Source organism: Glycine max, chromosome 9 (genome assembly GCF_000004515.6).
Source record: "Glycine max cultivar Williams 82 chromosome 9, Glycine_max_v4.0, whole genome shotgun sequence".
NCBI lineage: Eukaryota > Viridiplantae > Streptophyta > Magnoliopsida > Fabales > Fabaceae > Glycine > Glycine max.
Genome location: NC_038245.2, coordinates 8,966,016 through 9,038,104, shown reverse-complemented (window position 1 = coordinate 9,038,104; position 72,089 = coordinate 8,966,016). Strand labels below are relative to the sequence as shown.

The 72,089-nt window shown below is 37.3% G+C and overlaps 1 protein-coding gene and 1 pseudogene across 1 annotated transcript; both read left to right on the top strand.

Moving 5' to 3' along the window:
- The first annotated feature begins 40,810 nt into the window (after positions 1 to 40,810).
- On the top strand, positions 40,811 to 60,880 carry LOC102669079 (cytosolic purine 5'-nucleotidase-like; annotated as a pseudogene).
- A 1,624-nt stretch (positions 60,881 to 62,504) lies between these two features.
- LOC102668940 (uncharacterized) lies at positions 62,505 to 62,903 on the top strand. Its single transcript, XM_006587986.1, has one exon. It carries the CDS (start codon positions 62,505 to 62,507, stop codon positions 62,901 to 62,903), a length of 399 nt encoding a protein of 132 aa, XP_006588049.1.
- Positions 62,904 to 72,089: the final 9,186 nt, after the last annotated feature.

Here is a 72,089-nt window from a genome sequence, read left to right as displayed (position 1 = left end):
TCCCGCATGTCATCGGGCCCGCCGCCTCTGGATGACAAAAGGCGCAGAAGACGACATTAGTCTCTGCGTGCTATCATGTTTTGAGTCTTAGAGATAGCAAAATAAAGTTTAAAAGTGCGGGACCAAATGGTTCCCGCATGTCATTGGGCCCGCCGCCTGTAGATGACAAAAGGCGCAGAAGACGACGATAGTCTCTGCGTGCTATCATTCTTTGAGTCTTAGAGATAGCAAAAGAAAGTTTAAACGGATAACCATCAGGTGTCTCCACATGTCACATGACCACAGGGTCAGTATGACAGAGATTGTGGGGCGACCGACAAAAGCGAGGCTCTTGCTCCTACGTATCCTTAATGAGGAACTCAGACCTACGTAGTTCTGGATAACTTGTGAGACTAAAAATAGTCTCGGTGTTTTCTTCACTAAAATGCAAACATGCTTTAGTAAAGAGACAAAACTTCCAACTAATCAGAGCAACATATGCTTTTCGGATGAAAAACAACGTGTCTACCGGGGAAGGGGAGTATGCTGATGAAATCTTCTCATAACCATAAGTGAGATTTTGGATGTTAGCTTTTCGTTTCTAAATGACCATTTAGAGGAAACACTGGGTTCAACAAAAATAGAAGAAAATCACTCAAAGTGTATCAATCTCGCACAGGTAAGTGTTTCATCCTAATTCCGAACCATAGATATGTCATGAATTGATTTTGCAAATCATTTCCTATCAAATCAAAGATTACATGCGTGATCATGGATCAATAGGACTTTTTCTTGGGAATGATGTTTTTTTTTGGTGGGAACTTTGGCTTTGAGTGTTCTTGGCCTTTTCGTTTTCTATTTTGGTTTAGTGTGAGGCGAACAAGTCACCGACGCACTAGATTTTAGTTGGCAATCAAAGGGAGAGGACCACTTCAGATCGTGGTTTCCTTTCTTTTTGTGCTTACATGGTGATAACTCTGTATTTGTTCAAATGTCGTCTGGTCCAAAGGCCTTTTTGCATATTTCTTCTATTTTCTTCCGATCCTTGATCGGGAATTTTCTTTCTTTTTTTGCTTTCTCCCACTTTTTGATTGGGAATTTTCTTCCTTTTTTGCTTTCTCCCTTTCTTGATTGGGAATTTTCTTTTTTTGTTTTCTTCCGAAGGCAAGGATTGACATTCTCACCCAAGGTCAAAGTTTATGGTAAGTTGGGATTTTGGCTCAGGGCTTGTAGAACGGCTGGACATGATATATGTCAGGGTTTGGCCAGCGGTTCGGGGATAAAGGGGATGCCCCACACCATTTCCATGACACAAATGCAACAATGATGATTTGGAAATTTTATGCAAAACTAGTCGTGCATGCACCTATGTGGACACTCAAGTGTCGAAATGTTTTTGGTCATATGATGCTAGGGCTCATAATTCATTCTCTCTACTTTAGTCAACCCAGTGTTTTCAAAATATGTTCTTTTATCAATTTGTGCATTCATCCGAGTCTACTTTTGGTGTTCGAAAAAACTTTCACAGCATTTACCTTTCAGGTGTATACACATTTTTTCAAAAACTGGTTATGATCAGTAAATTCTTTCAAAGAAAAGTTGGAAGTTATCTCTTTTCACAAGCATGTTGTTTTTAAGCTAGACAACTTTTTATTTTTATTTATTTTCCTTTTTTCTTTCTTCCTTCTTTTTCTTTTCTTACTTGCTCTCTTTTCCTTTTCCTCTTTTTTTTTCTTTTTAAAGTTATTTATCATTTGTTCATTTCCTCTTTCTTCTTTCTTTTTTCTCTTTTTCTTTTTTAAGTTATTTATCATTTGTTCATTTCCTCTCTCTTCTTTCTTTTTTCTCTTTTTTTCTCTGAAAAGGTTGTGCGGACGAGGGCGCACACTACCTACTTACGTCTAACCTCAAGGTGAATGAAAAACGCACGAAAATGGTAAGTCGCAAAAATGGTGACGAAATAACTGATAGCCATAACGCCAAAAATTTCTAATAGAAACGAACAATAATGATAGTAATGTTAGTAACCATATGAACAAAAACAGAAAATAGTAATGTCAACAACAATATAGACAATAACAGAGAACATCAATAGCAAACTAATAAAAAAATAGTAATGTCAAAAAATGCGGTTACCTCGGTCACGTGGCTCTGCTTCCTCTCAAGAAACCGAGCAAGCCTGTCATCTCCTCATCCAAACAGGCCTCCTCTGCATCGCCGGGAGCTCCTGCAGGCGTCTCCCCGGCCTGGGCCTCGGGCCAATCTCCGAGCCATGCGACCTCAGCCCTAAACTGATCTGGAGTAGGGCACGCAAAAGGAACGAAACCCTGGCCCTACTGACTGAGGCTGAGCTGGTAGAGACACTCATGTATCTGCACCTGCCCCCGGTGGTTGGCCACCTGTTGGCGAACCAAGTGCTGTAGATACTGCTCCATGCCTAATGACCTAGCGGGATTAGCCTGATGAGGTGGTGGCGGTGCTTCTGCGGCCTGCGGTGCATCACCTACGCTTGCCTAGGCGTGCAATACTTCTCAATGAAGGCCTGGGTGATCGGCGGTCGGATCACCTTACTAGGTGTGACAGGAACCCCGAATGACTGGCAGAGGCCCGTGATCAATGCTGGAAACCCCAGGGCCCTGTTAGACTTATCCGGGTCTAGAGGGTGCCTGGTGGGTGGCATACCTGCAAATAAATAGATGGCGTCAGCAATCAACTGAGCCACATGGACGCTCATCTGTGTCAGGATGGCATACATCAGCTGACACTTCGGCAGAGGAAGCTCGGAGTTATGATCACTAGGCAGGACATTGCTGAGCAGCAATGTCATCCACATTTGGGTCAAGGTGGTCATACTGGTGCGCATGATCCTCACCCGCCTCCCTGCAGCGGTCCAGGTGAAATCTTGCCCCAGTGTGCATAATAGTTGGGCAATGGCCTCCTCGTCGAACCCATCGGCCCTGTTCCTCCTTTGATTGAACTCGTACTCCTGGCCTTCCTCCAACACTAGCGGGTCACCCAGGAACTGGCTGAGGGCATCTGCGTCAAAGGGAATCCACTGACCCCTCACCCATGACCGCATGTCCCGCACTCCCTCTTCTGTGGGCCAAGCATTAGCATAAAACTCCAGGACTATGTCTGGGTCAAACTTAGCCATGGGAGTGACCAGCGACGTCCAATGTCGGCGGGCTATCTCCTCCTGAAAATCTGTGTACTCATCATCCCTGAGCTGGACGCGTCTCTCTTTGTGGAACGACCATCCCTTGATGGCCTTGAAACGCTGCTGGTGCTCGGCGCTCCTGAAACGGTGGCTATCAAACTCGGGAGCGGCACTGGTCCCTTCAGCCGCGGCGTCCCTCCTAGATCTCTTCGCGGAGAGCTTTTTCAGAGCCATTTCCTACGAGGACAAACATTTGGGAAATTAGTTCACAAGGAAATGCTATTTTAAAGCAAAAACGGCATGCTAATCTTTTCGATTTAGAACAAATTTGTGCACACATTTCCTTAAAGAAGAACATTTATGAACGTGCATACGCGCAAAATATCTTGCTATTTATATCAATATACAAGAACATTCTAGCTACCACACATATTCTTTTGAAAAGAATTCATATATGCATGCTCAAGGTATTGTGCCAAAAATACACATGTCCATATTCAAAGTATTTTGCCACCAAAAGTTACATACGCACATTTGAAGCATTTTATTAACATACAAAATTTTTTGTTGTTTCATTCACATTTATTTATACATATATGCACATTGGAGAGCCAATCTCATGTCTTGCACACACTTGCATTTATTTGAAAAGGAATTTCCGTGCCATCTATTTACACTTGAAAGGCAATTCCGCATCATATATTCATTTTGGGGAAGCATTTTCGTGCCACATCCAACATGTGTACATTCATAAAGTGCTTGACCACCTATTCAACATGTACACGTTTCATTTGAAGGGTATTTGTCTCTTGCTGCCTATTCTATATATACATGCACATCGTGAATAACATCTTTATACAAACTAGGCAAACATCATGGTGCAGCCCCAACAAATCAGCCGCTGGCCTGAAGGGAAACCCCTATTTTAATGCCTTCGTTTTTATGTTTTCTTGCACTCAAAACCAAAGGTTTGGACTCGTAGGTCTAAGTCCTTAATTTAGGCACTTATTTTAAACTCTACATGTTGTCCCTATACACACAAAACAGCCCTACAATCCAAAGTTCACAAAACCATGCCCAAATGTCATTGAGGCATTTCACCGAGCACTTGGTGGGCGCATGTTTAGGCATGAATAGCAAGGGAATGGGGGCAATGTGGCATGCCCCATTGCTTCAGAATACACCCTAGGCCTAGGGCCATCCCTTACAACCCCTTAACTCAAACCAATCAAGCATGAAACAAAGCCAAAATTGCCCCACAGGTTTGGGCACATTCACACAATTTAGAGCACCAAAAGAAGACCAAGATACATCAATGGAAAGCTAGAAAGCTCAAGAATGAGATACTTACTTGTTGGAGTGAATAGGAGTATAAAAAATGAAAGCAAAATGAAACCAAAGGTGGCTTGGGGGAGCAGAAACAGCAAGTCCCGTGGCTTTGCGTTTTTTGAAAGTGGGGGGGGGGGGGGGAGTTTTGGATGAAGAAAACGTTCCCCTCCCCCTCTTTTAACCCATCTCATGCTGGGGTTGCTCGCCCAGGCAAGCTAACTTGCATTTTTTTTAGGGAAGAAATAAGTAAGGCTTTCTATGGGTCAGCGTTCGCTTACTCGAACCCCCTCAGGGTAGATTAGGCATCCAATATTTACTTTAAAGACACAACAGTAATAACTACCGGGAATTTAAAGGATACTAGGCCGCCTTGTAGCGGCGCTTTCCATTTGTCCAGAGCTAGGCAAGGGACGACAACTTATCGGTCGTGACCCTAGCCTCTACTTGCGTCCATCCCTAAGTACCTGAAAGTAGGAAACAACATTGCGTGGTAAACCGTGGCCGCGTTACCGTTTTACCTTGATGGGTTTCTGCCTTCAGCTTCGTCCCGTCATCTGACCACGGCCGAAGACGATTCTGCCCCTATTATCACAAAACATGCATGCGTATGCGTGTGCATGAATGTTTTCAAATGCAACAATCTTTTTAGTGAAAGCTGGTTAGGTTCATTTTTAATTAAGCACTTGAGGCATCCCATGAACTGAGCGAAAAGGCTCAGGTTATCACAAACTGCACATGGTTTAAAGCACGAAGTGAGGACTGAAGCCTCAATCTCATGTTCTTTTCTTTTAAAAGATTGTGATGAGAAAATTACAGCGGACAGGAATCCCTGGGGGAAACCAAGAAGAACACACAAAAATAAAATAACATGCAACGATATCCTTAATTGCCCCAGATTCTAAGCGTAGTATCGCTTGACAACATCAGAATTCACGGGTAAAGGTAGCTCCTTGCCATCCATGTTGGTAAGCACCAGGGCCCCTCCAAAAAAAGCCTTTTTCACAACGAAAGGTACTTCGTAGTTCGGGGCCCACTTCCCTCAATTATCTTTAACAACGTGGGACATCTTTTTTAGCACAAGGTCCCCCTCATGGAACTTGAGCAAGCGCACCTTCTTCTCGAATGCGTTCTTCATTCTTTGTTGATACAGGTGCCCATGGCTCATGGCCATCAAGCGCTTACCTTGGATAAGATTGAGTTGGTCGTAGCGTGTTTGAGCCCACTCCAATTCTTCTAAGCCTGATTCTACTAGTATCCTCTGGGAAGGGATCTCTACTTCAAATGGGAGTCCCACTTTCGTTCCATAAACCAAGGAATACGGCGTTGCCCCAGTAGAAGTTCGTACCGAATTTCGGTATCCATGTAGGGCAAAGGGCAACATCTCATGCCAATCTTTGTATGATACTGTCATCTTCTGAATAATTTTCTTAATATTCTTGTTGGCTGCTTCCACGGCTCCGTTCATCTTTGGTCGGTAGGGCGTGGAATTGTGATGCTGGATTTTGAAATCCGCGCACATTTCCTGCATCATCTTGTTATTCAGATTGGTGACATTGTCAGTAATGATCTTCCTAGGGAGTCCGTACCGACAAATCAGCTCCCTCTTTATGAATCTGACTGCTACACTCCTCGTGACATTGGTGTAGGAAGCCGCTTCGACCCATTTGGTGAAATAATCTATCGCCACGAGAATGAAGCGATGACCATTTGAAGCCTTGGGTTCAATGGCCCCTATGACGTCTATCCCCCACATGGAAAAAGGCCAAGGGGCGGACATGACATTCAGAGGATGTGACGGAGCATTGACATTGTCCGCGAACGCTTGACATTTATGGCACTTCCTTACATGGATGCAGCAATCACTTTCCATGGTGAGCCAGTAATAACCTGTTCTCAGGATCTTCCTGGCCATAGCATGCCCATTGGCATGCGTTCCAAATGAGCCTTCGTGGACTTCCTCGATCATGTGGTTCGCCTCTTTGGCATCCACGCATCGCAGGAGAGTCATGTCATGGTTTCTTTTATATAGTATGCTCCCGCTCATGAAGAAACCGGCTGTCAATCTCCTCAATGTCCTTTTATCATTGTCGGAAGCCCCCGATGGGTATTCTTTGCTTTCAACGAATCGCTTGATATCGAAATACCAAGGCTTACCGTCCCGTTCCTCTTCTACCTGACAACAATGTGCGGGTTTGCTACGACACTAGAACTCAATGTATGGTAGGTCCCCGTGCAGTGTTAGCTGGAACATGGACGTCAAAGTAGCAAGCGCATCCGCCATTTGATTTTCCTCCCGGGGAACGTGATGGACGAAGATCTCATCAAAGGAATCAACCAACTCCTTGATATAGGCTTTGTAGGGTATCAGCTTGGGGTCTCTAGTTTCCCATTCCCCTCTCAGCAGGTGAATCACCAGTGCTGCGTCCCCGTACACTTTGTGCAGTTTGACATTAGAGTCAATTGCTGCCTAGACGGCCAGGGCACACGCTTCATACTCAACCATATTGTTGGTGCAGTTAAACCCCAGCCTGGCTGTGAAAGGTATACATTGATTGTCTGGAGAGACCAATACTGCTCCAATGCCATGGCCTAGAACGTTTGACGCCCCGTCAAACCACACAGTCCACTTGTCCCGGTCCTCGTCTAGTTTTTCCTCAAACAAGGCCATGATGTCCTCATCCGGGAATTCGAGATGCATGGGCTGATAGTCGTTGAGAGGCTGCTGAGCCAAATAATCTGCTAAGGCGCTTCCCTTTATCGCCTTTTGGGTGACGTAAACTATATCAAACTCGGATAGCAAGACTTGCCACCGGGCGATCCGTCCTGTGAGAGCAGGCTTTTCAAAGATATACTTAACCGGGTTCATCTTGGATATCAACCAGGTGGTATGGCTCAGCATATATTGTCTTAGACGGTGGGACGCCCAGACTAAAGCACAACACATTCTTTCGAGCAGGGAGTAATTCATCTCACAGGCCGTGAACTTCTTACTCAAGTAGTAGACAGTGCGCTCTTTCTTCCCGAACGCGTCATGTTGCCCCAGCATACATCCCATCGACTCGTCCAAAATCGTCATATACAAGATGATAGGCCTTTCGGGCACTGGCGGCATAAGCACAGGAGGGTTCGTGAGAGACTGTTTGATCCTTCCAAACGCTTCTTGACAATCCTCGTTCTAGCGGACGGTTTGGTTTTTGCGTAAGAGTTTGAACAACGGCTCACAAATAGCAGTGAGCTGTGATATGAATCTGGCAATATAATTCAAACGTCCCAGGAAACCTCGGACTTGCCTCTCGGTACAGGGTTCCGGCATCTCAAGGATGGCCTTTACCTTTTCGGGGTCCACCTCTATCCCTTTCTGGCTTACGATGAAACCTAGCAATTTCCCTGATTTGACCCCAAAAGTGCACTTAGGGGGGTTTAACCTCAATTGATACTTCCTAAGCCTTTTGAACAACTTCCGCAGGTTGACAAGGTGTTCCTCCTCGGTCTTAGACTTGACAATTATGTTGTCCACATAAACTTCGATTTCTCGGTGCATCATATCATGGAACAAAGCCACCATAGCCCGTTGATAAGTTGCCCCGGCGTTCTTGAGTCCAAAGGACATCACCTTATAACAGAGCGTTCCATGGAACTTGGCTTTAGATGAGAAGCATTAAACGGTAATTTCTCCAAAGTGCTTTTGGGCATTACATTTAAACTGGAACCGTTATCGATGAGCACCTTGGCTACGACGTGGTCCATGCACTTGGCTGATACATGCAAAGCCCTGTTATGCCCTCTTTCCTCGATAGGGATTTCTTCTTCAGCAAAGGCGAGATAATTGTTGGCGGTGATATTATTGACGAGTCCCCCAAAGCCCTCTACAGAGATATATTGAGCCACATGAGCTTCGTTCAAGACCTTTACTAGCAAAGCCCGATGAGGCTCAGAGCTCATGAGTAACTCCAAAAGAGAGACCCTGGCCGGGGTTTTGTTGAGCTGCTCAATGACCTTGAACTCGCTATGCTGAATAATGCGGAGAAACTCGCTTGCTTCCTCTAGCGACACTTCCTTCTTGCCACAACCATCCCTTTTCTCCGGAAGACCCTTCACTGGAATATCCTCGTTCGGAGTGAGGGTCGTCTTGTCATTTTGTTCCTCCACCATCTTCGCCTTCCCTTTAACGTTTGCAGGTTGTGTTGGCAAGTCCGGGGGTGCAAACACGCGATCGCTGTGGGTCACAACGCTCAGCCCCGTGATGTTGGTTACCTTGGCCGACAACGAGCTGATGTCGGTGGCTTCTTCTTCCTTTTAACTCGGAGGTGTATACCTCCACGGGACTGCGTGGATGTTTTGGTATAGGAAAGGAACAGGTTTAGCTGTCGAGGGGTATCGGGGCTTTTGTGAAGCTGCGTCCTTGGTGAAATATATCACCAAAGGTTTAGGCCTTCCAAAACTTCTCTCATCCGCGGATTGCATACATATATGCTGCTCTTCCCTCCCCTCATCACTGACTTCCAGTCGGTCTTGATCTACCATTTGTTGCAACAATTCCTCCACTGCTAAACATGTTTCCATGTTATGTAGCTCGCCGGGATGCAACAAACAAGAATCCTCTTCATGCCCACCGTGGGGAATTACACCTCCCTTTTGTAGGGCCTCAAAGATAAACCTCCTAGGGGTTGCCACGTCCTTTAAAGGCTTAGACCTGTGCGGCCTATCTGACTCAATGGCATTAACCACTCCCCCTCCATGATTGGCGAGAGGGTTGGTTTTCACGTTGGGCTGATCCTCTTGAAATGTCAGCCATCCAGCGTCTATCAAATGTTGGACCTTGTATTTAAGGGCCAGAAATTTTTCGATGGAATGGCCCGGGGTATTCCCATGGTACGTGCAAGTTGCATTAGGATCATACCACTTTGGCAAAGGGGGTTGGTAGATCTTCCCGGGAGTTATTACGACCATTTGGTTGGCGATGAGGGACGACAAGAGGTCCTTGTACGTCATTGGGAGTGGGGTGAATTCTGGAATTGGCCTTGGGGGAAAGTTCCTTATTATGTTGGAATTGCCGGCCGGGCGAGCCGTGGTTGGAGCCGGAGCTTGGGGGGCCTCCCTCTGGATGGGGGCGGGCTCTCTAGGCTGTACGGGTGCTGAATTGGAGGAGTTCCCGGCGCGAGTTGAAAAGCTCGGATGATGTTGCGCATACTGATGTGTACCATGAGAGGTCTGCGGGGGTTTGACCCATGCGGGCGCTGAAGTGACGGCATGGGTATCTCCTTCCTTCCTTATTGCCCCAGTTGCTCCGATTCTCTTAGCATTGGCACTTGTGGAGGAAATGTAATTGAACTTCCCTCTTTTCAACCCTACTTCGATTCTTTCCCCAACGAGTACCAAGTCCGCGAAGCTGGAAGGCATGTAGCCTACCAACTTCTCATAGTAAAACACTGACAAGGTGTCTACCATCATGGTAATCATCTCTTTTTCGACCATGGGAGGGGCCACTTGTGTTGCCAGGTCTCTCCACCGCCGTGCGTATTCTTTGAAGGTCTCACCTTCCTTCTTAAACATATTTTGTAGCTGAGTGCGATCGGGAGCCATATTGGAATTATACTGATATTGCCTTAGGAAAGCAATAATCAGGTCCTTCCAAGTACGGATGCGGGAAGCTTCCAGATTAGTGTACCAAACAATCGCGGCTCCAGCCAAGCTATCTTGAAAAAAGTGTATCAACAACTTTTCATCCCTAGAGTGCGCCCCCATCTTGCGACAATACATCTTGAGATGGTTTTTAGGACAAGTCGTCCCTTTATACTTGTCAAAATCAGGCACTTTGAATTTTGGGGGGATGATGACATCTAGTACCAAGCAAAGATCCATCATGTCCGCAAATGGATAGTCACTGAAGTCTTCAACAGCTCTCAATCTCTCCTCAAGGAGATCGAGTTTCCTTCTTTCTTCGGCCGCTGGGGGTGGTCTTTCTGTGTACAAGAATATTGGTTGTGCTGTGAGGTTGGGCTGAGGCAATGTGTTGGACGTCGGCCCCTCGACGGGGATCGAGGGGTAGAAATCGACATCCCCTTGGGTATACTCTCGATGATCTTCATGGACCTCGTCGGGCTATCGAGGAGGCTCCCCTTCGAGGATGGGGGAAGAGACATGACCCGCATCATCATGCATGACTGGCGGCGTGTAATTAGGCGGTAATCCATAAGGGTAAGCCACCCGGTTGTATCCCAAATGGGGGTTACTGTTGTGCCCCAGTGTGCTCCTTTCTTGTCCTACCGTGTTTGGGGGAGGACAGTGCGCAATAGCTAGGAGAGTTGGGTCTGCTTTGGCAGCCGAACTAACAGCAACAGCGGTGGCCACATTTTTCTCCATGAGTTGTCTCATTCCTAACATGGCCTCCATCATGGAAACCATTTGTTCTTTCAAAGCCGACATGTCGGCTTTCATCTGTTCCTGTGTCTCCTCTTGATCACCCATCGTTCTAGATTTGGATCTGGTGCGATAGGGATGCCTTGGGGCGCGTTTAGTTATGGTGTATTTCCTAAAAAACCAAACGTGAGGTGTAGGTAAAGAATAATGAATGCATGCTAGAGATAAAATGTGGGAGTGATTTGATTCGCACTAACTTTTGGAGTAAAAACATAGGAAAAACTCATTTTATTCAGAAAGTTATAACTAGTCAAGATCTGAGCGACAATACAAGCTTCCTAGCGGTTCCTAACTATATGGGCCATTAGATCTATCATATGCTGACAAATAGCCAAGAAGTCCGTGGACTTCCTCGGGGGCGACGTAGGTATCCGCCATCGCTTTGGCCTTGGCAAGCAATCGGGGAAGTTCTTGACTCCCGTTCAAGGTAAAAGCAAATCGATCCATCCACATTGTTGCCTCTTGATGTAACGAGTCGATCACCCTTCCTCTAGCCTCCTTTTCTGCGTACACTTGGGCATACTCGTCCGCCACTCTATGCTCGTGGGTCGTGGCTAGATTTAGTTCTTCTTGGTACCTGCTGACGATGGCTAGCATGTTGGTCTCTGTTTCGCATAACCGCTGAGACAAGTTTCTTTTGGACCTTGAGCAAACCTTCAGCTCATCTTTCAAGATCAAACTGTCTACTCGTGATTGGTCCCTTTCCTCTCTCTAGAGCTTAAGCTCGTTGCTGCTGCCCCACAGAGCCCCTCGGAACTTGTTCCGACCGTGCTCTTCCCTATGAGCCCTCTTGGTTTCTTGTTCCAAGGCTTTGGTGGTAGCTATATTTATATCTCTCAGTTCGGCACTCTCCTTTCGGATTTTAAGAGCTGCTGATTTGAACCTTTCTTTGACTGTTTGAGCTTGCTCGAGTTCTGTCCTAAGGGCCTGCACCTTTTCGTCTTCCTTCGGTGCCTCAACTTCCTCCCTTTTAGCGGTTCTCAAACTTGGCCCATTCGCCTTTACCTGCCAAGATTCTTGCTTTTGCCTCCAAATATTTTCTCAGTATTCCAACCACCCCATTTTCGACTTGCTTTCTATGGTCTAATTCCTGCGCTGAGATTTGGACTATCCTAGAAATTCTAGCTAATGAAGGATAGAACCCTGAGAAGAGGTATGGTCTCCTTCCCCCTAGAGGACATCCTAGGATCTCTTCAAATTCTTCTACCATGGGTGATAGCTGGAAATCCCCAAAGGTGAAGCACCTCAATAGCTGATCATAATACTGGGCGAGGGAAGCAATGGCCTCTATGGAGACTTCTACCATGGCTAGGTCCCAGATTTTACCGTAAGCTTTGCGAAAAGCTTGCCGCTGGAGCCGACCCATCAACTGCCGTAACTCTTTTAGACTAGTGATCCCTAGGCTCTTGACCTTGACTTGATAGAACCTCTTTTTAAGCGAAGGAGTTTGACTTGATCCCATGTTTTACTAAAGTGAAACAAAATCTAACGCGAATCAAAACTCCGACATCTATCATGGGTGGAATGGATGAATGCATGAAGAAATGCGTATGATATAGATGCAATTTATGAACACAGGAGCCTGGGAAATTGTCTCCTTCTTAGATACAACGTCTTGGGGTAGCAAAGTGCCCAACGTATGTATTTAAGAAGGTGACACGGACCCTCCATTGGTTTGCCAAAGAGAGGGGATCAAGACAAAACCCGTGCGTGATGCATATGCGAAAGGCGCAACACGGGAATGTACATAGTATGACAATATTCACAAAATATAAGCAAAAGGGTACATGACACTTATGCATGACAGTGTGAAAAATGGCACGCAGCGTGCCCGCTCTGTGCCCCTATTCAAGGGACCTATATGGGAGGGAGCTAACAAGGATTTTAGTGATAATTCCCAAGGTGGTCATATCTCTCTTGATGGTCTCTAGAGGTATCACTCCCTTCGAAGGACATATTGCAACAGTAGGGACTACTAGCAACAATATGTTATCAAAGAGAAAAAATCTAGATGAGGGTTCACTGTAATCAAGCAAGTCAGAGACCTAGCATAATCACAGATTCACCTCCACTCCTTATGTTCCCACGAACTCGGGTATAGGGCCCTTTTTTCAACTCACCGTGTGTGCAAATAGTGTTGGTGTTTGTGTGCATCAAATGAAAAAATATTTACCTCATGCATACATTTTAAAACGCATTAAAAGCATCAAAGAGTTATATATACAAGAACATAAGAAAAATAAAGGGAAACCAACAAAGGTGAAAGTCATGATAAAAGATTGCACAAGATTTAAATGGCCTAACTCTCTAAAAACAGTCCCCAGTGGAGTTGCCAACTGTCGCAACCTACCCTTCGACGGGAGGGCGACGCATGACTCACGGGTGCGTCTTCCAAGAAAGGAATACGCGTGGAGTCGCCACCAACGTTTATTTGAGGAAAACATCGGAAAAACCGGAAAAGACGTGATCTACGAACTTTAAGTGAATGGTTTGGGAGTTGTATTTACGCACAGGGAAGGTATTAGCACCCCACACGTCCGTCACAAGAGACGACAACCTTTAATCCAATGTGCAAATGTGACTTCAATTTATATTATTTTCCCTTTTTACGTTCTTATGTCTTTTTATGCCTTTTTATCTTTTTGTGGTCGACGAGGGTGTTTCCCTTGCTCCTACGTATTCCTCAATTGTGATAAGGAAATCAGACCTACGTAGTTCTTTGAGAACAAAGTGTTTGGTTAATTTGTTTTTATCCTTTTTGCAAAATATGTTTTTATTGAATGAAAGGTTATTTAAGACGTTGGACCATTAAACAATCTTTCGATTCTTTTGAAAAGAGAGAAGACATTAAGGCATTGGACCATTAATGATCTCTTTATTTTTGAAAGAGGTAATAAAGTTACATGTTGATTTTAGTCCTTTAGATATCTACAATTAACCAATAACAGCGGAAAAGACCATTTCGAGGCGTTGGACCTTTGAAAATGGCATTTTTAGGCGATGACTAAAAGTTTGGTTTATGAATTGATTTTAGCCTTAGTTTCACTTTGGTTATTAGTCGATTCGATTAAGAAAGGGAAATCCCAAAGAAAAAACGTCCAATTGATTTTTTTTTTATTTTACTAAAAGATTTTTTTTATTATATCATTATTTTGCCTTTTTTTTGGTTTTAAACGTGGTTATGGCATGACCGAACGGTCGGAATTCATTTTAACATAAATTAAAGGATGTTATAATACTAACTATCGGTTGAAATTTTATTTTATTTTTGATTAGGCGAGAAATTGACTTAAATAAATGACTAAAGCACGTCAAAAGGGGGTACAGAAAGTAAATGAAATGAAAATAAAAGCACGCGAAAACAAATGAGGACCACTAAGGGTACATAGAATGAATTTAAAAGTTCGATTTCGGGAACTTACCGGTTGAAGACCGAAGAACGACGAAGAACGAACGACGAACGACGAAGAACGGTTGAAAATCTTCGCGAAATCACCCACGGAAACGTCACGGAAGCATTACGGAAGCGCCTCGATTTGGATTTTCTTCACGGAAACAATTTTTCTCACTAATTTTAAGTGAATCTCAGATACCAGGAGGGTTGAACATTTTTGTTCTTCCCTCCTCCCCCTATTTATAGGAAAATGAGGGAGGAGCTTGCCACCCAGCTCGCCCAGGCGAGCTAGGTTGCTTCCTCCAGAAGGCACCGCCTTCTGGAGAACATCCTGGAAGGCCCAAGTGGGCCTGGTTGCTATTTGCACTCCCTGTTTACTAAATACACCCCATGCCTTTTTTTGCAGATTCTTTTTCCGTAACGTTATGAAACTTTACGAATTTTGTAACGATACTTGTTTTCTTTTCGTAATGTTACGAAACCTTATGGATCACGCAATCATCCCCTTTTTGGGCTTCTGGGATGTTATGGAACTTTACGGATTGCGCACTAACACTTCCTTTCGACTTCCGGCATGTCACGGAACTTCACGGGTTGTGCAAAAATGCTTTCTTCTGACTTCCGGCATGTCACGGAACTTCACGAATTGCCTAACAATGGGTGCCAAGTACCTCAAAGTAGTCAAACGAGGGTCGCATCCTAACAACGGATGGTCCCCGGATGAATTTAGGGTGACACACGTCAACAGATGTGACTTTTCATTTTGAATTTTGAAAATCTTAACATTTTAAAACCACTGGTAATCGATTACTATAATCTGGTAATCGATTACCAGAGAGTAAAACTCTTTGGTAATGATTTTGTAAAAAACTTCTTGTGCTACTCAATGTTTTGAAAAACTTTTTAATACTTATCTTGATTAAGTCTTCTCTTGAATCTTTGAGTCTTGAATCTTGATCTTGATTCTTGAAATCAAATTTTCTCTTGATCCTTGAAGTGTTCTTGACTCAATCTTGAACTCATTCTTGAATGTCATCATCTTTGTTATCATGAAGTGATCTTGACTTTTGAGCTTTTTGTCATCATCTTTGTTATCATCAAAACTCCTTGAATCAATCTTGATTCATCATGAAGCTTGCTTCTACAATTTTTGGGCTGAAGCCGTTAATACTGCATGCTATATCATGAATAGGGCTTTAATAAGACCCATTTTAAAGAAAACCCCATATGAACTGTTCAATGGTAGAAAACCAAACATCTCACACCTTCATGTTTTTGGTTGTAAATGTTTTGTATTAAACAATGGAAAAGAAAACTTAGGAAAATTTGATGCTAAGTCAGATGAAGGAATTTTCCTTGGATATTCTTTGCATAGTAAAGCTTATAGAATATATAATAACAGAACAATGACAATTGAAGAATCAATTCATGTTTCCTTTGATGAGTCTAATGCTATTTCTCCAAGAAAGGATATTTTAGATGATATTGCAGAATCTTTAGAACAAATGTACATTCATGGACAAGATTCTAAAGGAAAAGGAGAAGGAAGCAATGAAGATCCACCAGTAGAAGTCAAAGCAAATAATGATCTTCCAAGAGAGTGGAAAACTTCAAGAGATCATCCCCTTGACAAAATCATTGGTGACATCTCAAAAAGGGTAACAACTAGACACTCTCTCAAAGATTTATGCAATAACATGGCTTTTGTATCTATGATAGAACCTAAAAATTTAAATGAAGCCATAATAGATGAAAATTGGATAATAGCTATGCATGAAGAACTAAACCAATTTGAAAGGAATGATGTTTAGGAGTTAGTTGAGAAACCTGAAAACTACCCAATCATTGGAACAAAATGGGTTTTTAGAAATAAATTAGATGAAAATGGCATAGTTATAAGGAATAAGGCTAGATTAGTCACCAAAGGATATAATCAAGAAGGGGGAATAGATTATGAGGAGACATATGCTCTAGTTGCTAGATTAGAAGCCATCAGAATGCTATTAGCCTATGCATCCATAATGAATTTTAAGCTTTATCAAATGGATGTAAAAAGTGCATTCTTAAATGGCTTTATTCAAGAGGAAGTATATGTTGATCAACCCCCTGGATTTGAAAACTTAGACAAGCCTAATCATGTTTTTAAATTAAAAAAGGCTTTATATGGCTTAAAGCAAGCCCCTAGGGCTTGGTATGAGTGTTTGAGTAAGTTCCTTTTAGAAAAGGACTTCTCTAGAGGCAAAGTAGATACTACTCTTTTCATAAAGAGAAAATCACATGATATTTTATTGGTTCAAATTTATGTTGATGATATTATTTTTGGATCTACTAATGAATTATTGTGCAAGGAATTCTCTCATGACATGCAAAGTGAGTTTGAAATGTCAATGATGGGAGAACTTAATTTCTTTCTTGGATTACAAATTAAAAAAAACCAAGGCTGGAATTTTTGTCAATCAATCCAAGTACTGCAAAGAGTTAATTCACAGATTCGGCATGAAAAATGCTAAGCACATGGCTACACCAATGTGCATTGCTTGTTATTTAGATAAAGATGAAATCAGTCAGTCAATAGATGTTAAGCAATATCGAGGTATGATCGGATCCCTTCTTTATTTATCCGCTAGCAAACCTAATATAATGTTTAGTGTGTGTATGTGTGCTAGATTTCAATCAAATCCCAAACAATCACATCTTAGTGCCGTTAAAAGAATCATAAGATATTTATTAGGCACTATGAATATAGGTTTATGGTATCCTAGGAATTCCACATGCACCTTAATAGGATACTCTGATTCAGACTTTGCCAGTTCTAAAACAGATAGAAAGAGCACAAGTGGAACTTGTCAACTCATTGGATCTTCTCTAGTCTCTTGGCATAGTAAGAAACAAAATAGTGTTGCTTTACCCACTGTAGAAGTGGAATATATTTCTACCGGCAATTTGTTGTGCACAGATTTTATGGATGAAGCAACAACTCTCTGATTATGGAATCTTTCTTAACCATATACCTATTAGGTGTGATAATACAAGTGCAATCAATCTTTCCAAAAATCCAGTTCAACATTCTAGAACCAAACATATAGAAATTAGGCACCATTTTCTAAGAGATCATGTTCTGAAGGGAGATTGTGCGCTAGAATTTATTGATACAAGGAATCAACTTGCTGATATCTTCACAAAACCTCTCTCCAAATAAACATTCTTTTCCATTAGAAGACAATTAGACCTCTTGGATATTAGTGATTTGGATAAATAAGGATTGATTGGTTGATTGAAATATTTATGTTTGATGATTGATTGGTTGTAATTGATTCTCAGACTTTGATTATGTTTGATTGATGCTTGATTGATTGAATTAAATAAGTATTAGTGTTGATGATTGACATAGTTAGATGTTTTTAGCATAGACACAAATTTTTTTAGAGGAAAAAGCCTAGTTAGTGTTCTGGTAATCGATTACCATTACGTGTAATCAATTACACAAGAACAAATAGCCTGTAATCGATTACAGCATCCTGTAATCGATTACCAGAAGGCTAAGTGCTCCTGTAATCGATTACCAAACCTTGTAATCGATTACATAATGTCATCTTCTATAAATAGCCACGTTTCAGAAGCTGCAGTCACAAAAATCACGAGTTGCGGCGCCCCCTTTCTCCAAAAACATCCAATCCTCATATCTCACTCGTTTCTCAACCAAATCACGTCCCACAAAGCCCAAACTACATCATTTTCAATCCTCCTTTGATTCAACCGATTGAAATCTGCAAAAACATCATCAAATGGCTGAATCATCGAAAAAGAGAAAGGGCTCATCCACTTCCTCCGCCGCTGCTGCCCATCGACACCACGGACCATCTGAAGCACCCATAGCACCACTTCCCCCTTCCTTGTCATCTCCATGATCATCTACTCTATTTTCTTCAGATGATCAAAATCTACGGTACACTTCTCAATTTTCTTCTAGGATCATCTTAGACCCTAAGTACCTAGACATAGATTTATTTAATGTTGAGACATTTGACTGTTATCAAGTGTTTCAAAACTCTGGATTAGTTGATTTTATGTCCTTAAAAATGCCTTATTATCCTGAACTAGTTAGAGTCTTTTACAGTAATTTAAAAATTCAGGATGATATGATTTTATGTCCTTAAAATTGGTTAAGTACCATATGCATAAGGCATTACGAACCAATGCACCTCTTCCATATCCTTAGTTAGTCACTCTTGTTCTTCGTCACTTTCAAATTCCTCTTGATGATGAACCTTTTGTTCAAGTCAAGAGATCTTTTTCCATTGGTGCTGGAGTGGTAACTTTTTTTTGGTACCGTAAGGATATTGATGGACAGTGGATTAGGAAACAAGATTTACCACTACGGATTCCTGATGAGCGTACTCCGTCTCCTCTGCCACATAGAGATGCTTCCTCTACTCTTATGCATGAAGTCCTTTCTGAACTACGTGGCCTTCGACCGTTCATAGATGACCATTTGGATGCCATGGATGCTTATTTTGAAGGCATGGATACACAGATTACTCAGCTTGAAGATGACATGGGTTTCATTCGCCGTTGCTTCGATCCACCAGCTGCCCCATAGTTCTTTCTAGTAGTTCTTTATTTCAACCATGCATTTGGCTTTTATTGTTTTAGTTATGGTTAACTTGCACTTTTATTACTATTTCTAGACTTTAAATTGATTGGTTAAGACTTTGAGTGGTCTGCTTCAGTTTATGACTGACTTTGTTTACTATTGATTGTTTTCCTTAATTCTTTTCCTTATACGTTGTTGGCTTTTTGGTGTTGCCAAAGGGGGAGAGAACATGGGTTAGAAATCATTAACTTAGGCATAAATTCCAAAAGATAGGGAGAGTAAGGGTTGTGTGTACGTGCTATCAACTTGTACATAGTTTATCTTGATTTCAGGATATTGTCATCATCAAAAAGAGGGAGATTGTAGAAGCAAGATATTTTGATGTTTTGATGATGCCAAAGGATCAAGTGCTTCTCAAGTTTTATTCAAGACAAGAATCCAAGAAAATCAAGATATATGATCAAGTTGATCTCTTGAATCTTAGGAAGAAGTTTCCAAATTAAAAAAGCAAAAGGTTTGGCCAAAGAATTTTATCTAAATCATTTTAAATTGAGATTTACTCTCTAGTAATCGATTACCAGAGGATGTAATCAATTACCAGTGGCCAATATGCTTTTTGAAAAGGTTTTAAATATTTTAGAAAGCATGTAATCGATTACACATGGCTTCTAATCGATTACCAGAGGTTTGGAACATTTTAAAACAGCCATAAGAAATTTGAATTTAAATTTCAAAGTTGTGTAATCGATTACAGTAAGTTGGTAATCGATTATCAGTGTTTAAATATTCAAATTTCAAATAAGAAGAGTCATAACTCTTCAGAAGTAACTGTGTAATCGATTACACCATTATTGTAATCGATTACTAGTAAGGATTTTCGAATATAACTCCCAATAGTCATATATTTTCAAATGTTTTTGAATGGCCATCAAAGGCCTATATATAAGTGACTTGGGATACGAAAATTCTTGAGAGTTTTCATTACCCAAAAAGTCTTATCCTCTCAAAAGATTAAGAGAGTTTTTCTGAACTGAAATGTCTTATCCTCTCAAAAAGGATTATTTGGTCAAACACTTTCATATTCAATAAGGAATCTTGATTGATCTTTAATTGTAATATCTTTCTCTTTCAAGAGAGATTTCTTATTCTCTTCTTCTTACTTCTTGATGGAAGCTTGCTTGTGGGGCTTCTATTGAGGCTAGATCTTTGAGCTTCAATGAGGTCCTTTAATGGTGATTTTCCACCATGGAGATGCAGCGGAAGACAAAGGAGAAGAGGTGAGAGGAGGCGCCATCCACTAGGGAATAAGACATGGAAGAAGGAGTTTCACCACCAAGATGAGCCTTGGATAAGAAGCTTGGAGAGGATGCTTCAATGGAGGAAAAGAAAGAGGGAGAGAAAGAGAGAGGGGGGAGCACGAAATTGAAGGAAGAAAAAGGGAGAGAAGTTGAACTTTGAGTTGTGTCTCACAAGACTCTCTTTCATCAAAGTTACAACAAGTGTTACATATGCTTCTATTTATAGACTAGGTAGCTTCCTTGAGAAGTTTTCTTGAGAAAACTTCCTTGAGAAGGTTCTTTGAGAAAACTTCCTTGAGAAGCTAGAGCTTAGCTACACACACCCTTCTAATAACTAAGCTCACCTCCTTGAGAAGCTTCCTTGAGAAGATTCCTAAAGAAGCTAGAGCTTAGCTACACACACCTCTCTAATAGCTAAGCTCACCTCCTTGAGATGAGAAGCTAGAGCTTAGCTACACACCCCCTATAATAGCTAAGCTCACCCCCATGACAAAATACATGAAAATACAAAAAAGTCCCTACTACAAAGACTACTCAAAATGCCTCAAAATACAAGGCTAAAACCCTATACTAGTAGAATGGCCAAAATACAAGGCCCAAACGAAGGAAAAACCTATTCTAATATTTACAAAGATAAGCGGGCTCATACTTAGCCCATGAGCTCAAAATCTACCCTAAGGCTCATGAGAACCCTAGGGCCTTTCCTTGGATCTCTGGCCCAATCTACTTGGAGTCTTCTATCCAATGCCCTTGCGGGGTAGAATTGCATCACTTCTGAAAAAGGATTAAGAGACCTAGGGTCTCTTGTTGTAAAGGATTCTTGAACACAAGGGAAGGGTTGTCCATGTGTGGTTCAGACTTTGTAAAAGGATTTTTACAAAGAGAGTGGAAAATCTCAAGTAGGTTGGTTGAGGACTAGACGTAGGTATGGGAAGTGGCCGAACCAGTATAAATCAAGTTTGCATTTCTCTCTTCCCTTAAACTTCTTTTATTTATTGCTATTTATATTTTGCTTTAAAGAAGTTTATTTTGAATTGTCTTTTGAGTAATTCATGTTAAGGGTGCATTGTTAATCCAAAAAGAGAGAGTGAAATTTTAATTGGGGAATAGTCTTTGTATCTTAATTCAACCCCCCTTCTTAAGATAACCGAGGCCATTTGTCTAACAACAAGAAAGTGAGAATAACGCAAAATAGTGAGAGAAACACATAGCGGTTTGAGTTTTCCTACCTTTACAGAGATTGAGAAAGGGAGAAGGCACGAGGGAGGGAGTTTTGACGGTGACAAAACGGTGGTGCTAGAATGAGCTTCAACAATGATAGCGACGATTGTGAGAGCGCGAGAGTGAGAGAGCGAGGCTGAAAACATATTGAGCGTAGGGCTGAAAATGATGAAAACCTTGTACCCCTATTCAATGACAATTTTTATAAAAATAATGTTGAAAAATTACAATCAACGAAGGTTTTGGTAAAACAAATGTTGAAAAGTTACATTCAACAACGATTTTCAAAGAACCACCGTCAAGACTTTGCACTTATTTGCAAAAATGTCACCGTATTTACTTCAAAGACAATTTTCTATAAGCCGATAGGAATATGTAGTGATTGCATGTTAGAAAGTCCAACAAAGTTAAACCTTGGTAATTTCATGCATTGATATAAACCTCATTTTCTGCGTAAGTGATCGACAAAATTTCCAAACTGGCTTTCTTCCTTAGACTCTTTTAATTTTCACATTTGTCTTTACATTATTCAATTTAATCATCATAGTCTACTTACTTTACTAAAATTACCCATTTTTAGCACAAGTCCTTGTGGAGACGACTTTACTTGTCACTATTGTTACTTGAGTGATTTTGTACTCTTGCCAAAATTCCAACAAACCTTAATAGGATGAACATATTGAATGAAGAGCTTAAGTGTGTGTTTGAGTTGGATGATAGAAAACTTAACTTAGTTGTAAAAATTGTTGCACACAAGTTTTCAATGAAATCAATCATATTACTTTGTAATAACATGTTGGGTGTTAAGTATTACAAAAGCTTTGGATTTAGATTTTTAATAGCGCATTGGATGCTATGTTCAAAAACTGTTTTTCAATGCGTCTAGGTTAGAGGAGATATACATATTTCCTCATTGGACACAAGATCAATTTGCATAGCTCGAATAACATCATTAGTCCATCAAAGTTTAATAGCTTTTGTTATCATCAAAACTATGAGATTTTTAAGGACTTGATATTTTTCATGTCATTGGTTCCAACAATCTTCCCTCTTTTTATGATGACAAACTTTATTAAATTTTGATCAAAACCTAACATAATAATCAGGCATCAGAATTAAAACATGATCAATATAACAGAGCTAAACCCATTACAACAATTAGACTTTCCCTAAATCCAACATGCATATAAAAGTATTAGAGCATAGAAAAACTAAGGCATGTATCAAAGTAATAAGGTAAACAAAAGATATATTAGAGCAAGATCAACTACATTCAGCAACCGTGTATATATGCAAAAATCAAGCTTTCAACTACCAAGAGGTGTCAAAGTGAGCCTGAATCTGTTGAGTCAACCCTAAATTTTGTGATTATGGGAAAATAGTAACCCGACTCACTTAATCCATGGGTTAGATGAGTTTGAGTCGGGTTGACCCACTTAAACTTAAAAAATAATGTATAGTAAATAGAATAGAAGGCTCCAAAACTAAACCCAAACAAAACATGTTTTCTTTTTCTATTAAGTGACTCAAAGCTTTTCACACTTTTCCAAAATGCAAACTCAAATTCTCCGCATAGGATCTAACTGATTTTAATGGAATTCTTATATACAACTATGTGATTAATATCTTTTGAAGCTTAAGACACAATCACTATATAGTTATTCGTTACCACCATAACCATAAATCAATGAACATCAAAAAATGCAAAGGCAATAATAGAGAAAGCATAATAACGTCATACCTTTTTGTCATATAAATATTAATTCAAACATAATATAATTCACAATAATTACAAAGAATATATTGATATTTAAATATTATTATGTTGCTTATTTTTTGTAATTTGAATTAATAAATGTCTTTGATGGGAAAATAACATGTTTTATAAAAATTAAAAAAATAAATAAAAATGTTATTATATTTTTATTTTTATAAATTTGCTAAGCCAACCCACTAGCCTTTGGTAGGCTAGGCTAGGTCAAAATTTCCGTGGCTCACCCAAAGGTGAGCCAAGTTGACTCAACCCATTTAATGCTTAACTTGTTGTGAGTCAACCTGTGTGGGCTGGGTTGATTCGGTTCTTTTTTTTTTTTTACACCTCTAACTACCCAATGTTAAGAAAATATCAAAAAATTCTTTGGTGTCCCCCTTTTGACTTCAAGCATAAAGGCAACTGTAGACCATAATCGTCATTCAAGTCTTACCTAGAGGGTGAGGTTGTTTGGATTATCTAAGTTGTTTATTCTCTTGGACTAATTATTAAAGTAGGGTGTTTGGATTAGATTCATGGTGAAGAATAATCAATTAAATTATCATGGTGAGGGCAAAACAACAAATAGTTGTTTCTACTTTTTCATGACATCACCATGATTTTGTGAAGAAAATTGGTTCTTGCGTGTTATCCAAATACACTATAAGTTAATCATCATCAAAATTGTCATCAATTTTCTGAAACTTTTCATTCATCTTGCTTCAACTATTTCTTCAACCTTAGCCATAGTGAGAACTTCACTAGGTTGAATAGTAACTACTTACACAGTAGTGGATAATATAATATACTTGGGCACTTGCAGTAGTGTGCAAACCATGTGTGTTAGGTGGGGGTGGAGGAGTTGTTGATAGAGGTGGAGCTTTAGGAATTGGTGGAATACCAACCTCTATAAGTTGGACTGAAAGTTAGATGCACTTAGCAAAAGGAAATTTGGCAAAATCGCGCTTAGTCATGACATATTAAGAATTGGACCAAGAATGAAAGTTTATGGACCAAGAACTGGATGTTTCTTTGAAAAAATTAAGGATGTTATTGTGTCATTGAATCTCCTTTTGCTCCTCTTCGAGATAACTAATTACACGTAGAAGCTCACTTCATCAAAACCATAAGATATTTGTTGCCAAAACTGCAATGCATCATCTGTAGTTGAATGTTTAGAAGGAGTAGGTATGAATTAGAAATAATGAATTTGATTGCATATTTCTTTCAAAAGTCAAAGAAATACAGAATAAATAAGTGCAACATTAGCTAGAATACAACTAATAGATAGTTGTAAGGTTGACTTAGTGATAAAAGAAAAATAAAGGGAGAAAAAAAGTTGTGAGTTTGATTCTCTTCACTAACAACTAACAATTAATATTTGTTGATAAAAAAATAAAAAATGAATAAGCCTTACTTAGTGAAACTCAAGCAAGCCAAAAACCATATATTTTTTGTTTGTAATCAGCACGTACTACAACATATTTCGACTTCAAATCACCATAAAACACATTTGCAATAAGGAAAAAAATATTTTAGTTTAAATTCACTATTTTCAAAAGTCAATGACTTAATTCCATCAACTTAAAAACCGACATAGACATCAATGAACTCTTGTTGTGAGGGAGGATATATCGAAGCATCATATGCTTAATTTAAGCTATATTATAGGATGACAAAGCAAACAAAGGAGTTTGATTTCTTAGGATCCATGTGGCATACGAGCTATCATTGATTGTCTTAATTTTAAATTTCTCCGGTATGAGTGCTAACAGCAGAACACACAACACGGTAAATCCCTTTTGTTGGCATTTAGGCTTAATTGATTGGTGAATTGTTCTGTTGGTGGTTAGTTGGAGCTAGCTATGTGAATATGTATGTGTTTGTCTTATCCTATAGTGTTATGGATTCTTCTTCTCTTCTTTATTCTCTCTTTGGTTCATAAAAAAAAAGGCAAGAAAAATTTGGAAATTATTGAAAGTTTGCTCAACTCTTTTTCCTCATTTTTTTAACTAAGAAAAAGAAAATGCATCATTATCTGTGTTTTCTTTCCTATTTATTTTCTTTCCAATGATCAATGGATACCATGGGGTTTTCAAGATTGAGTCATTGTTCTGATTCTTCCTTGTAATGAATTGACTATTGAATGGAACCAGCTAGGATGGATTTGACTTTATTTTGTCATATGATGGTGAATTTGTCTGTAACATTTTTTCTTTGGGTGTAACTTGCTACCAAATATTGGTATCATTTCTTTTTTTTTTGGCATTTCTGCTTAATTTATTGGAACTTTTGAATTTGGAAAATGCTAGGGGAACTTGGTAAGAATTTAACAATGGAAAGTATAAAATGAAAATGAAAGATTTTAAGTCTTTGACCTTTGATGTTGTACTTTTCATTATAAGAATAATTCTAAATCTTCCTACAATATTCTCCTACCTTCTTTGTATGGTAAGCATTGAATTTTATTTTTTTTACGTTTTTAAACACCAATGCATTTTCCTTTTCAGTTAATATTTTCTTTATAAAATATTAGGAAGATATAATATTACTTTTTCATTAAATGCTTTCCTTTTTTTCTTATTTTATAACAAGTGTTCTTAGGGAACCTTTTAGGAGGATCTTTTTGATTTAGATCATGAGCAAGTGATTGATGGGAAAAACAGATCAACACAATAACAAACTCAATAACAGAACAATAGATAGTGGAAATAAATTCTCCCAAACTTGCAAGAACCTGGGAGAAGCACCAATAAAATATAGAGTGCAACATAGAAATCAAGAGCACACAAAAGACACAATTTATTTAATGTGGAAAACCCCTTAATGCAAGGGTAAAAATCACGAGTCATCCAGACCAAAGAAATAACTCCATTATAATCAATAAAGGTACAAGAAAGTCTCCAACAAGTGTACTGAAATGTGCTACAAACAACCAAACTAAAACCAAGCATAAATGCTTACAATAGAGAAACAAGAAGATGAAAAACACCAAATGCAGAGCATGAAATGCGAAGCACTTATCTACCTCTCCAGAAATTGGTTTAACAATCCAACCAGATAATTTGAAGTATGATATGTATAGAACCTATTGTCCAAAAATCAGTTTGATCCAATGGTGAACGAATCCTTAGTTTCAATATGAAAAACGCTCTCTAGTGGGTGTGCAAAAATCACAATGACTTTTCCTCTCCTTTCTCTCTCAATGTTCTGTAACTGTTTTCTCTCACAAATGAGTCTCTCCCTTACACCCTAATCTTACCCCTCTCCACTTAAACAAGTGAGACAAAATAGGCCTTCTTATTTGGGCCTTTACTCCAAATAGGAAGGGATCCTAAAAAGCCCAACAAATCTCCCCCTCACAACTATATGGAGGTGACCGCCAAACCAACGATCTCACAACAATCTTCAAACTTCCCTCCTGGTAATGCCTTAGTCATCATATCAGCACCATTATCATCGGTATGAATTTTGGCCAACTCCAACAGGTTAGCATCCAAAGCATCTCGTATCCAATGATACCTCACATCAATATGCCTAAGCCTTGAATGAAAGATTAAGTTCTTACCAGGATGAATAACACTCTGACTATCCACAAATAGTAGATATTTATCCTGAACAAAACCAAGCTCCTACAAGAATTTCTTCATCCATAGCAACTCCTTGCATGCTTCGGTAATGGCAACGAATTTTGCCTTTGTAGTAGACAAAGTTGCACACCTTTGCAGCTTGGACTACCAAGTCACAGCTCCCCCTGTAAATTTAATCAAATAGCCCGAAGTGGACTTCCTAGAATCAATATCTCTAGCCATATCTGAGTCTAAGTACCCCCCCCCCCAAAGCAGACTTATCACCACCAAAACAAAGCCTCATATCAACAGTACCATGAAGATACCTCAAAATCCATTTCACAGCATTACAATGCTCTATACCTAGGTTTGGAAAAAATCTACTAACTATACCAACAACATGTGCTATATCTGGTCTTGTGCATACCATTTCATACATTAAACTTCCCACAACAAATGCTTAAGGAACCCATTGCATATCTAATTTCTCAGCTTCATTTGATGGACTCTGTTTAGAACTCAACTTAAAATGAGTAGCAAGAGGGGTGCTCACCACCTTAGTGTTTTCCATCTGGAATCTCTGCAACATTCTTTTAATGTAGTGTTCTTGTGACAGTCACAACTTCTTCTTTTTTCTGTCACGCATGATTCTTATACAAAGAATCTATTTAGCAACTCCCATGTCCTTCATGGCAAATGACTCACCCAATTGCTTCTCCAACTTGACAATTCTAGAAACATTTTCCAAACAATAAGTATTTCCTCAACATACAATAACAGGATAGTGAAGTCATCATCAGAAAACTTTCTAACAAAGACACAATGGTCAAAAGTAGTCTTCCTGTAGCCTTGCTCACACATAACAAACTCAAACTTCTTGTACCACTGCCTTGGAGCCTGCTTCAAACCATATAGGCTATTTCTCAGCCCACACACATAGTCTTCTTTCCCTTCAACATGAAAACCATCAAGTTGCTTCATGTAGATCTCTTCCTCCAAATCACCATGAAGGAAAGAAGTTTTTACATTCATTTGCTCTACCTCCAAATCAAGAGTAGAAGCCAAACTCAACATGGTTCTAATGGATGACATTTTCACCACGGGAGAGAAGATCTCATCAAAATCAACACCCTTCCTTTGACTATAGCCCTTCACCACTAATCTTACCCTTAGGTAACTTCACTAAATCAAAAGTGTGATTATCATGTAAGGATTTCATCTCATCCTTCATTGCACCCAACCACTTTCTCTTTTGTTTACTTTCCACGGCCTCTCTAAAGTACTCAGGTTCTCCATCATCTGTTAGGATCACATACTCATTAGGAGAATACCTCCTAGAAGGTTATCTCTCCCTGTTGGACCTCCTGAGTTGAACTTAAGGTGATTCAGTAGCATTACCAAGATTTTCATCTTGTAACATGTCATGCTCCTCTTCATCATCATCAGTAGGAACATTTACCTCATCTCCAAGTTGTTGGACACCAACATCATTCTAAACATCAATATTCAGATTCTGAATAGGCGATTGAACTATTTCAAAATCAGCCACACCATTGTCTTCCTTAGATGTATACTTTTCCACCTTCTCAATGTCTTCAATGGTTTGGTCTTCCATGAATTTCACATCACGGCTTCTAACAAGCTTCTTCTTAACAGGACTGTAGAACCTGTAACCAAATTCATTCTCACCATAACCAATGAAGATACATTGCCTTGACTTTGCATCTAACTTGGATCTCTCATCCTTTGGAACATGCACAAAAGCCTTGCAGCCAAAAACTCTTAAGTGATCATACTTTACATTCTTGTCAAACCAAATTTTGTTCGGCACTTGACTATTCAAAGCAACAGCAGGACTAAGATTCATAACATGCACGCCGTGTATAGTGCCTCACCCTAGAAGTGCTTGGGTAACTTTGCTTCAGAGAGCATACATCTCACTCTCTCAATCAATGTCCTATTCATCCTCTCCACTAAACCATTAGGTTGAGGAGTTTTAGGAGGATTTTTCTTATGAGCATTGCCATGCTGCTTGTAGTAGACATCAAATGGTCCACATTACTCACCATCATTGTTAGTACGAATGCGTTTCATCTTCTTGTCTGACTGCCTCTCAACTAAGACATGAAACTCCTTGAACTTCCCAAGAACTTGGTCTTTTGTCTTTAAAGCATAGACCCAAAGTTTCCTGGAACAATCATCAATGGAGGTAACAAAATAAAGTGCACCACTAAAGGATTTCACCTTCAAAGGGCCACAAACATCTGAATGCACCAATTCAAGCAACTCAAATTTTCTAGAGGGACAATACTTCTTGAAGGATACTCTGGTTTTCTTACCAACCATGCAATTAGAAAATTTCTCTAAATCTGTGTTCTTCAATCCTGGAAGCATATCCTTATTGGCTAAACAATTCATCCCCTTTCACTAATATGACTAAGCCTTCGTTGATACAAAGATGCCTCCATATCGATAGCATTCACACTGTCTCTAACAACCAAAGCTTTCGTCCAATACAACTTTGAAATTTTCTCCCCCTTGGCCACAACCAAGCTACCCTTGATGAGTTTCCACTTTCCAGAACCAAAGTGGTTATCATAGCCAGCATCATCAAGTACCTGCATAGAGATCAAATTTTAAAGCGGACATTTGGAGCATGTTTCACTCCTCTAAGTAGCAACCGCATTCCTATGTTGGTTTGCAAACAAACATCACCAACACCAATCACCATGGACACGCCATCATTACCCATCTTTAAGACTCCAAAATCACCTAGAGTGTAAGATATGAAGAACTCCTTCTTGGTTGTAACATGCAGTGTAGCACCATTATCAATTATCCACATGCTCTCATCAGATAAAAGGTTAAGCGAATCAAGGTCAGGGAGAATAACAAGATCATCACTAGTAGCAGTAGTCACACAGTCATCAACATGATCCTTCTTTTTTTGCTTACCCTTTTTGTCTTTACTCTCCTTCTTCCATAGAAAACAATTCCTTTGGATATGCCTTGTTCTGTGACAATAATGGCACTTAACATCCTTGTATCGAGACCTAGACTTGCTCCTGCTCTTGTTTCTACCACCTTTCATCTTCTTCTTCTGGCTTTTCCCCATGTTTTCAGTAACAAGCACCTCTGACTGAGAAGAAGTACCTCTTGCCTTCCTTCTCATCTTTTCATTAAGAGCACTAGTCTTTTCCATTTGTAAAGGAATAATACCATTGGGGGTAACACTAATCATGGAAACCCGGAATGTCTCCCACGAATTAGGTAGAGTTATTAATAGGAAAAATCCTACCACATCATCAACAAAGTTGATACCTACAACTGACAGTTAATCACAACATCCTTGAAATTCACTCAGGTGCTCAGTAAATGGAGTTCCATCCTTGTACTTCAATTCAACAAAGTTCTTCAACATGTATAATTTGTTGCTCCCTGATTTAGAAGCATAGAAGGACTCAAGTGTTTGACACATAGTTTTCACATATGTCTTAATGCAATCCTCCCCAGGAAGGGACCCATCACCAGAGCCATGGCTAGGAGACTCCAAGAAGACTAGGCCAGAGATGCAGGAGAAGGCCCTAGGGTTCTCATGAGCCTTAGGTTAGATTTTTGGGTCAATGGGCTAAGTATGATGAGCCCACTTATCTTTGTACATATTAGATTAAGGGTTCATTATTTTTGGGCCTTGTATTTAGGGCTCCATAGTGTAGGGAAGGTACCCTAATAATGTAGGATTTTTTAGCCCTTGTATTTTAGGGCACCTACACTAGTTTTTGTAATTTCACATACATTAAGTGCACTATTTGATATGTGTGTTGGGAGAGAAATTTAATTGAGTTGGGAGAAGCCCAATCTAATTAAATTTTGGACCAGCCTAAGGGGGAGGTGAACATTTGCTTGCTACACCTCATTGCCACATCATATAGTCACACTTTGTGCATGTCCTTCATGCTTTGCATGCCTCATGACACTAAGCACACTTAGTGGAGAATCTTGGACTTGATATTGGATTAGTGGGCTGAACCATAGCTGAAATTCACTAATCATAATTAGTGAAATTTTGCCTCCACAAATTCAAATTCAAATTCAAGTGAAATTTGAATAGAAATTCAAATTTCCCTCCAATTTTGTGACACTTAGGAAATAAATAGAGGCCTTGTGTGTGCAATTTTCAACTTTGATCATTTGAGAAATTAAACTTCAAAGTCCAGACCTCATTTGAGGCATAAAATTCGTGCCCCCTTCTCTCCCTCTCCCTCCACTCATCTTTTCCTACCTTCAAGCTCTTATCCATGGCCTCCTATGGTGGTGAGTTTGTTCTTAACTCATCTTCTCCTTGAAGTGACGTCTCCAATCACCTTTCCTCCTTCTTCATTCTGCTGCCATTGATCTTCAAGAAGCAAATGACTCCATTGATGAAGAAGATCCAAGGCCTACAAGCTCTACATGGAGCTACATCATGTCTCATAAGAAATAAGATTATAAATGGGTTCATTTACAAAGTGTCTAATAAAACCACATACACGTTCATGTTCAAAACCCCACTCTTCATAAGACATAGAATCTAGCTTTTGTGTGCCAAAGACTAGAAGATGCATGTTCTTCATAAATAACAAGTCCTTCATCTTGCCCTTCCAAAAGTGATAGTTTGATCCACTCAAAGATACCATTTTCATATGTGCCTCCATTGCTTAAGCAAGTAAAAAAAAACAGCCCCTTAACCAAAGAGCTCTGATACCACTCTGATTGGAAAAATAGGCCAACACAAGAACAAACTCAATAACAGAGCAATAGGCAGCGGAAATAAATTCCCTCATACTTGCAAGAACCTATGAGGAGCACTAATAAAATATAGAGCGCAAAATAGAATCAAGAGCACACAAGAGACACAATTTGTTTAACGTGGAAAACCCCTCAATGCAAAGGTAAAAACCACGGGTCGTCCAAACCAAAGAAATAACTCCACTATAATCAATAAAGGTACAAGAAAATCTTCAACAAGTGCACTAAAACATGCTACAAACAGCTAAACCAAAATCAAGCATCAATGCTTACAATAGAGAAACAAGAAGATGAAAACACCAAATGCATAGCAGGAAATGTGAAGTACTTATCTCCCTCTCTAGATATTGGTTTGACAATCTAACCAACAAATTTAAAGTATCATGTATGTAGAACCTACTGTCCAAAAATCAGCTCGATCCAATGCTTAATGAATCTGCAGTTGCAATTTGAAAAATGCTATCTGGTGGGTGTGCGAAAATTACAATGACTTTTCCTCTCCTTTCTCTCTCAATGTTTTGTAACTACTTTCCTTTACAAATGAGTCTCTCTCTTACACCAGACAAAATGGACCTTTTCATTTGGGCCATTACTCCACATAGGAAGGGAGCCCAAAAAACCCCGGTGATTGTTGGATAAGATAATGTTGTAGACTCCTCTATCCTAGAAGCATGCCAACTCAATCTGTCAAAATGTTTTGTTGATGTGATGAGCTCATTCATACATGGACATTTCAAATAGTAAGAGTAAGAGTAGTCATGTTTGTATCATATCTACATTAGACATATATTCATGTCGAAAAATTCAAATATACTTCAAATTACATTTTATGATTATTATACTTTTAGTTTTTAAACTTCTATACTAGTACAGATGAGAGTATAACAACAATTACATAAATTATAGCATTTTATCATGTCTATAATGACTTGTCCTCACTTTTAAAACATTCATTCACTATTAGAAAAATATACTTTTTACATCGGTTATTTATGACTTTCTACATCGGTTTTTAACCGATGTTGAAAGTATTATCGTTAACATCAGTTTTTTAAAACCAATGTTAACGTAAAATTGACAACATCGGTTATTTAAATAACCGATGTTATATAATAAGAATTACACCAAAAAAATGTATGAATGTTGATAGTTCACATTAGTTTCAGTCAAAAACTGATGTTCACTTATACGTTAACATCGGTTTTTGTAGAAAACCGATGTTAACATTTGTGGATATTAACGTATAAGTTAACATCGGTTTTTTTTTTTTTACAAAAATCGATGTTAATGTTTGTGGATATTAACATCGATGTTATTATTAGGAATTTTTTTTAAAATACACTTTTTGTTTTTACAAAAAAACCCAAAATTTAACCTGTAAATTTCAAATCAGACCACATAGCACAACATATATATCATTTGCATTCTGCTTTCAAACAGTTTTTAGCATAAAGCTAGCTAGTAAACTATCAATTGATAACTATGAATAAATAATTTATTAATAACTATCAATAAAGAATATTCAATGTTAAAATGAAAAAACAATTGTAAAAAATGTAAAACAAGCTAGTAAACTAATTAAGTAACATAAAATTACATAGTTCCCTAACATCCTAAATTTGATTTCTAACTTTGAGATAATATTATGCCCACTGGATGCGAAGCGCCTTCATTTTTGTCTATTATACTAAATACATAATGAAATTTGGATATTAAACGTTAACTACAATTAGTGTACACACACATAAAATATATATAAGTAGAAGTTTTATTTAAATCATGTACCTTAACAACAATCCACCTAGCACCAGCCTTGGATTTAGGTTGTGGAGTATCATCAAGTCCTTTCATAGCACTGTTGAATACAAGGAACATTAAAATATTGATGTTGTTGAGTAATGCTAATGCAAATGTATTGAAAAACAACACTGACCTGTTAATTATTCCTTTAAGGTAGTTGTCTGGCATGTTATGCAAGGAACAAAACCATACAACAAGATTTTCCTTAGGCAAAATGATGACCATTTGCCAGTGTGCACTGCAGTGGAGACCAATATCAGTTATTGTAGTATTATACATTATTTAAATTCAGTTGTTGAGTTTTACTTATCCATTCAGGTAGGCTCCAAGGTAGACATCGTATTTTGAATTATGCATCCAACTCTTCATGTAACTTTTTGATCCATCCACAACTGTATAACATATATGCTAAGACATTGACCACCGTGTGCAATTTCAGTAAGATCTTCGTGCTTTATGTACAACGGGAAGTCTTGATTAAACACCCCGAACACGGTAGCATCCCACATAACCTGGAGAGGCTTTAAAAAAAGCTATGGGATGGTCAATGTCATCAAATATAGGGGATCATCGACCTCATGATCCGTCCTATCTGCAAGTTTTGCGGTAGACACAGCTGTCTGTTTATCCAACATAGTTAATTAACATAATTAAATTACAGTGAACAATTCAATTGAAAAAAAAAGCATACAATGAGAGTAAAATATTTGTTCTGATAAACGCTTCACGAGATGTGTCAGCCAAGCAAGGAAGGTGTTAAGTGTCTGCCCCACTAAAATAACCTCATCAGTAGGTATTGGAACAAGAGCATTTGCATCTTTAACCTCTTCAACACCAACCTTCACTTGGCCATGCAACAAAGGGATGTTGTGAACCACTATGGATCCCTCATAAACTCTTCCTATGGCAACCAGGCAGGAAGGATTTTCTTTGATGTACAACTCGTATTTGTCTGAGTCACCCATGTCTGGATCGGCCATTGAGGGATCAACACAACTCCCCTTTGTGCTGACATGAGCAGCTGAGGGACCAACCTTAGGCTTCGGAGACAGTGCAAGTCCCTGTGATTGGATATGTGATTGCAACTGGGATTACATCTGGCTGAAGGATAACATCAGCTGCCGAGTCACTTTTTTTGTGATCGACTCCTCCAGCTGGTCCCTGATTTGTTGAGTCAGCTACTCGAAATCTTTGGGAGGCATGGAGGAAGAACTGCGGGAGGTTCGTGGAGCTGATCCAAAGTATTGCTTTATGGTCACACCGGCTCCAGTAGCACGCACACGGCCAGGGTATTCTGGTCACCCAATGGCAGCAGTCAGGAGATCCTGATGTCCATGAGGGACAAAGGAACCCTGTGACACCTGCTCCTCCAAAGAATCTTGTACAGACCACATATTTGTTTAGTCATTCATAGAATAAACAAAGATAATTACAATTCTTAATTGAAAATGACTTGTAATCTTCTCAATAATTTCCTTTGCTGCCTCAGACGTCATCTTCCTAGTTTTCTTGGTGCGGGCCATCTTCCACTTCACGTGTCGTATGATGGGAGATAGAGGGTCAATCACGGCCTCAATGCTTCCGGATTGAGTAGCTTCCTCTAGTTTTTTCTTTGTCTTCTCAGCCATCAGCTTCTGTTCTAAATATTCATAACCCCAACAAGACAATACGTGGGGGGCAGTGTTTTGCTTTTGGATGACCTGTGCCTTTTTCCGCACATCCTGCAAAAATCGAACATTAATGAAACTCATTATTACAATGTATTATAATAACTGCATTTTTAGTGGAAAACAATTAAAATGACAAAGTACATACCTCCCACGAGGGGTCTCTGCGGGTCTAACAAAACTAGGCCTATTTCTCCTTGCTAATGTCGTATTTTTCACAAACAGTGTCATCCACACTGTCCTTGTCGGCTGCAAGTGTCCATTTCCTCGTCAAATCAGATTTAAACTATCTCCACCGCTCCCTGACAGTCTTAAGTATTTTCTTCTTTGTCCTACTGTCAGATGCTTCAGGGATATCAAATTTAGCTTGACAAATAATAAATTAGGTTTTAGTTTTAGTAAATTATAAATTTTGGCTAATAAAGAAAATGAAAGATGAAAACTAAAATACCTGAATATCCTCCTATATCAAATCCTTCTGAGCAGTAGGGACTTCCTTTCAATGCTCGTATGTCACGTTGACCTTATCATGAGCGACAATCCCCAAATATATTCTTAATTTCTTCTTGTGGGGATCGTCGTCCTTCCCGGTCGCAGGATCGATGTGGACCACCGATCTATCTGCCCCAAGTGGTCTAGTCGCCAAGGATCGTAGCCGTGTGGCTTTGCGTGTCCGCTTCAAGGTAGACAGAGACTGTGATACTACTGCAGGAAGAGGAGGAGGAGGAGGAGGCGAGCCAGGTGGAGTAGCCATAGGCCTGTAAAGAAAAAAACTTGAGTTAGTTAACATTATCAAAAAAAACTGAATCAGTTATGTAAATGAATGTACCAAAATGAAATACATAATTAGAAAATTACATTAGACGATGTTAATTAATTCTCCTTCATCATGATCATTACAATTAGCATGAACGTCGTCAGCTTCTTCTTCTCCGACGACGCTAGGAGTTATTTGTGTGGACAAAGGACTTACATAAGTATCAATGTATGAATCATCATCTTCTACATTAACACCAATTGTTTTCCCATGTAGAACCATGGACCACCTTTCATCACAAGGGTCTTGAACATAAAATACCTATTTAGCTTGTTCTACCATGATGAAAGGGTCATTGTGGTAAGCTAGTTTCTTTAGGTCTACCAACGTAAATCCTACATTTACATTTGAAAACCCAATGGTCTTCATCACAAAGGTCTTCATCACAATGTAAGTTTCATCACACCGATGTTGTTGTCAACCCATTTACATTTGAAAACACAAATAGTAAATTTGACATAGTTAAACTCCCAAATTTCATCAATGAACCCAAAGTAAGGGATGGAAGCTACACAGGGATTGTCATCATGTACACTAGCGAAGTGTTGAGATTCAGCCCTTAGGATGACCCCACTGTTTTGCATTGTACTTTTCTCGTCTTGTGCTTTTGTATAAAAGGAATAATTTTTTATGTCGTATCCTTGCCAAGTTATAACATTTCTTTTAGGCTAATCTGCTAGCTTTCTTAATGTTTCAGAAGCATTTTCATTAGCAAAGATTGTATCTTTAAACAAATCAAAGAAAGTCTTGTTATGCTTTTTCAAGACCCAGTTCTTTGACATTTTTGGATTACTTTGTTTGACTAAACCTTCATGCTGAAGTATATATGGCAAAACTTCATTACTGTTATTTAAGACATACAAGTGAGCTTCTAACAAATCTTCTACACTTGGAGTGATAACATGCAGTCCTCTTGAACCCTTACCGCCCACTCTGTTGTCATGCCAAGACTCGGGAAGCCCAACAGGTTTAGCCTTTTCAATGTACTCTGAACAAAATTCAATGGCTTCTTCTGCAATGTACCTTTCAATAATAGATGCTTCGAGACGATGTAGATTCTTCATATACCCTTTTAAGATCTTCATGTATCGCTCAACCGAGTACATCTACCGCAAATAAATAGGTCCATAACATTTGATTTCTCTTACCAAATGAACAATTAAGTGAACCATGATGTCAAAGAAAGCAGGAGCAAAATACATCTCCAACTAGCATAGTATAATTACAGCCTCATTTTCCAGGTCATCAAACTTGACAGGATCGAGGACTTTGCTACATATGGCATTGAAGAAAAAGAACAGACGAGTTATGGCTAACCTGACTTTGTTAGGCAAAATGTCTCGTATGGCCATGACTAACAATTGTTGCATCAAGACGTGACAATCGTGAGACTTTAACCCTACCAGCTTAAGCTCCTTCAATTGCACAAGGCTCTTAATATTTGAAGAGTATCCTTGTGGGACTTTGACCTGCCGCAGACACTGACAAAAATTGATCTTCTCCTTTTTCGACAAAGTATGACAAGCTGGAGGCAAGTATATTTTTTTCCCATTAGACCTTGGATGCAACTGTGATCGTATGCCCATCTCAGCTAGATCTTGACGGGTATTCAAACCTTCTTTCATCTTGCCTTGAATGTTAAGGAGTGTCCCAATGACACTATCACATACATTTTTCTCCACATGCATAACATCAATACAATGCCTAATGTCAAGGTCAGACCAGTACAGAAGATCAAAGACACTATCACATACATTCTTCTTCCATATGCAACTCTTACTTTTTCCTTCTTTTGGGTCTTTCCAAATACAATATTCAAGTGTTGAACTCACTAGAAGACCTGCTCACCAGTCAACGGTATCGGTGCAGTTTCGTGTTCTTGACTTCCATTAAATGCTTTTTTCAATCGCCTATAAGGGTGATGAGGTTTTAGAAAACACCGATGCCTTGTGTACATTGTTTTTCTACCATGTTTCAATTGTATGTAGCTTGTGTCCTCTTCATAGATAGGGCATGCATGATGACCCTTAACACTGTAATCGCTCAGATTCCCATATGCTGCAAAGTCATTAATGGTACAAAAAAGCATTGCACGCATTTCAAAAGTCTCATTCTGAAACCCATCAAACACTAAAACCCCCTCGTCCCACAGCTTTGTCAGGTCTTCAATCAACGGACTTAGATAAACATCAATGTCATTTCCTGACTGTCTTGGGCCTGATATCATCATCGACAACATCATGTATTTTTGCTTCATGCACAACCAAGGAGGCAAATTGTAAATTACTAGTAGAACTGGCCATGAACTGTGTTGAGTGCTTAAATTTCCATATGGATTCATTCCATCACTGGCTAGTGCAAGCCTAAGATTTCTTGGCTCTTTGGCAAAATCCAGAAACAAATGATCTATCTTCTTCCATTGGGAGCAATCAGCCAGATGACGGACCATTCCATCGCAGTTTCTCCCATTTGCATGCCATGTAAGGTCTTTTGTGTCATCTCCATTAGCAAACAGACGCTTAAACCTTGGAATGATTGGAAGATACCACAACACCTTCGCTGGAGGGCCCTTCTTTGAGTTTTCATCAAAACTGCAGTCCTCATCATCCTTCACTTTGTATCGTGATGCCCCACACCTAGGGCATTTGGAAATTTCTTCGAATTCATGCCTGTACAGTATGCAATCATTCGGGCAAGCATGAATCTTCTGATAATCCATACCCATTAGACACAGTATCTTCTTGGCCAGATAGTAATTTTTAGGCAACGTGTTTTCCTCTGGAAGCAGATCATGCACTACTTGAAGCAGTGAACTAAAGCTTTTGTCACTCCACACATATCTGGCCTTGACATTAACCAGACTTAACACTGCCAACAACAACATCAAGGAATTCTTGCACCCCATATACAAAGGCTTCTTTGAATCACTTTGCAATCCTTCATACATAGGGGCATGTGCTTGCTGAAAAGACTCTTGTCCAAGGTCACAAATCATATCCTCCAAGCGATCTCCCATTTCTACATCAAACGGTTCAGATTGGGACCCACTCTGCATGTCTGTCAATTCACCATGCCATACCCACATCGTGTAATTCTTCTTAATCCCATCACACAATAGATGTTCCCGTATGTCATCCAGTATTTGTTGTCTTCCATTCAAACAATTGATGCAAGGACAATAATATTTTCCATCTTCATCCGGTCGACTTCTGTCTAAAGCAAATTGCAAGAACTGCTCGACGCCTTCCTCATATGCAGGGCTCATGCGACTTTCATTCATCCAACTTCAATCCATCTAAATAATAACTCCGTGATACTCACAAAGTTATTCGATGCATGAAAATCTCACTTTTTTATTATAGGTGTTGCCCTATCCCATTTAGGATGACTGTCTTTTATGGTAGCTTCATACGTCAAGGTTAATTCTATTTTGTTTAATTTGACAAAATTTTGACCGCATTTCGCATTGATCTCCAAGTACACGACATGAAATCGATGAAATTAATTTCCCGATAATCAATTATGCACTCGGAGAACAACTAGAAATGCAGTGTACGGAAATTTCATCAAATTAAACAAAATAATGTTAACCTTAACACATGAATCTACCATAAAAATATCAGTCTCCCCAAACTGTCCAAACAGACAATTCAAGATTGAATACAATGATTAATGCAAACTGTTCGCAAGAATCATTGCATTCAGTCTCAAACGGGAATCTAAGGTTCACTCATAATGAACACAATTTGTATATCATATATCAATTGTCTTTAATGGCAGTGAACAAGTAATAAAAACATTAATTGGTAACAAACATTTGTACCTATGATGATGAGCAGCACGGTCCAAAATAAAATGAACAATCTAAGAAATAACTCAATGACCACCTACATCAATCATCAAACAGATATCAATATGTGACAATGAGTAGGCTTAAAGTATGATAAATATCAATTGACGTCGTCAATGTCTCAAAATCATAAGTCTAACTAGCACACACAATAGTGAGGACAGTCATACAATGTGAATAAATCAAACAGTTTCAAAATTTGACTTTTGTAAGTAGTTCTTCAAGATAATCTTCAATTCTTAGGACTCGTCCCTCTTTGTTGGTTTCTAGGTATTGGACTCCTAGGAATTATTATAATTAGGCTACTGATTATATTGCACTGCAAACCAAGATGTGTGTCTAAAAAGCAAGTTAATGTGTCATGATTTTCCAGCAAGTTAATGTGTCATGATTTTCAAGCAAGTTAAATTTTCTAGTGCTTCATCAAATGATTATAGCTATTTACTTTTTCTCAAATTTGTTGCAAGATCAAGTTTTCATGACCTGCCAGGATTATATATTTTCTTTCTTTGTTGTAGTTTTCTAGGCAATCAGCTAGTTTATACAGTTTAAGATTCACTCGATCTACTATTCACTTTTCATAATTTTTTCAAATCTGATTGCATTGCAGACTTATGTGACAACATAGTAGAAAGCTTGTTAATTGACAGGACGATGAAAGAAATATTGCAATAGTGACAACTGCTAGTCTTCCTTGGATGACGGGAACAACTGTAAACCCACTATTTCAAGCTGCATATTCATCACAAGCTGCAAAGTAGAAACTCACTCTGCTAGTTCCATGGCTTTGTAAATTAGATGAAGAACTGGTTTATCCCACCAATCTCACTTTTACTTCACCAGAAGAATTGGTTTATCCCAACAATCATGCTTTATGTTTCATACTTTTATATCACTAGTGTCAGTTCTTATATTTTTGTCATTCTCATGTGTATTTTTTGGATGCAAGGCGGAGTATAATACCTGGTGGAGACATTGTTGTCAATTTATACCATCCATGGATGCTGACATTGCTATCCCGAAGAACCAAAACATTTGAAGTGGTATCCTAGTAAGCTTGGATGAAGGTAGAAGCTAATTAACTATATTTTTGTTTAAACGCAGATGATTAATCAAATGCTCCTTATACTTTCAACAGATATCAGATTATGAGAAAGAGATAGAAATAATGTAGATTATGACCAAAGAGGAGTATTTGGCCACTTTAAGGAGGTAAATACTTGTGATTTAGTTCTCTTGGAAACCTTGAGAAGGGGCAGAGAAGTAACTACAGTTTTCTATTTTATAAGAGATAGCAATAGTACTATAGTAGTGTTTACAGCTGATAAAGTTATATAGAATTTGATATTATATATGATTTTTTTACTTTGGTTATTTTGAAATTGATTTTACAGAAAGAGCAGTGGCTTTTCAAGAGGTGTATCAAAGTATCAGGGTGTTGCAAGGTATATTATTTTGATGAATAAAACATGAATTGGCTTTTGTATTGTTGCTTGTCAAGATGAATGACTAACATGTGGAGAATGTTTTGCAGGCACCACCACAGTGGTAGATGGGAAGCAAGAATAGGAAAGGTTTTTTGAAACAAATATCTCTACCTTGGCACCTACAGAATAGGAAGGGTTTTGTTCATTCTTTAATTTTATTTTTTTGGTGAATGAGCATTCTGCCAACCAAAGACACATGACCGTTTACTCTAAACCATCATAAGCATAACTAAAAAAAATTGTTATTGTTATATGTGTTGAATTGACCTTTATATTGGGTTTGTATATACTAGTCCTTAACCTTTTATTGAATGACCAAAACCTACGTTAATTGACAAGTTTGTATCTGCAGAGAGATGAAATAAATATGATGCACATTTGGAAAATATTTGAATTACATGTCTGCATTATGTGTATCAAAAAACTAATTTACCAAAGATGATTATAAAGAAGATTATTCCAGAATCTTGAGTGATTTTGAGAATCATTCTAGAGTAAAGAAAAGCTTAATGGTATGAGTATGACGGTAACATATAGTTGAGCATATAAGGATATCTACTTGCAGTAATCATGGAGTATCATTACAACTCTTTAAAGGGTATACTATATATCTAAACATAACTGAGCAAAAGCAGATTCCATACTATCTTATAATAGAGGAACAACAAGGAAAAATTGTAGCAATAATATCACTTTAAGCAACTGAAATGAATGAACAAAGAACATATTCTCATTGTTCATCCAATCATCCAAGAACATGAACAGTCAGCATTCACTACTCCTACAGTATGAATGAAAACTCTTAAACCAGTAGAAAGCAAAAAAGGATGTACGTGGAGAAACTTTTTCTTTTTTCTTTTCTTCTCCCTACTGCTATAATTAAAAATTGAGCAGGTAAACATACTTAATTTTCTGAGCAAATACAACCTAGCATCTTTCTGAAAATCCACAAAAACTACAAATAAAATTCGTTGCACAACTAATGATAGGAATGCTTAAAAAATTGGGGTAAGGATACACTAATGGAGAGAAGTCACAATATTGTTGCATGCTTGGGACATGCATGCAAGCTGTGTCTTGTCACTAGCTACCTAGGTTTACAATCTAGATATCTATCTAGCTAGTGAACTTCACAATCTAGCTGCAAACATTGTAATTGGTGCTAAGCTCATAGTTCCAATGTTACGTGCTTGTCCAATTCAAAAGCAGACAGCAAGAGGGATCACCTCTTTGCTGGTTTAGTTGGTGAACTATGGTGACACAATTAAGTCCATAGGAAGCTTATAAGAATTGGCAAAGGAAAGAAAGTAATGATAATTTTGTTACTGCATTTCACACCTCAACTTGATATTTTATTCTCATACTCATTCTACATTAACTAACATTCATTCATTTTCTATGTGGGACCTATAATTTCTTTTCTGTTTTTGTGCTTCTGTGTGCAGAAGAATGTCTTGTAGTGAGCTCGCAATTTATATTGGTTATACAATTTTTATTGGGACTATTTCTAGCATAACTGACAAGAGGTTCAATCTCCATGTCCTTGAGGAACATAGAAGTTAGAACACATGACAAGAATAAAGATTAAGAGCCATGTCTTTAAGGTTAGCATGTCATAATAAAATTGTAGGTTCAATTCTTTACAAGGCCAACTACTCACCCTCACCCCTCACCCACCAGCCTACCTTGGTGCTTACACCTCCAATAAAGCAGGAAAAAAAAGGAGAAATAAATAACAGAAATAGTTTGTCTCTTACAAAATATTGTGCTTGAACTTGGCCTTTGTATCTAAGTAACTAATTTTTCTTAAAGTTTTTATGATTCACAGATTACTTTCATATTCAAGTTCTACTTTAATTTAAACCTTAAACATAAGGGCTTGGTTTGTTTTTGAATTACAATTATTGTAATTACCTTACATCATCTTGCAAGAAGGTTATAAAGTTCAATTGGGTAGTCCTAAAAGTGCCTAGAGGAACCTATTTAGCAAGGAAGTACATCCTGTTGTATAGGTGATGTTTTTGAATATTTTGTTGGCATACTACACAGTCTACAGTCCAAGGGAGATGCTCATAAAATTCTAATTACTTTGCAAGTTGGAATAAGTAGTAGAATTGCAGAATCTACATTTTCTGTGTTTCATAATTTTTAATGGTCAGGTATATATATGTTGATTAAGAAGTGTACTTATTGGCTTTGTTGATAATTTCATGTTCTAGGTGCAAATGGAGGTTGATGACTCTTCCACTCAAAAAGAAGAGCAGATGACAGGAGTTAAACTTCACGTAAATAATATCCTGCCAATGTACACTAAGGATGGAATTAATACTTCATATTAGCTATTTATACTTCACATTAGCTCAAGCATTTCATCAAATAGGTTGTAGGCAAGTAGGCAAGTTGAAAATGAAAACACTACTAGACCACATCACGAGACCACATCATGTTATCAACACAACATGAACTATTTATACTTCACATTAGCTCAGGCATTTCATCAAATAGGTTTTAGGCAACTTGTTTAAATACTTAAATCCTGAAAGTCCTAACAACCACCCCAACACAAGGCATCAACTACCATTCAAGATCATGAAAGACAAGTAAACAAAGCACAGTAAATTGGGTGGGAGAAGGACATACTTGTGGACCTTGCGACGGTAAGTGTTTTCGCACACTGGAGAAGCACACTTGTGAGGGTGGTCAGCGTGGTGTTGCACGGTGAGTGTCTTGGCACACTTGCGACGGTGGTCAGTATGGTGTTGCGAGAGTGCAAGATTCGAAGTAGGGTGTGCGAGAGTGCACGGGCAGTCCAGTTTTGGTTTTTAAATTAAGTCACCTAACATCGGTTTTTTGAAAGAAAAAAAAACCGATGTTAACGAGTGCATGTTAACATCGATTTTTTAAAAACCGATGTTAATAAACTTATTTTATTTACAACAATGCCACCACGTTTTTGTTAACATCAGTTTTGTCAAAAATCGATGTTAATATGCCGATGTTAAATCTGTTTTTTGTAGTAGTGATTCTCTCTTTTGGTTTTGGATTTGTCTTTTGTTAATTCAATATTGATATTATATATTATATGATAGTCATGTCCCGTCATATGTTTTATAAAAAAATTTCTTATTTGTGTCCTTGTCATATTGAACATGTGTCTTGTGATGTTCTAAGCTTGGACTTAATTGAAAGCTTGTTATTGAGCTTCTTGCTTGGCCCATTCTATTAAAGCCCATGAGGTAGTACAAAACAAGTATTTAAAGGGAAAAGTCCCCCTTCCACTATATATGTTTCTTGTTTAAATAATTAAGTGATATATGATTTAGTTGAAGAAGACTTGGTTAGGTCTTGTACAATTTTGTGTATCTTTAACAAGATTTTAATCTCTGGCCTTGACTTTAAGAGGTATGTATGATTTGCAATGAATTGCTCTCTATTTGGTGTTTTAGATATGTGCTATGTTTGACAGTTTATAGTGGACTGGAAGGGAAGCTAGGTAGGGTATGAAAGAAGAGTCACTTTTTCTTGTTTGAATGTTTAAGTAAGATATGGATGAGAGTTTTCTTTTCCTTGTTTCAAAGTTAAACTAAATGAAAGGGAAGCTATTTCCCTTATTTAAGTATAACCCTTGTTCAACTTTTCCTTTAGATCGAGTTAAAGTAAGATGAGATACTTTGAAGGGAAAGAGCTAGACAATTTTGATAATGTAGCCAAAGAGAAAAATACTATGGATTAGGGGTCTAAGTTCAAAATATTTTTTCCCCACAAAAATTTCATATAGGATCAATAATTTTTTCTTGAAAAAATTTGCACTGGAGGAAGCCACAAGCCACTCAGTCCTTGGCTTTTTTCATTATTTAGTTTTGTCTATTTCTAAACTTAAATCTACAGTTTTTTTTAATCATTTAAAACTCCTAAAATTTTGTTTCTAGATAAAATACTACCTTTTTTAAATTGAATGAAATAGAATACACACACATGACTTTATCATTAAAAAAAATAAGGTTTGACCTTTATCAGTTAATCCCACCTAAAGTTTGGTTTTAAGTATCTTGAGGTTAAGTTCTACTTAAGTAAAGTAACATTTTATCTTAAGCTGAACTTCAGTAAGTAGGATAAGTTGAGAAATGAATATACTTCAAGGTACTTCAAGGGGGTAAAATGCATTTGGTTGTCTAATTTAAAGCTTATGCCCCGGTTTGGGAGGAAGAATTTTAGGGCTTCCCCCTTCCTTTTCCTCCTTAAAATTTTTTAATGAACGTAGTAATTTTGAAATAATTAACACCTTCTGTCACAAACTAATGATATTAATTAATTACAAATATTTATCTTTGGTCTTGTCAAGTATCCAACACCATTATATTGATTATGGTTGCAACAATCATGGTTTCCCTTGTAGGAACTGATGGACAAGATGCATTTGAAGGTCCAGTTGAGGAGGTGGTCAGAGCAGAGGCTAAGGAAGCTAAAGATTCACTGGAAAAATTGGATATTCCGGTGCATTAATTAGACCTAATAGCTTTATGTTTTTGGAGTCTCAAAGTGAATAGTTATAGAGTAAATTACGCATACCTTCTCTTCTCTTATTAGGCAGTTATAAAGCCTGTGCAAATGGCAAATAACCCATTATCTAGTTTCAGAAATTGCATAGACATTTTTCATATCATACAGATATACTCCTTGCATAACTTTTTTCTGACACCCTTAATAAACAACTAAATATAATATGAAACCAGAGAATTTAATTTGAATACATGGACAGTGTAAAGGGTTTTTTACATTGTCCAATCATGGATTTTTATATAATTAAAATTTGTTTATTTTTGTAATAATCACTTTAAAAGTTATGTTTATGGTGATTTCTAATTGATTAAGTCTGACGAGAATAATACTGTACAATAAGTAATTCATTTATTTTTAAATCAACTCATTTATTATCTATTATTTGATTGATTAATCCTTTATATTGGAATGGGTGATAACGCCGAAATATTTATACTAGTAATATATCAAAATTAAACTCATTTAGGATTAATTTTATATTTGGGGTGCCAGATTTGAGGAAGTTGTATATGATGGAAGGATTTTTTAAATAGTAAATTAATTTGTTGTGTCATTGTACTATTTGAACCTTTGTTTTTCTTCCTTTTCAGTTAATGTATTGGTTAACAGTTATCTAATCTTTTTATTTTCCCTCAAGATATTGACCTATTATATATCTTTTACCACATGTTATTATTTATATTCATTTATTATTGCTGATTGGTACACTGTCTATATATTTTTACCCTCACTCTACTCTTTTTAGATTTTGGCCTGAATATTCATTAATGTACATTAAGTAAATAACATTGTTTTGTGTCCTCATTCAGAGTCCTTTGTCGAGAAATTCACCTCGTGGAATATTCTGCACTTGAACACTGAATCTACGGTTAATTAGAGCCGTTGGATATGACATGGACAATACCTAGCTTGCATTGGTGCATTATAATGCGAAGGTAATTATTGAAATTATATGGATTTAAGTAGGAAAGAAAGAAAAGAGAAAATAAAGACACTGAATAATATTTTCTTTTGTATGGCACCGTAATAATAGAAAAGACAAAGCACTAACCCCCAATTTGTACTAGTCAATTACTTGCTAAATGGATTTGGCCTTTTCCTCTCCAAACTACTTCTTTGTGGCATCAAGTTATCTGAAGTATAGTTTGCATACTATTGGGTGGGATGCCAATTCAGCAGTTAAATCTGTGCATACTAGTACCCCTTGAAATTTTAAATCTCAAGGTATGCTATTTATATATCTCTTGTTTCCTTGGGTTTGGGTGATGGTTTCATCATTAAATTGGCGGAATTTTGGTTGGGTAATTTTTGTGCTTTTTCCTAGACTCTTTCACTTCTTTATTTTGCTCAATGTTCATATAATCTGATTTTATTCTTGATTTTATTTTACCATTTTCTAGATTTTTAATTTCTTTAGAAATTGCATGATAGGGAACTCTCTGATTTACAGTACCTTATGGTGTTGATGGAATCAATCCATCTCATTCTAATCCAGATAAGAGAATTTGTTCTCTTTAAAACTTGTGTTTATTTTCTTACAAATTCTATTTTTATTTTCTTACATCATCTATCATTAATGATTCCTACCTTTGGGATAAGTCCATTTGGAAATCAATTGCTTCCTTTAAGGTCGAATCCTTTACACGGAATGCAGTTCTAAACAAGATTAATGCCGAAAATTCCCTTCAATTTCAAAGACCTCTAGCTGCTTTTCTCCTGATATTGTGTGAGGTGCAAATCTAGTTCTGAATTTGGTTCTCATTTGTTTTCATTGTTCAGCAGTTTCCCTTCTCTGGAATAACTTGCTTGGTGTTTTTAGTGAGGATTGGATCATTTGCCCCAAGGATCTCCAGCTGTACTTTTCTGTTAATTTTAGAGGATTTGACACCAGGGATTTGGTGTTGTTCTCAATTTTCTGTTTTTAGTTTTTGTTTAGAAAGAAATGCTAGAACTTTTATTGGCCATTGGTTGCCTCCTGAGTTAATTTGGGATTGAGCAGTTCACCTATCATTTTTCTAGTGTTCTGCCGATGGTCTTTTTTGGGGTGGTGTCTTTTGTAAGATATTTAAAGAAATTAGCATGTTGTGTTGCATGGTCATTTTAGGGGTCGTGTCCTTTCATTCTCGTTATGGTTCTTGAGAATCTCTTATCCTCTTGTATTTGTACCACTCTTTTCTACCTTAATAAATTCTTAGTTCATAAAAAAATGGAACCGTTCCAACGAGAGATCATCCAAGATAATCTTAGATATTCTAGAAAAACAATGATGATTTTATGAAATACTGTTGTCTAGATAATCTAAAAGTAATCAATGTTAATGTTTCTTAGAATCTAGACTTACCCCACAAAACCAGATTGTAAGATTGAGAATTGTTCAAGCCTAACTACATTGTCAGGGTGCCCAAATTTCTAATTGATGTAGGATTTCCCCCCTCACTCCAAGATAGGACGTTTTGAGTGGGCAAATATGGGTGGCTCAATAACAACACCACCTGTTCATCCCTAGGAATAGACATCTAGAATGTAAGTAAATATTAGACCTAAGATAGACTTTGACATCACCTTATAATTTGGGATTAGAGTTCTACTGAATCCCACAAAACTAACTTGTCAGGTGAAAACTGTTCAAGTCTTATAAGGATTATATTGATCATATTTCTTATTGACGTGAGATCTCAACAATGTTATATAATTTTATTAACCATTATAGTTTAACTACAAAGCTTACACTTATAACTCTGTAATCTTTACTGGTATTATATTTCATACATATAAAATAAATAAATTACAAGTAATTTTTGTAATTTTAGAATTAGGTTTTACAGTGTTAAGTGATACAGACTGTGATTGTGGCATCACATGAGTTTTTTAATGAATGTTCTTTCTTTGGCATTTGTTAATTTCGACAATTTACCACATGAGTAGTAGTACAAGACTACAAACTATTCTCCCCTTACTCTGCTTAAAGATTTTTTCTTATATATGCATGTTAACACCATTTGCATTTTACTTCAAATAATAAGTATGAAAGGTTATTTATTGGATTTTTTTCAAACTATAGGTTATTTAGTGTATGCATCCTTGTAATTGAACTTCTTTGATATGGTCATAAGTTTTAATAGGCTTGGGAAGGGCGTGCTTATGACTACTGTATGGAAAACCTCAAGAATATGGGTTTCCCTGTTGATGGACTTGCATTTCATCCAGAGTTGGTAATATGTCATCTCTGGCAAGCTAAAGCATTTTGTGATTCACTGGATTATTATTATCTCTAGTTTTTCAAAGAGGGAGGCAATTTGGTTAAAGCTGGTCGATTTGGCTATATAAAAAGAGCCATGCATGGAACCAAAATGTTGTCTACTCGTGCTGTATGGTATGTGTTCAGCACTGTGATTCTGAATTCTGATTATAGAAATTAATGCAGAGTCTTCTTGCCAATTTGTTATATGAACAAACCCTGCAACAACAATTTGTAATGTTCTTTGGATAAATAAATATTAAATTAAATATATTTTTAGTCCTTTAAATAAGTTATTTTTTTTACTTCAAGAAAATGTTCTTTTTAATCCTTTTACAATCAAACAGACAAAAGATTGTACTTTAAAATATAAAATCAAAAATCAAATTTTAATGATAAAAAATTATCATAAATTACGAATATCTTATTTATGTTTGATTCACAATATGCATATGCACATACAAAGTACTAAAAACAAAAATTTATGATTTTCAAGGACTAAGAAAAACAACTTAAAATTTAAAAGACTAAACAAATAACTTAAATTTAAAAAATCTAAAAAATATTTAAGCCATAAATATTTTATTTCACTTATTGATAAACTTTGGAAGTTAATACAATGTCGTCATATAGTTAGTTTTCTTATCACCTCAGGGTTCACTGGTTCAGTAGAGTTCAGTGTCCCATCCTCTCAAATAAGTTAACCCTCTATTTGTACATCTTACGTAAGCACATGGATCAGCTACTGTTTGTATTAGAATATGATAGAATCAATTGGTGTGAGAGAGATGAAAATGCTCAAGGAAGTGATGAACGTTTCTTTTCTCCGCGTAGTTACGGTTAAAAAACCGCTGAATACACTTCTTGAGGTTAATTTGAGAGTACCTTGGCACTTCTCCACACTTCCTATTAATTTCCCACCCAACGAATGACTCCCTCTTCTTATTTATATACATTATTACCTACTTGACTCACTAACCAACTAACTATCTAACCAAAAATTACCTATCCATACTCCGGCAAATTTCCCCAAATGGGGTTCTTTTACAAACTATTTCCTTATTTGGGACTGTTTTGAAAGATTTTCCATGAAGGTGTTGTTTTGAACGTACCCTGCATGAAAATTTCATGCAAAACGCCAGCATGATTGGCACGTCCCCTCCGCATGCGACATGTGGCAGTGTCGCTTCTGCCATTGGCGACACTAGTGGTATCGCCACCTGCACTGGCGCTTTGGCCATGCAGAGTGAAGTCGTTGGTCAACTTGGCGCCACCAGCCTAGGGTCAGCTTTTTCCGTGTTGCTTCAGCTTTCAGCTTTTTCAGAGGGCAGCTTTTGTACCATAGAAAACGCCAGTAGTGTTGGCAATTTAGGATAAGTAGAAAATGCCACTCCCTTTGGCGTTTTAGGGTGTTTAAATACACCTCCCATTTTAGCATTTGTTCAGCGCTTCAGAATACCTCTGCAACTTCTTTTCCTTTGGCATCTTTGGCAATCAAAATTCTGTGGTATGAATTTTTTTTTAAAAGTAACTTTTATATTTCGTAGACTTTCCATGGACTTGTTAGTGTGTGTTTAAATTTCTAAAATAAAAGAAAAATTATGTAATAATGTTTATTTGAAGAAAATTTTATCAATGAAAATAAAATATTTTGAATATGAAATTTGTAGTATTTTTTAATTAGATTAGGTTGGTGTTGATGATTTATTAGTGTGTTAATAATTGATAAACGTTTGGACTTTCATTTAAAAAAATTTGTAGATCATATTTATTTGAAGTAAGTATTTTGAGTACAAAATTTATTTTAATATGAAGTTGTAGTATTTTGTACGTAGATTAGGTTCATTTGTCGGTGTGTTAAAAATTTATAAGCATTCAAGTTGAAAGTGTTATTTGATGATACTTTGTTGTTTCTCGTATCATATTTATTTTAATATATTTGTAGTAATTTTGTAATTATCTATTTTCATTTTGAATTTATTATTGTTAAGCTTAATTATTTATACTACTAACTTCATTCATGAATTATTTTATTTTGTCTTTAAAATTACTATCTTGAAATTGTTCATTTTTTTAAGTGTGTCCCATGAAATTAATTTGAAGTTAATTAAATTTTTTTAAAAGAAAAATTGAATGTGAAGTTCCAATAAAGGGACCTTTTGTGATTACATTTTATTAGTTTGGATTTAAAGTTTTATAAAATCGTTCGTGTTATTTAAGTGTGTGTTGATGTGAAATTTATTTAAACTTAATAATTTTGATTACATATTGATTAGTTTAAAATTACTACATTGAAATCGTAAATTTTTTTTAAGTGTCTTAATGTGAAATTGATTTGAAGTTAAATTTTATTTTAAAATAAAGTTTTATTTTGAAGTTCCAGTAATGACTTTTTGTGATACCCATTTTATAATTTAGTTGACGTGTTAAAATATTGTTTTTGTAGGTACACGATGAATTCGGTTATAATAGTGTTGCATTTCAATGGAAGGGTATATGAAGACAATGATGGTGTAATATTTGAAGGCAGTAAAAAAGCGATTCAGATTAAACGTGGAATTAGTTTCAATTCTTTGAAGAAAAAAATTGGAGATAAGGTAAAGTTACAAAATAATGAAATTATTTCTGCTATCAGTTGTAGATTTTTAGTGTCAGGAAAATATATTGCCTTGCAAATTTGTGATGACGAAGACGTTGAAACGATGCTGGGAAGTTTTAAACAACAAGACCAAATGTCAGTTCTAGAATTGTACATAGAAAAAGATGTGGCTGGTGGTTCAATGTTTCATTCTGCAAATTCGCTTACATCATGTGGAAATTATTTATCTAATGATGAGACACAACCGCCAACAAATATGAGCAATTTAAAACTATTTCAAATTTATCATATCAAATATTTAAACTAAATGTAATATAGCATATACAAAATTTAAACTAAACCTAATCTAAAATTAATAAGTTACGAAACGTCAAACTATTCTTAATCTACTATATAAATTTTTTTAACTAAACCTAACTTACCATATAAAAATTTAAAGTATTCCTAATCTGTCATATAAAATTAATAACTTACATTTCCTAAAACTAAAACTATTCCTAATCTACCATATAAAAAATTTAAACTAATTCTAATCTACTATATAAAATTAAGAACTCAAACTAATAATATTAACAAATGAAACTAATAATATTAACAAATCAACTAAATCTAATGTTTCTTATAACACAAATAATAACATACTAAAACTAAACCTAATATTATTTAAAACTAAATCTATAAATAAATGTATTGTATAAAACTATAATTATCAAATTAAATTTAATTTATCATTTCTAACTAAAACTAACTTAAGATAAAAAAAACTAATAACACATATTACTAATTATCACCAGAATACAAATAAAATAAAAAAATAATTAAACAAACTTACTGAAAAAATTACAAATGAAGCAAAGTTTGCTCAAACACAAACACCAGCAACAACCCTTCTTCGTTTTTGCTCAAACACAGCACCAGCAAAAGCTTCTCTTTTCTGCGTTTTTCTTTTTTGCGTGAATGGTCTATGGGGGAGGGGGGATTTAAGCACCTCAAGCAACGCAAATCGCTGCTCGTGCTGGCGCTTTTGCCCAACCAAATCGCCATTGAACCTGGCGACATCCTGCAACCTCTGCGCGTTGCAGACTGCAACCCTCAGAAATGGCCTCTGTTGGCCTGCACCCTCGGAACTCCCCTACCCTCAATTCGCCAGTTTGACTGGCGAGTCCAACCTCCTGCAACATGCTAACAGCACTGGCGACACCAGTGCCAGGTGTCACGTCATCACGAAACGCGCCAATGCCTCCTGCGACTTGCATGTGTTCCACGTAAAAAAAGACACCATGCAGGAATTACTTTAGAAAAAGACCCATTTTCGGGAATATGTTTCTAAAAGTAACCCCATGCTGGAAATTAATGTTATATGTTTCTAAAAAAGCATTGTGATTCTGAATTCTGATTATAGAAATTAATGCAAAGTCTTCTTGCCAATTTGTTATATGAACAAACCCTGCAACAACAATTTGTAATGTTCTTTGGATAAATAAATATTGACTTAAATATATTTTTAGTCCTTTAAATAAGTTATTTTTTTTACTTCAAGAAAATGTTCTTTTTAATCCTTTTACAATCAAACAGACAAAAGATTGTGCTTTAAAATGTAAAATCAAAAATCAAATTTTAATGATAAAAAATTATCATAAATTACGAATATCTTATTTATGTTTGATTCACAATATGCATGTGCACATACAAAGTACTAAAAACAACAATTTATGATTATCAAGGACTAAGAAAAACAACTTAAAATTTAAAAGACTAAACAAATAACTTAAATTTAAAAAATCTAAAAAATATTTAAGCCATAAATATTTTATTTCACTTATTGATAAACTTTGGAAGTTAATACAATGTCGTCATATAGTTAGTTTTCTTATCACCTCAGGGTTCACTGGTTCAGTAGAGTTCAGTGTCCCATCCTCTCAAATAAGTTAACCCTCTATTTGTACATCTTACGTAAGCACATGGATCAGCTACTGTTTGTATTAGAATATGATAAAATCAATTGGTGTGAGAGAGATGAAAATGCTCAAGGAAGTGATGAACGTTTCGTTTCTCCGCGTAGTTACGGTTAAAGAACTGTTGAATACACTTCTTGAGGTTAATTTGAGAGTACCTTGGCACTTCTCCACACTTCCTATTAATTTCCCACCCAACGAATGACTCCCTCTTCCTATCTATATACATTATTACCTACTTGACTCACTAACCAACTAACTATCTAACAAAAAATTACCTATCCATACTCCACCCCTAAAGTTTCACCTTGTCCTCAAGGTGATGTCTCTATCCCTTTGAGACTTCAATTGGTAGATTTTTTTATCAGCCACTTCATTTGGTGGATGTGTTCACCAAATAAAATCTTTTAAAGATTTCTTTTAGGAATTTATACATGTTTTTTTTAATTCCTTTTATAAATTTGTGATAACGTTATTTACGCATGTAATATTTATTTGGGGTTTTTTAAGTATAAATCAATGAAAACTTTAATATAATTTAAAGATATGATATTTACTTGTTGTAATTAATGTTTTATATTTTTTTTTTGCTATCATGATTGAGTCTAAATTTAACAATAACTAATTATTCCCATTTATTTGTATGTCTAGTATTTTTTTCAATTAAATTGATTGACACGATATATTGCAAAAGTAATATTTATTGTGAAAATTGATTTAATTAAAATTACATAAATTTTGTATGAAATTATTTATGCGAATTGTGTTTGGTCCAAAGGAAGACACAATTTGGTCAAATAATATTTTGCACCTATGATGATAAATGTATGACAATTATAAATGTATTTTCATGTGAATAATAGTTAGTCCAAAGAAAGACTAATTTGACAGAATTTATTGTCAATATTTGATCATTGCGTTGAGAGTACTAATTACAAATTAATTTTTCTATGAATTAATGTTGTGTTAGGTATCTTGTGATGGGTTTGTTCTATAAAATATTTGCATGTTTTGTTATATATATTTTTATATAACTAAATTATATGTGAAAGTTGTGTAATTTTAAGACCTCTCATTTATTATATTAAATTGTCTTGTATTTTTTTGTTAAATTGATTGAAACAACACGTTGTCAAAGTAACATTTGTTGTGTAAGTTGATTTGATTGGATTTACATGAATGTTGCATGGAATTATTCATGCGAATTGTGTTCGGTCCAAAGGAAGACACAATTTGGCAAAATAATTACATGCTTGCGATGGTAAACACGTGGCAATTATAAATAGTGTGATTTTTCAAGTGAATAATGAAATGTTCAAAGACAATCATTATTTGACCAAAATAATCATCATATAAGTTTTCTATGAGAGCAATGGAGTGTCCAAATACAACTTTTATTTGACAGGACTTATCACCAATGTTTGATCAATGCATTGAGAGTATCACTTGCAGTTAATCTTTTTTAATCCAAAGATTGAGGATTAATGGTGCACTAGGTATCTTGTTTATGTCTTGAAATTTACCATAAAGATTATTTGTGCATTGTGTGTTTATTGTTCTCTTCTTTAATTGTTGTTGTTACTACTATGGTTTAAATTATTCATATTATTTAAATACCAAAGTTGCATGTATAAAATTAGAGTTTGAGGGATGTCAATTGAGAGTTGAAGATATTGCATAATTTTTTTTTCTAGAGAAGAAACAATAGAACAAGATAAGGAATTTACTTTTTTCTTTTGTAGGACGAGGCATATAAAAAAAGGTCTCATTTACACTATTTAGTGTGTGAAAATGGTAAACTTCTCATTTTTGTTTGTTTTAAAGTTAATTTAGTTTTGTACCGAAAGACGTTAGTGGGTAGATTTTGATTCTACTACTCACAAAAGCATGTCTATATGATGCTACATATGGAGTCATCCGCCAAGTGATAATGAAAGATTCTTTTATGTGGGCGATGACATAATGTTATAGTTGAATTTGATTGAGACATATATTGAGCTATTTATTAAACCAAATTTTATTTCTAATTTGGACAAATTCAGTAATTTTTGTTCAATTAGAAATAATAAAGTTAGTCTCTTGTGTGATTCAAATGTTACAAGTTATGAGTTCTTTTATGGATATTTGAGTGTTCCTGTTGCAAACATTTTTTTAGTGATACGAAACTTAAAATTAAATGAGAATTTCGTTACTTTATAACATAAGCGCTTAAGTCATATCTCTTAATAGAGAATTTGGATGCTTGTGTTATAGGAAATTCTGGATCCTTTATATTGGTTGGACCTTATAGTCTATATTGACTATATAAGGGAAAATAAACAAACAAAATGAAATTGAGGTGCTAAAAGAAATAAAGATGTCTTAGAACTAATACATGCATATATTTGTGTTTTATTCCTTATGGATTCATGGAATGAACAAATGTATTTTATTATGTTCACAGATGATTCCTCTTTATTTAATTATGAGAAGTTTTGGCCTCTAAACATTTAGTCTTTCAAAGATGAAGTTGAACTTAAAATAAGAAAAAGAAAGAAAATTCAGGTTATCAAATGTGACCGTGGGGAATACTATGGTATATATGACATAAGATATAACGTTTGGAGTCCCGCATGTGTTTTTCTTCAATAATTGTGAAATCGTTTTACAACATGTAATAGAATGATGAAACTAGACTTGTCCATATATGGTAAGAAGTTTATTTCTTCTCTACCAAAGTATCTTTGGGGAAAGACATTAAAGAATGTAATTTATATCCTTTTAGGGTACCAACATTAGGCATATACACATTTAGAGATGTTCAGTTGAAGCAGTGTCTTATAGGTTGCATAAAGGTAAGTTGGACTTAAAGATAATTAGTTATAATTTTTTTTGTTACATTTAAAGCTCTCGCATGTATAAGTTTTACAATCCCACTTTAAGATCATATTTGAGACATGCAAGACTCCTTGAGGAAATTGAGTTTGGAGGGGAAGGAAATATAAGGAGTGTTATCTTTAAAGAATAATTTATTATTGACAATAGATAAGCCTTTGTACTTACCATTGTTCAAGAAACGGATATCGTAATTGAATAATGATGTTACTCCTAACATTATTAAAAGACAAGACAACACTAAGATTTCCTTTCAAGCACCACCTAAAGTTCAAACTCAATAACCTCAAGAAGTGTCATTAAGAAGATTCACTAGAGAAAGGAAAAATGTAATTTGATATGATTATGTCATATTTCTTTAAGAACATGAATATGACATTAGGTTGACTGACAAGGTCTAATTGACCTTAGTCAAGTCATGTTATGCTCTAACTCTCAAGTGGATTGATACCATAAATGATGTAATAAAACCAATGGGTGAACATGACATTTGGGATATCATCAAATTGCTTGAAAGTATGAAACCCATAAGTTGTAGATAAATATCTATAGTTGAAAGGGATTCAATGGGTAATTTTGAGATATATAAAGATTGTCTTGTCGCCAGAAGTTTTACAAGAAGGAAGACATTGATCACAAAGATACTTTCTCTCTGATTTCTTAAAAAGACTTTCTTAGGACTATAATGACACTGTAGATCAGTTTGATAATTATTTTGCATAGATGAATGTAAAGATTTCGTTTCTAAATGGAAACATTGATGAAACAATTTATATGGTGCAACCAGAAAACCTTGTTTAAGATGATCTAAAGTCTATGGTATGCAAACTAAAGAAATCCATTTATGCTTTTAAACAAGTTTGTCGTCTATGGTATTACAAAATTTATCAAGATTATCTCTTGTGGTGTTGAGGTAAATTTGGTTGACGATTGTGTGTGCTAAAAGTTTAGTAGGAGTAAATTTATTATTTTGATATTATATGTTGATGACATCCTACTATCATCATACGACTTATTGTTGCAAAACAGTTATATTACAATTTATCATGTATGCTTAAGTTTATTTTTTTTATTGTCCTGAAATAATTTTTTGTGGGAGTCCTAAAGTGATATATGAGTAATCTTGGTATAAAACACTAGAAAGTAGTAAAGCGTATTATGCGCTAATTGAAGAGAACAAGAAACTGCATGTTTTCATATCGAAAGTCTAAAAGTTTATAGATCATTGGATATTCTGATTTCAATATTTTCTTAATGTCTTAATAGAAATCACTCCATATAAGGATCCACATTTAACCGTGTTGGTGGAGTTAATATTTTGCTATGAGACATTATACTAGAATATATGATTGCTAAATTATTGTAATTGGCTTGCCTGTTGTGGCCAACATTAAGTAGACATCGGGTGTTTATTGGGACAATATCTTAGTAGTATTATTAAGGATTCAACCAAGTAAAAGTTTGTTGACATAAAGTACTTCGTTGTTAACTAAAGAATTCAGGAAATACAGATTTGTATAGAACATATAGGAACTCATTTCATGCTAGCTGATCCACTTACTAAAGGTATGACACTTAAAATTTTTCATGAGCACACTAATCATATGGGTGTAATTCCTGATAGTACCTTAGTTTAGTGGGAGTCTTACTTATGTTCTATATCTTACGGTTTACAACCATTTTGTTGTTTGGATTTTCTGCGGAAATAAAGTTGAAGTTTATCATTTCATTATAAGCTTGTTTTCTGCAGATTTGTATAGAACATATAGGAGCTCATTTCATGCTAGCTGATCCACTTACTAAATGTATGACACTTAAAGTTTTTCATGAGCACACTAATCATATGGGTGTAATTCCTGATAGTACCTTAGTTTAGTGGGAGTCTTACTTATGTTCTATATCTTACGGTTTACAAACATTTTGTTGTTTGGATTTTCTGCTGAAATAAAGTTGAAGTTTATCATTTCATTATAAGCTTGTTTTGTTTGCAATATTTATGTTGTGTTTGGATTAATCTCTATAAAAAATAAAGTTTGAATCAATTGGAAATAGGCATGACTGAGATCACATTGCATGTAATTTTCATATTGCTTATCCATATTGACCTATGTCATTGAGTGTATTGATGTGATGGTCATTGGGGTCTTGTTACATTTGTTGTAGTGACGAAAGACGCAGTGATTCTATTATTGATACATGAGATGGACTAGATTGTTAAGGTGGAAGTCTAAAGGTAAATAGCATACAAATGCACGCTTAATGATTTTTTATATAATTGTTACAATATATAGCCCAAGTGGGAGATTGTTGGAATTTTCTATTCCAATAATTAATGTGTGCTAATATTATAAGACAATTATATTAGTTATTTATCATTAGTGGGTTTTATTTTATGTGATCAAATTAAGTGAGCCCGTTAGACAACTAAATCAAAAGATATGAACTTAAATGAGCAGATGTCAGTGTTGACCCATTAGGGGATAATGGGAACCCTATTAGGTTAATACGCTATAAGAAGGTTATGGTCTCCAATATACCGAGCCGTCACACATAGTTTCTCTTCTCCCCATCTGAATAGCTATGAAGGTCCTATTAAGGAATAAAGAGGTTCCAATTGAGAAAGAATCATGAAGTCATCGGTTACATTGTTAGTCAATTATTCATTTCGTAACAGATCCTAAGAAGAGTACATCGATCAGAAATCACCTACGGATTCAGATTCCGTTGCGTTTGCTTGATCAATCATTATGGATCCAGGTATTCCTAAAACTCTTCCTAATAATCTAATGTAATGTGTTCTTGGTGGTTATTGATATTTTACAAGGATCCCCTAAAATTTCCAACAGAGGCTTCCAACATAATGATATTGTGATCTTATTTGCAAATTGATAATGGTGGACATCCATTCACCTGTTTGAGGGATAATGTGTTTATGTGTAAATCGGCACCAGCTTAGAATAGAATATCCTATATAATTTTCAAATTATATATGCAATTATTAGTTTATTAGTACAAATTTTATTTTTGTATTTCCTGGTTATTTTTAGACTATATAAGCATATTAGTTCATGTATTTTGAAATCAATTAAATAATATTCAATTTATCCTTTACTTCAAGTGTTACCTAATTTTATGTGCATGGAAGTGAGATGTATGGGAGCGAACTAGTGGACCTGCAACAAAAGAGTTGATGGAAGTTTCTCCAACACATTCTTCTCTATGTCCGAAGTTGTGACTTACATGCAGGTATGCTTCAATTCTTGTTGAAAACCTCTCAAATTTTACTGGAGTTGTATTCAGCTACAAATTGTACGATAGCATTTTTATCTTAGTGTATTTGTCTTTATTTTTTTTCAATTCCTGCAAAGGGTGATGGATTATGTTAGTTCCTTAAAATTGAGTGTTGCTACCTATATCTAAGAACCTTAAATGAAACAACCAAGTCTCTATGTTTTACACTTTATTGGTCAACTAAGGATTCCATATGTTTTATTCTTTCAAGTGAGAGTTCCGAAATACTAAAAATATGAATTTTTTGTTAGGAAATCTCACATCATTTGTCTCAATTCTCGGGGTACAACTTATATATTTGTTCAACAACATCACTTAGAGCCAATTGGTTTTAAGTTAAAATCTACCATAATATTTGAGCCTATAGTCCATCTTGGTTCTTGCCTATTCTAGTATGCGCGTCTATTCTGGCAGGCAACTCTAGTAAGCAGATTTGGTCTATTCACGTATGTTCATATTTGATAAAACATTTGACTGGGATTGGATGATACTTTATTAATGTTATGTGTTTGTTTTCAGATGGTTGACAAACTGGATGGTGGGGTTATACCATCCAATCTTGACTCCTTTGATTATAAAGGGCTTTATTAGGTATTGTGCACATATTTTCATAATGTAATATTTAAGTAAAAATGTTCCTTTTTTTCACCTTTAGCGTGACCTTCAGGCTGTTGGAAAAGCTCTCATCGCAGCACATGTACAAGGCCAACTCAAGGTGAACACATATACATATTATCAATGTCTAGGATGATTTATTTATGTGTGCTTTAATTATGTGCACCTATTGACTTACTGAATTTATGCAGAGTAAGATTATGTCTAACCCTGAATAGTTTGTGGAGCCTGATCCATAATTACTCTTCACATTTTTGGATCAAAAAGAAGTATTGCTTATAGTATGTTTATCTTTATCTCGCACATAATGTGCCTCTACTTATTACTTGGTTTTCCTCATGAAACAGGCAGGCAAAAAACTTGTACTTATTACCAACTCAAGTTATCATTATACAAACAAAATGATGCATCATTCATTCAATAGATTCCTTCCCAATGAGATGGGTTGTAGATATTTATTTGACATTGTAAGTTTGAGTAGATTATCAATACAATGTGAAGTTATCCTCTTGATAATGGAGGAATGAAAAATACATGTTATTATTCTCTTATAAGCAATGCACAAATTGATGTGGCTCTCGTTCATGAGTAGGTAATTGTCTCAACAAACAAACCAGAATTCTTCTAAATGTCACACCCCATGTCGGTGCACTGTTCACAGTACTATTTTGATGCGCACTATTCATGTTACTATTCACAATGTCGTGAGAAGCAAAAACTGTTTGGTGTACTGTTCAATTTTCAACCGCAAAAACTGTCGGTACACTATTCATGACACTGTGGAGACAATTTGGACTGTTAAAGTTATCGGTGTGATGATGACCATTGGATCTATCTGTAGCCACGACACTATAAATAGGTCTCCAAATGTATTCTTCTACACACAGAAAACACTTCACAAAAGAAGTTCCAAATCACTCTCAGTCTCGAAACTAAATCACTCTCAGTCTCAAAACCAAATCACTCTCAGTCTCCAAACCAAATCACTCTCAGCTTCCAAACCAAATCACTCTCAGTCTCGAAACCAAATCACTCTCACTCTCTAAACCAAATCACTCTTAGTCTCCAAACCAAATCACTCTCAGTCTCTAAACTTAATCACTCTTAGTCACCATGGCAAGTAGAAACGAAAACGTCCCTACTGTAGTCTACTATGACGCCTATGTAGCCGACTGTGACGAGGGCGTTGAGTTTAAGGGCAGAAACAAAGTACTTGTTTCAATGAGGAGTGGCATGACCTTCAATGCCTTGAAAACAAAAATCCAACGTAAGATGGGCCTAAACCGCGATCAAACCATAACCATAGTCATTTATCGATACCCTATTTCTGTTGGGTCTGGCATGTTTAATTACCAAGTTGTTACCATCAATGACGATGATGATATTGATGGCATGTTTGATGTTTATAACCGACATCAATGCTTAAGTGGCTTTCAGTTACTCGTACAATACAAACAACAACCTTCTTCTACCGCCAATGTCGAAACAACCGTTCAATCACCACAAATTCACAAAACACCATACACTGACTATCATACTCAAACCTACCATGAAGGCCAATCCTCTTACACACCAATCCCATACATGACCACAAATGATTATTACGTCCCTCATTTTGAACCCACCAAATTCAATACCCATATTACTTCATACACACAACTGCTTGGTGGATCATCAAACTACTGTGGATGACTCCCCAACTAAATGAGCCCTCCCAACTAAATGCTGACCCAACTATTGATATCCATGTTGCTCAGTCTGAAAGCAACAAAACGTCACATGACTATCATGCTCAAAATGGGTTTTCGGATGAAGTAGTTGGTGACTTCAGTGACATCGAAGACGAAATTTTGGCAGACAACAACAACAACGATAATGACATACAGTTCCTTTTCCAACAAACATCAACTGAAAATGTCTATCATCCATATCCAAATAGTGCTGATGTTGGTGACAACCAATTGCCTGACAACCCCAACTATAGGCATTTTTTGGATCAACAACAATAATCTAACTCGCACGATGACGAGTTGTATGTTGGTCAGTGGTTCCGTCAATTGGAGGACCTAAAACACGCAGTAAAAGTATGGCACATTAAGAACCATGTAACTTTCAAAGCCAAGAGGTGTGCGAAGGATACATGGGTCTTATGTTGCCCAGCTGAAAGGTGTCAGTGGAAACTTAGAGCGTCCGAAAGAAAAAATCTAAAAGTTTGGGAAATTAGAATGATAAAAGGGCCTCACACATGCGTCATGACAACCATTTCACAAGATCACAATAAGATGAATTTGAAACTTGTAGGAAAAAGTATCCTTGCGATGGTTGAAGAAAACGAGCAATTGACCACTCCTTCATTCATCACATTTGTAAGACAAAAGTTCGGATACACCATCACATATCGTAAAGCATGGTTGGAAAAACAATGGGTCCTCGAGCAGGTTTACGATAATTGGGAAGAGTCATACAACATACTTCCCAAATACCTACAAGCTTTGCAACTTTTCGTCCCTGACACAATTGTAAGGATTCAAACTATTCCTGTACTAGATGAATCCAACCAACCAATCACAAACTATGTCATATTCCATCGACTTTTTTGGTCATTTAAGGCATGCATTGATGAATTTGCATCTTGTAAACCCATTGTGTAAATCGATGGAACATGGCTATATGGATGATACAAAAGGGACATTGTTAGTTGCAGTTGGATAGGATGGCGCTAACAACATATTTCCATTGGCATTTTCCATTGTCAAGGGTGAGACAGCAGATGGGTGGCACTTTTTTTTGCAAAACTTGAGAATACATGTGACACCATAACATGGTATATGCTTAATCTCTGACAGACAGGAGTCAATCAAAAGTGCATACAGATGACCTGACAGTGGGTGGACAGCAGGCAACTTGTCACAGTGTTCTGTATTCGGCACATAGGCCAAAACTACAAAAAAAAAAAATAGTTCAAAAATGAGGATGAAAGAAAAAGCGTCTTGAGTATGGGTAAGATATTTTGTTTATATTCTAATGCACAATATTTAATTAACTAACATTAAACTAACATTCATATTTACATTTTTTTTTCAAACTACAGGTTATGCCATGACTCAACCAGAGTTTTTTCACCACAACCGGGAGTTGCAAGAAGACAACCCACACAGCACAACATGGCTTGATCAAATACCAAGGGAGCAATGGACCTTGATATGGGAGAACGAAAAACGATGGGACGCTTAAAAAAATTCAAAATTTTCCAATCACAACCTTGGTCAGAGCCACATATGAGAAGTTAAACAAATATTTTGTTGACTGTGGGACTCATACTGATACAATGATCGCCTCCAGACAAGTTTACACACTTATTGCAGCCAAATTCATCACCGAAGAAGAAACTAAGTGCAACACTCACTTCGTTCAACAGTTTGACCGCCAAAGATTTCAATTTCAAGTTAAGGAAAGAGTGAATACGAGAGAGATTCATCAAATGAGGAAATTCACTATCAGGATGGATCAAAGAATATGTGATTGTGGGAAACCTCAAAAGCTACACATGTTATGTGCATATGTCATTGCTACATGTAAGCACATCAATAAAGATTACTTGCAATACATTAGTCCAGTATACACATTGAATTACATGTCAAGTGTCTACAAAGTCCCGTTAGCAGGCATGCGTCATCATGATTATTGGCCACCATATGAAGGACCACAATTATGTGTCAATCCAGCCATAAGGAGAAACAAATAAAGTCGACCAAAATCTATAAGAATACGAACAAATACGGATGAGAGAGAAAGAGGTCAACCAAAATGGTGTTCAATCTGTAGACTAGTTGGTCATTCGAAAAATACGTGCCCTCATCGTCCCGAAAGTTCAAGTCAAGCAAATTAATTGTTTCTTTTACTATCAATGTATTTCATTTCACATCATTCATAAATTAATAAAATATTCTTCAACTATATAATTTAATATTAATGTAGATCTTCAAAATAAATTTACACTGTAATATTTTTAACTAATTTTGTTTAACTTCATAATTTTCTCAAATTTTATTAATTTCCTTTATCTATAAATATTTTTAAAAAAATTAAATAAAAAAACCATGTTGAGAATTCGGGTTTGGAGGACCCGAATTCTCAACACCAAATTGCAAATTTTTTGAAAAAATACAATGTAAATTTAGGTCGAGACCCAAATTTACACTGTGAATAGTAAAATTGTATATTTTGATAAATAATGGGAGGAGTTGTATATTTTGGTAATTTTTTTGTATATTATGGAAAAAATTTCAAGTTCAGAATTCTCTATAAATGAATATGTTATTAAATCAATCAGCTCAAAAGTGAGTTCTTATATTTAGACTGAGCACTATCTGTTACTACATTAGTGATCCTGACTGATACAATTAAATCACAACTAACATAACTAGCAATCCTGTGCTCAATTCAGCCCGAGGAACCCTAAGTCAGTGGGCGGAAATTATACTAGTTCAAATAAGTGGATTCAAATATATAAATATAGAGGTAAAAAAATACAAAAATATAATGTTTTACTTATAATTTTCTGTCAAAAAAAATTACTTGTGATTTTTAAAAAAGGAAGGGGTGCACTTGCACAACCTAAACACAATGTAGGTCTGCCAATGAGTTCAGTAGTTTTGCAAAGTACAGGTCTAACATCTGATACAATTATATCTCGAACACATGTAAACTTGTATACCTCAGTAATCCTGACTTCCATCCTTTTGAAAGTTGTAAATTGTAATAAATTGGAGATTATTTTTTCTATTTATCATTTTGTTCTTCCTTGGCTGTAACAAGAGAGGGAGAAAACGGAGTGCTCATCGTAGCAAATCAACATATATGCTATTTGTCTTGTATTTCAGTTATTTATATCATATGCCTATGGTATTAACATGTTGTATCTGTGTAAATTAGGTGGGGCTATATATTGATCGCGTGCTAGTTTGTGGGATGAAAGCCACTTGATGAGACAAATTGAGATGTGTTGCAACCTACCCTTCAGCGGGAGGGCCACACGAGATTCACGAGTGCGTCTTCCAAGAAAGGAAAATGCGCGGAGTCGCCACCAACGTTTATTCGAGGAAAACGTCGGAAAAATCGGAAAAGGTGTGGTCTACGAACTTTAAGTGTGAAAGGTTTGGGAGTTGTATTTACGCACGGGGAAGGTATTAGCACCCCACGCGTCCGTCACAAGGGATGACAACCTTTAATCAAGTGTGCAAACATAACTTCAATTTGTTTTATTTTCCCTTTTACATTTTTATGTCTTTTTATGCCTTTTTGTATTTTTTATCTTTTTGTGGTTGACAAGGGTGTTTCCCTTGCTCCTACGTATTCCTTAATTGTGATAAGAAAATCAGACCTACGTAGTTCTTTGAGAACTATACGTTGGTTAAGTTGTTTTTGTCTTTTTTTGCAAGATATATTTTGACCAAACAAAAGTCGTTTAAGGTGTTGGACCATTTAAACGATCTTTTGATTCTTTTGAAAGGAGAGAAACGTTAAGGTATTGGATCATTAACAATCTCTTTGTTTTTTGAAAGGAGAGAAACGTTAAGGCATTGGACCATTAACGATCTCTTGGGGTGGTCGACAAAAGCGGGGCTTTTGCTCCTACGTATCCTCAATTGCGATAAAGAAATCAGACCTACGTAGTTCTTGCAAAAGCGGTAAGGTTACATGTTGATTTCATGCTTTTGAACGGTCCATGTTAACCGATAAAAGCAAAGAGGATCGTTTAAGGCGTTGGACCTTAAAACGGTTTTTAAGTGATTTGTGGACAAAGCTTGATTTATGAGTTGATTTTAGCCTTAGTTTCACTTTGGTTATTAGTCAATTGATCCAAGAAAACTTCCAAAGAAAAACTTCCGATTGATTTTTTTGATTATTTTATCCAAAGATATTTTGATTATTTTATTATTATTTTGCTTTTTTAGGTTTAACCGAGATTACAACGTGAACGATCGGTTAGATTTTGTTTTAAAAGTGATTAAATGATATTACAACACAAATGATCGGTTGAAATTCATTTTATCATTTATTAGGTGAGAAAACGGCTTAAATAAACAGTAAAAACGCGTTAAAGACGGAAGAAAAGAAAACCAAAAATGAACGAAATGAAGATGAAAGCTTAAAAAACAAGAAATGAATTGAAAGTCTCGGATTTGAAAACTTAACCGTTGAAGAACGAAGAACGAACCAAGAACGGATGAAGAATGGTGAAGAACGACGAAAAACCTTCACGGATTTGCTCACGGAAGCGTTACGGAAGCACCTCGGCTTGGATTTTCTACACGGAAACAATTTTTTCACCCAAAACAGCTGAAATGCATAGCCAGGGGGATGAGGGATCCTTGGAACAACCTCATTTTGCCTATTTATAGGAAAAAGAGGGAGGAGGTTGCCGCCCAACTCGCCCAGGAGAGCTCAGCTCGCCTAGGCCAGCTGGGTTGCTTCCACCAGAAGCAATCCTGCTTCGAAAATACTCTGGAAGGTCCAAATTCAAAATTTCAAAAATTACTATTTGCAAACCCCTTTTGATAAGTTCACCCCCCCTCTTTCATAATTTACGGAAAAGTTACGGAAGCCTATAGGACTTAACTTTCTTCTTTTTTTCTCTTCCTTCTCATCCATATTAAGTGAAATATGTTTATTTAGGGTTATGGGAATTTTACGGAAGCATTACAGGAGTCCCGAAAGCCTCGGAAGCCATTTTTAACAAAACGGGAGAGGTGGTTTCCGCCCAGCTCGCTCAGGCGAGCTGGGTTGCTTCCTCTTGAAGCAATCCTGCTTCGAAAATACTCTGGAAAACCCAAATTCAAAATTTCAAAAATTGCTATTTGCATCCCCCATTTTGATAAGTTCACCCCCCTTTTTCGTAATTTACGGAAAAGTTACGGAAGTCTATAGGACTTAAATTTCTTCTTTTTTCTCTTCCTTCTCACCCATATTAAGTGAAATATGCTTATTTAGAGTTATGAGAATTTTACGAAAGCATTACGGGAGTCCTGAAAGCCTCGGAAGCCATTTTTTAAGAAAACAAGGGAGGTGGTTGCCGCCCAGCTCGCCCAGGCGAGCTGGGTTGCTTCCACCTTAAGCAAGGAAATGCGCAGAATCCTCTAGAAGGGCCCAGATTTGAAAATTACTATTAGCTCCCCCTATTTTACTAAATACACCCCCCTTTTTGCTTTTTTTGCTGATTCTTTTTCCGTAACGTTACGGAACTTTACGGATTATGTAACGATACATGTTTTCTTTCCATAATGTCGCGAAACCTTATGGATTAAGCTACAATCCCTTCTTTGACTTTTGGAATGTTGCGGAACTTTACGAATTGCGCAACAATGCTTCCTTTCGACTTCCGGCATGTCGCGGAACTTCACGGATTGCCTAACGATGGGTGTGAAGTTCCTCGAGGCGATCATGCGAAGGTCGCATCCCAATAAACAGATGGTCCCCGGACGAAATTAGGGTATGACAATTGCCCCTCTTTACTTATCTTTTATTGGAGATAAAAGGGAAGTAAAGATAAGACACTTAATTCGTTCGAGCGGAACATCATTCGGTCGGTCAATATCCCCGCCAGGGGAACCTGCAAAAATTTTGGAAATGATCAACACCGACCAACCAAAATCATCCTGATACTGTCGAATTCATTCTTCTCGATTGACGAAAGGTGCAGATGACCATAAGGTATCTCCGCATGTCATCGGGCTTGCCGCCTCTGGATGACTAAAGGTGCAGAATGACTATAATTTGTCTCTGCGTGCCATCGGACTCGATCGTCTCCGAATGACAAAAAGGTATGCGGAATGACCACAATTTGTCTCCACATGTCATCGGGCTCGCCGCCTCTGGATGACAAAAGGCGCAGAATGACCATAATTTGTCTTTGCGTGCCATCGGACACAATCATCTCCGGATGGAGAAAAGGTGCGGAATGACCATAATTTGTCTCCGCATGTCATCGGGCTCGCCGCCTCTGGATGACAAAAGGCGCAGAATGACCATAATTTGTCTCTGCGTGCCATCGGACACGATCATCTTCGGATGGCGAAAAGGTGCGGAATGCCCATAATTTGTCTCCGCATGTCATCGGGCTCGCCACCTCTAGATGACAAAAGGCACAGAATGACCATAATTTGTCTCTACGTACAATCGGACACGATCGTCTCCGGATGGCGAAAAGGTACGGAATGACCATAATTTGTCTCTGCATGTCACATGACCTCAGGGTCAGTATGACAGAGATTGTGGGGCGGCCGACAAAAGCGAGGCTCTTGCTCCTACGTATCCTCAATGAGGAACTCAGACCTACGTAGTTCTGGATAACTGTGAGACTAAAATAGTCTCGGTGTTTTTTCACTAAAATGCGAACATGCTTTAGTAAAGAGACAAAATTTCCAACTGATCAGAGCAACATATGCTTTTTGGATGAAAAACAATGTGTTTACCAGGGAATGAGAGTATGCTGATGAAATTTTCTCATAACCATAAATGAGATTTTGGACGTTAGCATTTCGTTTCTAAATGACCATTTAGAGGAAACACTGGGTTCAACAAAAATAGAAGAAAATCACTCAAAGTGTATCAACCTCACACAGGTAAGTGTTTCATCCTAATTCCGAACCATAGATATGCCATGACTTGGTTTTGCAAATCATTTCCTATCAAATCAAAGATTACATGCGTGATCATGGATCAATAGGACTTTTTCTTGGGAATGGTTTGTTTCTTTGGGAAATTTGGCTTTGAGTGTTCTTGGCCTTTTCCTTTTCTGTTTTTGTTTAGTGTGAGGTGAACAAGCCATCGACGCACAGGATTTTGGTTGGCAATTAAAGGGAGAGGACCACTTTAGGTCGTGATTTCCTTTCTTTTCTTGTTTACTTGGTGACAATTCTGTATTGTTCATATATTGTCTGGTCCAAAGACCTTTCTGCATATTTCTTCTGTTTTCTTCCGATCTTTGATCGGGAATTTTCTTTCTTTTTTGCTTTCTCCCATTCTTTCATTGGGAATTTTCTCTTTTTTTTTTCCTTCCGAGGGCAAGGATTGACATTCTCACCCTGGGTCAAGGTTTATGGTAAGTTGGGATTTTGGCTCAAGGCTTGTAGAACGGCTGGACATGATATCTGTCAGGATTTGGCCAGCGGTTCGGGGATAAAGGAGATGTCCCACATTATTTCCATGATACACATGCAACAGTGATGATTAGGAAATTTTATGCAAAACTGGTCATGCATGCACCTATGTGGACACTCAAGCATCAAGTTTTTATGGTCATGTGATACTAGGGCTCAAGATTCATTTTCCCTATTTAAGTCAACCTAGTGTTTCCAAAATATGTTCTTTTATCAATTCATGCATTCATCCGAGTCTATTTTGGGCGTTCAGGAAAATTTTCACAGCATTCACCCTTCAGGTGTATACACATTTTTTTTCAAAAACTGGTTATGATCCGTGAATCTTTTCAAAGAAAAGCTGGAAGTTATCTCTTTTCAAAAGCATGTTGGTTTTTTAGCTAGACAACTTATTATTTTTTTTTCTTTTTTCTCTCTTTTTCTTTTTCCATGAGGTATTTTGCTATATACATGCGTGTCCAAGGTATCTTGCTACCTAAACATACATACATATATATATATATATATATATATATATATTGTGAGGTATGACTACCTTTCGAGCTTTTGCTTGTTTTATTTAAATTCCTAGGATCATGAACAACTAGGTGTGTCCTACTATGACTGGAGAAACAAAGGGTGATCAAATAACAAGCAGAAATTTAAAAGGTATTAGGTTGCCTCCTAGTAGCACTTATTTAACGTCTTGAGCTGGACGCGTGATGACTTGCCGGTCACGGACCTAGTACTTTGCTTACCTTCGGCTTTGGACTTGGTCGCCTATTGGTCGGCCATGTGTCGTAGGCAATGCTCTAACCTTTTTGTGGATGAGCTGAGGTGAACTCTAGAGGTGGTGGCGGTGCGCCTGTTGCCTGCTGCCGGCCATGCCTAGGCTGCTGTGGTGTCTCACCCTGCACCTGCCTGGGGGGCATAGTACTTCTTGATAAAACCTCGGTTAGTAAGGGGTCTGATGACCTTGCTGGGGGCGACGGGCACTCTGTAGAACTGACAAAGGCCCGTAATCAGAGCTGGAAATCCCAAGACCTTGTTGGACTTCTCTTGGTCCACTGGGTGTCTTTGTGGGTGTGATCCCTGCAAACAATAGATAGTATCAGAAATCAGTTGAGCGATGTGCATACTTACCTATGTCACGATGGCACAGACCAACTGATACTTCTGCAGGGGGAGATCGGCATTGTGGTCGCTGGACAAAATGTTGCTAAGTAGCAACGTCATCCATATCTGTGTAAGAGTGGTCATGTTGGTGCACATGATCCGCACTCGTCTCTTTGCAGCAGCATGGGTGAAATCTTGCCCCAGTATGCATAGTAGATGCGTGATAGACTCCCTCTCTGTTTATGCTCGCACAGTTGGTCGCCCTCCAATATTAGGGGGTGGCCCAGAAACTGATAAGAGGAAGCTACTAGCCCCTTAACCGGGAGTGCAAGTCTCAGTTAAGCATTAAGGGCAGAGGACCTTAAATTCTCTTAAAGTGCAGATGTGGAGCCCATTGAAAGTGAGGACGCATAGCCGTCTATAGGCGAAGGCGTGCAGCCCACTGAAGTCGAGGACGTGTCGCCTTTTGAAGGCGAGGGCGTGCAACCCTCTAAAGGTGAGGGCGCGTAGTCCTCTGAAGGTGAGAACGTGCAGCTCTCTGAAGGTGAGGACGTGTAGTCCTCTGAAGGTGAGGACGTGTAGCCCTCTAAAGGTGAGGACGTGCAATCCTCTGAAGGTGAGGACGTACAGTCCTTTAATGGTGAGGACGTGTAGTCCTCTGAAGGTGAGGATGTGCAATCCTCTGAAGGTGAGGGCGTGTAGCCCTCTAAAAGTGAGGACGTGAATTCCTTTGAAGGCGAGGGCGTCTAGTCCTCTAAAGGCGAGGGCGTGCAGGCGAGGACATCTAGTCCTCTGAAGGTGAGGACATGTAGTCCTCTGAAGGTGAGGATGTGCAGTCCTCTGAAGGCGAGGACGTGTAGTCCTTTGAAGGCGAGCGTGTGTAGCCCTCTAAAGGTGAGGACGTGCAATCCTCTGAAGGTGAGGACGTACAGTCCTTTAAAGGTGAGGACGTGTAGTCCTCTGAAGGTGAGGATGTGCAATCCTCTGAAGGTGAGGGCGTGTAGCCCACTAAAAGTAAGGACGTGAAGTCCTTTGAAGGAGAGGGCATGTAGTCCTATGAATGCGAAGGCGTGTAGCCCTCTGAAGGTGAGGGCGTGCAGCCCTCTTAAGGTGAGGACGTGAAGTCCTCTGAAAATGAGGACGTGTAGACCTCTAAAGGTGAGGGCATGTAGCCCTGTAAAGTTTAGGACATGAAGTCCTACGAAGGCGAAGGCGTGTAGCCCTCTGAAGGTGAGGACGTGAAGTCCTCTGAAGGCGAGGACATGTAGTCCTCTGATGGCGAGGACGTGTAGTCCTTTAAAGGCGTGGGCGTGTAGCCCACTAAAGTTGAGGACGTGTCGCCCTCTGAAGGCGAGGGTGTGCAATCCTCTGAAGGCGAGGACGTGTAGTCCTCTACAGGCGAGGGCATGCAGCCCTTTGGAGGTGAGGACGTGTAGTCCTCTACAGGCGAGGGCATGCAGCCCTTTGGAGGTGAGGACGTGTAGCCCTCTAAAGGCGAGGGCGTGCAGCCCTCTAAAGGTGAGGGCGTGCAGCCCTCTGATGGTGAGGACGTGAAGTCTTGTGAAGGCGAGGACGTGTAGT

Bases quoted from the DNA above. Each gene is read 5' to 3' on its own strand.
- LOC102668940 (XM_006587986.1), top strand. From the start codon at position 62,505: ATGACAACCATTTCACAAGATCACAATAAGATGAATTTGAAACTTGTA.